Below are 72,089 nucleotides of genomic sequence, written 5' to 3' on the forward strand. Positions count from 1 at the left end.
TCTTAAATTATGAGGGTAGACTGTCAAGGTTGGGGTTGTTTTCTCTGGAAAAAAGGCACTTGCAAGGGGATATAATTACACTTTACAAGTACATTAGAGGACATTATAGACAAATAGCAGGGGACCTTTTTACCCATAAAGTGGATCACCGTACCAGAGGCCACCCCTTTATACTAGAAGAAAATAACTTTGGACTTTGTCTATTTTCAACCCAATTTAACTATGTAACTTTAAACTCCATAAGGAAGGAGTTGGATGACACAAAATTTAAGAACTGGAGGACTCTGAAAAGCAATAAAATAACCGTCTCTTATGATACTTAAGACCCAAGAGTCTTTTTATGTATCTTGCCACAATGGAAGAAAAAAGGACAATCTTACACCCACTTCTTCCTGGCTTCTGGTGTCAGAACCCTGCTGACTTGGAGAGGGAGACATCCTTCTTCTGACTAGCTTCCTTAGTGGGGATTCTAACACCAAATCTCTCCCTCCTAAAATCTCTGTACCTGAAAGATCTTCTGTAAGAGCTGACCTGGGAAGATTTCCATGCATAGGGGCGTGAAAAAGGGGTCTCTTCGGAACTTTAGGTCTATCCTGCGGAAGAGTCTTCCCTTTCCCTGAAGCCAGACTATCAATCAGCTTATAGGAGTCAAGTAATCTGCCAGGCTCAAAAGGCATAGAAATCAGTGCATTTTTAGAAGCCAGATCCACAGACCATGCTTTTAGAAACAGAGTACTCCTTCCTGCAGTAGACAAAGCCATTGTTCTGGCTCCCAACTTAACAGCCTGGCTCTTCATCTGTAACCTTCTCGCCAAACTGGGAAGGACGGGAATAAACTAGCAGGGGGGGCGGGCTGCCTGCTTCTATTTCTACGTGTTTTTTGTTGATAGCTATTGATTTCTGTCCTACCAGGGTTGGTTTGGGAATTTTACCCAATGTGTGTGCTGCCGTAAGTCAAAAAGAAATACTATATTGCGATAGTGTTAGGGCAATAAGTGAAAAATATTAAATTCCTTTGAAATATAAAGGAGGATTGATATACACTGGTGATGCAACTCTGGGCTTGTATTTCTTGTCAGTGTTTATTTCTGTACAATTGCTCCTTATTTCTTCATTTTTTGCATCTGTTTCTTTTGTGTTGTAGCAAGTTTTTAGTGACACCTGAGAGATGACCCCTTTTTTTGCTCTACATTGTTCTGTTTTGTACCATCATATGCCTTGTGGTAGAAATACGTTATTATGATGACAGATAAAGTCTAACAGTCTCAACTAGTCTGCTGCAGTACATTTGTGATTACATTTTGCTGCTAATGCTATGAGAGCTTGGTTAGCCTGTGCCTTTTATAAATTCTTATTAAAGGTATTCTATAATTAAAGTGTATTATATTTATGAATGGGATAGTGTAGTTATGTGTCTCCTCAATGTTTTTGGCATAGAAAAAAAGCAGCCCTGACTGTCATGACAGTATGGAAAGTGTTGTTAAATAGGAAAAAAGATTGAACTTCTGGATTCCTCAGTTAGAGCTTCAATAAACCTTTATCCGAAAGCTTGGGTTGCATTTATAATATATCTTTAATAATCTACTGACTGGGCTGGGTTAAGCTAAGGTAAGGTAAAGTAAGGCAAGTTGATGGTTTCAGCATATAATTCCAAATGATATATTACTGTAGATTCCAAGGAGACTGTGTCACACTCCCCAAAGTAATCCGAATAATGTATATAGTAGGAATAAAAAGCATCAAGGCAGTATTTTCAAACTGCAAGTGTTTCATTTATTAGCAGTGTCAACACTACATGTTTCGGGTGTAACCCTTTTTCACTTGAAACATGTAGTGTTGACACTGCTAATAAATTAAACACTTGCAGTTTGAAAATACTGCCTTGATGCTGTTTATTCCTACTATATACATTATAAGGTAAGGTAAGGTAAGGTTAAGGTAAGGTAAGGTACGCGATAAAATCTGCTCGTTTGCCAAGGTTGCCAAGGTTGCCAAATGAGTGGATCATAACCCGATATGCCCACCAAAGGCAGGGCGATATCGGGTTAATTTGATCATTCGGCCCTAGGACCAAGCAATTGGATTATAACTAAGGAAATGGGAGTAGATGGGTCATATGCATAGATGATGCATGATGTGAAGTGAAGTGAATGGAGAATTTGCATTAGAACACAATGGTCAACAGTATCAAATACAGAAGAAAAGTTCAGCAGAATGAGAATAGAGTAATGTCCTTTGGCCTTAGCAGTCTGGAGATAGTTTGCAACTCTCCATAAAGCAGTCTCAGTGGAGTGTGCAGGTTGAAAGCCAGACTGCATGGGGTCCAGCAGATTATGGGTGCTGAGACAGTTAGTAATACGGGAAAGTTTAGAGAAGTTTAGAGGCTAGCAGTAAGAAAGAGACAGGGTGGTAGTTAGCAGTGGCGTATCTACCATGGGGAGGCGGATCCAATTACACCAGGGCCTTAGGGCCCCTGGAGATCGCACCGGTACGGAAACCAGGCGTCTATTACGTCTAGGGGGGGGGCCCGGTGGCACATCCTGCGCCCGGGCCCACAAGCAATTACTGTTAGTTATATAAACAGGATGGGTTCAGTGTAGCCATTTTCAGAATGGGCTTGACACAGGGAAAAGTACCAGAAGTTGAAGACTTTGCTTCAAAGTGTTTTTGAGGCATGGGTGCAATGAAGATATACCTGTACCTATACAGAAAAACCATAAAAATTAATATAGTTAAATTCTTATTCATAGTACATTTTTTAACTAAACAGAAAATACTATCCTACTAGTGACACATACTCGTGTCCCAGAAAGATAATTTCTAGTGTAGATGGCTCATCCTATTAGTCTATTTCATGCCAATATCATGTCCTGCTGTGCTATCTGACGTCAAAACTACTGGTGGTGTGTTTCAGGTCTCCAAACTGGTAGATACACTTTATTGGTGAAGTGTAACTATAATAAGCATGATACACACTTTGTGCTTTGTAGCCTATGGGAAATCTCTCCCTCTGTTAATGACAAAGGGTCGAAAATACCTTCTTATTGCAGGAATCAATCTCATAATCATGCAAAAATGCCTTTTTATCAAGTTTTGTGAGACTGAAGTGTTTTACCCATGACAATTTGTGGCAATGTAAAGGTATGTAGTGCAATTGAATTCAGACTACAAAGCACTCATGTGGCATTGCCCTAAAGCTGTCATATAAAGATCTATTATTTTGGACAAAATGGCCCAACCTGCACATTTGGCCTATAGGCCACTCTAATAATGCTTGTACAGCCTTCAATAAGATGTGTTTTCAAAATGGGGTGCTTTTTCTTAAAACACGTGTATGAATTATGCTATGTAAAACTAAATTTGCCCAAAAAAATGGTGTAAGAAGCTTTCTAAAATAAAGGGCGAATTTATTAAGGTGGGTGTAATTTTACGCCATGCTAATGCCAGATTTGCAGCTGCTATTTTACATTGCTTCTGGCGGAGTCCAAGCAATGATAGATAGCATACTTGGGTTACTCCGGCCAGGAATCCATGGTTAGCTCTTCTGAATAAACCCAAATGTTCCTATGACCTACATTTTAGTGCTACAAAGGAGACCATTGTGTCTGGAAAACCTAAAAGTAAATTCAAAAATGGAGAAAGTATATCTATGTGAAAAATGTACACTAAACTTGAAAAAATAGAGTAGGCGGCACTCTGGATAAAAAGGTGGTTTATTGCAACACGTCACAGATCAACATCACCTGACGCGTTTCGGAAGTAACTCCCTTAATCATAGGCTTAGAGAATCACCAATGTCACTTCCTTAAATAGGCCGTGCAACAGCAGCCTCTACAAGAATTCCATAAAATTAAAATGTCCATGTATGTTATTATTTTTTCAATTGTATAAACATATATAAATCCCCAAATCTAAAATACCATTTATTAATGTCATTAAAAACAGATTGGAACTGTTAAAACCAAACCAAAATTGCAAAATAATGTGATCTTGTACTGTTAAGCTGAGAAGGTGCCTATAGTGAAACTTGATAACATCACAGATATACTGGAGTAAATCAAAGAGGGGGGGGGGCGGACCCAGGCATATTGGGCTTACACTGAGGTAGTAAGAAACGCAAAATTACATGTATATCAATTAAATTTAAATAATAGTACCATGTCTGTACACATGCATTAAAAATTTACAGCACAATCTTTGGGAACTTATAAACAGTTTAGCAATATCTGGAGTCCCTGGCAACTTTACTCCCAAATAGATGGAGCCCCTGGCAACTTGACGCCCAAGTAGAAGGTGTTCTAATACCCCCCCCCCCATTTTTCCTTAACTATTCCTCTTACTTAGGCTAAATTTATTGAGTTTGGCCTCGATGGTGAACTAACCTACGTATTTGGTAGGGATGCACTAAATCCAGGATTTGGTTCGGGATTCGGGCAGGATTCAGCCTTATACATCAGGTTTCGTCCGGATACTCCCGCCTGACTGAACCAAATGGGAATCTTACTTTGTATATGTAAAACTCCTTTTGTTTTGTCACAAAACAAAGGAGTTAAAAGATTTTTTTTCCACTTTTCCCCTTATGCAAATTAGGATTCAGATTTGGTTTGGTATTCAGCTGAATTTTTCATGAAGGATTTAGTGATTTGGCCAAACCCAAACTAGTGAATCTGGTGCATCTCTACTATTTAGTTGACTCTCAACATGATGTCCTGGAATCTGCAAACTTCCCTTTTTTTTCTTTTTCAATTGATTTTTTTCCTGTCGTATTTTCTTCTCTCATGTTATCCTTATAGCTCCATTACTGATATCAATCTCATTATCATGCAAAAATGCTTTCTTAGCAAGTTTTGTGAGACTGAAGTGTTTTACCCCTGGCCATCCCTGTTTGTGGCAATGAAAAGGTATGGAATGCAATTTCAGTCAGACTACAACGCACCCATGTGGCTTTGCCCTAAATGCTGTCATGTAAAGATCTATTATTTTGGACAAAACGGCCCAATCTGAACATTAATGTGATACTGTCATGGGAAATTTTTTTTCCCAAAATGAATCAGTTAATAGTGCTGCTCCAGCAGAATTCTGCACTGAAATCCATTTCTCAAAAGAGCAAACAAATATTCAATTTTGAAATCTGACATGGGACTAGACATATTGTCAATTTTCCAGCTGCCCCAAGTCATGTGACTTGTGCTCTGATAAACTTCAATCACTCTTTACTGCGGTACTGTAAATTGGAGTGATATCACCAGTGGCGTAACTAGTTGTTACTGGACCCCATAGCAAATTCAATTTAGGGCCCCAAAATATTTATAAGTTGGCCTATTTTACCAAGATATATTAAAATTAGCTTTGCCTATGCCTCCTGAAAACAATTGTGATGAAAAAATGCTCTAAAAATAAAATAATTGAGATGAAAAAAAAACTCTCTCATTGCACATTGCCCTAAACATTTAAACTATATTTAGAGCAGGTTAAACTTCTTAAAACAGTCTTTAATTAACAATGTGAATAAAAATCAGATAAACATGTTGGATTACAAAGAATCCTATATACAAATCCTTTTAATAAAATGGTAGTCTCGCTTTTATTTTTGGTACTTAGTCTTGACCGAGAAGGCACTGGTATGTTTAGCTGTAGCTTGGCTTTGCAGAGAAGCAGTAGGTGAGAATACATATATTGAATTTGTGGTGGTATTATTTATCTGTGTCCATAGTAACAACATAACAAAGCGTGCAAAGAAAGTAGCACATCTGCACATCAAACAGTGGGTAGCATCATGTATTTCACTGCTTAATTTAGCAACCAACCAAAACTAATCCATGCTTATATTAATATGCTAAATGGGTATTTATCATAATGTTGAAAATAAAGTCTTGTTTTTGAACCTGTGGGTGCGGTGACTTCAAATCTCGTGTGGGGTTTATAGAGTGCATTCTATGCTTAGATATATATTATACTGTACAGTTTATATATATACACACACACACACATATATATATATATACAGCATAATGACAGGATAATTCATCTTCAGTAAGGCAACCACAAGTTATTTATTTATAATGCATTCGTTTCTGAAGCCAAACGCAAAAAATAATGTGCTCTTAAAGGGGTTGTTCACTTTTAAATGAAATTTTAGTATTATGTAGAGAGACAATTTGTAATTTTATTTTTACTTATTGACACCATCTAAAACCTATCAAGGTCATGTAGGATTCAATGGCAGAGGTCCCTTGACCCATTGGAAGATGTTTATAGCCTTCATCATGTTCAATTTTTTTTTCGAAGGGTTTCGCTCGAAAACTTGAATTCGAGTTTTTTTGCAGAAAACTCGATCAATTCGAGTTTTCATGTCATTAACCACAAACTCCCTGATTCCAGTTGTTAATTCATTCGAGGTCTAAAAAAATTTTGATAAATAAACCTCATAAAGCCAACTCAAGGCTGTACTACCACTCGAAGGGGCAGATTTATGAAAGCTTAATAAATAAAAACTCACCAACATTCTATTCATTCCTATAGGATTTTTAGAATTGTACTTATCAATGGGTGGAAGTTATGACTCACCATTTAATAAATATGGTTCTAAAAATCCCATGGGAATGAATAAAATGTGGGTGAGTTTTTATTTATTCAACTCTAAGCTCTGAACTATATTTTGATAAATCTGCCCCTAAGTGTTTGAATGGCAAACAAAGTAATAACAGGGCTGCCCTATCTCAATAGTTAAGAGTTTAGAGCTTGTAACTCTGTAAGTGAACTCTGCATTCAAAACTGGACAGTTTTACAGGATTCAAAGAAACCTGTAAATATAACAAAAAAAATGGCATAATTTTGCATAGGACAACACCCATTGCCTGCTACATGAACTGGCAAGATTTTAGATACTGAAGTTTTTTGAGCTTAATAAATGCCAAACATTTGAGTTTTTGAAAAAATTATTTGAATGTGAGTTTGTGTGCAAAAAAAATATGAATTGTGGCAAAAAATTTGAACCCTGATAAATCACTCCCTATGCGTCAGTAGTAGTAATCCCACTTAATGGGGACACTGGTCAGCAGGCCCGGACTGGCAATCTGTGGGTTCTGGCAAATGCCAGAGGGGGTGCCATAAGATACCATAGAAAGTCACAATTTAGTGGGTTGGTGGGTAGCTGTTTGGGCCTCTTTGTACTTGGAATGGTAGGGCCTATTTTGACTCTGAGCCCAGACCTGCCGGTCAGTGTATTCCCTTCAGATGCACAGCATGAGCAGGAATATTTGAAAGGCCTTTAGCCATTTACAGGCACAATTTCACATCTTATGCAGCTTTTTGTTTTTAAAATACATGAACATTACTAAACACCAAATATTTGTTTTAATGACAATATGCTCTGTTGGCCTGGTTTGTATTTGCCACAAAATAGGATGCAGCAACATCCTTAAACAAGAGCACTGATAACATTACACATGGGCCAGCCTGAGAAATGAGATTGCATACAATCTGGTCACGTGTGGAGGGTGATAGATTCCCTGTGTTACTAGCTAGAGAAGTATGGACCAATCTCATGATCATCTGATAACCCCTTGAAATGAGAGAAGGCCATCGGCCAACTTGACTTTGCCATTTCGAAAGATCACATCAGATGAGACTGAACTAGATTGTAGAGATTTTTTTTAGATTTTAGTTCACAACTATTGTGTGGGAGTTTCACATACAAAACAAAAGTTTAATCCTTTAGCATTCTGTGAACAAATGCATTAACAATGACTGAAGGCAACACAAGGAGCATGAAAGAGCCAGACACCAGCAAGTTGTATAAATGCTTTCATTTTTATCTAAAAAAAAAAAGATTTTAACACAGTAAGAAATGGAACTACTGCATATATATAATCACATATACATATGTATAAAACAATTCAGAATTGATGTTCCTGCATCAGTTAACTACAGGGATAAAAAATACACTCTTACAGATCCGTGAGCATGTTTAGCAAGTAGCACCTTCCTTGGGACTGATTGCCAAACATGAACACCTTGCATCTTTTTTTTTTAAACATAATTACAAAATAAAAACAGTACATATGAAATGCTACACCGGTCAGCTACAGTTTTGCCAAAAAAGGAGCTCCTGTTTAATAATTCTAAATTTCCTTTTATAAATTATAAAACAAAAACAACAAGGCAGACAAAAAAAACATCATCAACGTATTCTTTTCAAAAGAGGTCATCTTTGTCACATACAACTTAAAATTCACTTAAGCTGTAGATCTGTGGTAGGCAAAGCACGCCCCTCCGGTCCTTGCAAGACTACAACTTCCATCACCTTTCACCAGTGATTTGAAGGATCATGGGAGTTCTAGTTTAGCATTTGCAGGATGGATGCATATTGCCAATCACCGATGCAGCTCATATAAATACATATATATTATTTTCCCTCAAATTTCTTTGGGATGACATTGCTGCTCAACTGAGCAGTACCAATTACGGATTTGTTTTAGTAGTTTTTCCATGACTATTTTTTTCTTCTAAATCAGGCACTGACTTCCCCTTGGCATCAGGGAGCAAACCAAATGATATCAATTGCACAATGATAAGAGTTATTGAGAATGTTTCCAGAGGATGCTGGCCACCCAAAATATACTTACTGCTGCCGTTTGCTTTGGATTCTATATATGTTTTAGTCCTATATAGTAAGCTAAAAAAAGCTTTACTAGAGCTAATTCTAAAGAACAAAATGTGCATCAGTTTTTTTTTTTATAAGCTTATATATCAGAGGGATATTCTAGGGCACTTAAATGATAATTGTTCTATAATAAGGCACGCAACAGATAATGTATTGCTACAAGAAATAAACTGTTTAACCTAAATAAGGCTTACCCTGCCAGGGCTACTTCTGTACATTGAACCTCACAGTAATGGCAAACCTATCATCAAAAAATACAATGCAATACCGTATACATAAACTTCCTGAGTACACCACATTCTTTCAACAAAATGCCATGCAAGCGATTTACATTAATGTCCAACTGCCTTGATCACATGCTTTGTATTTCGGTCTTATTCTTTTTTTTCTGTGCACTCAACACTCAGATTCTACACTTTTCTATTCTGTGATTTCAAATAATAATAGATTGAATGCATTAATCCAATGATTGTGCCTATCATTTTTGGTACAGAGGATAGCAGTATAGAATTTGAAATAATCATTTGTGCAAAGACTGTAGCCTTTCCATGGGGCTAACTTACTGATTGGGTGGCTGGACAATGGGGTGCCCAATTATGAATTATGTGGGGGGTTGCACCTACTTGTGCCTTTAAATATGCAAATGGTAATTGTCTATGGTCTTTATGAACAGGCTAGGTTTCTGCCTTTATCCAGAAAGAGCTTTTTCAATTTGATAGTGAAGAAGTTGTAAATGTACAAATGCACTTATGTTGTATCAGGAATAATGCAGCAATCAACTCAAATGTATGTTCTCCCGTTCTCCAAGAGTCAAAATCATGCCATTGTAGTACAACAGCAGCAAGATTTTACTTTTTAGATTTATGAAGTGATTGTGGAGTCCTGTGGTCACTATAAAAATAATAGGAACCACATTTTAATTGTACAATCCTCCAAATACATTTAATGTTGTGGTCTTTCGTATTTATATCAATACAAATCTAATACAGGACTATTCATTGTAACTGTTTATTGCTGTGCATGTTCTACTAGTTCCCTACATCAATGTGAGACCCTAGAGGGAGATGATTCAGTATTTTCTCTCTTTTTCATATAAACAAGGACTCAAACCATACAAATATATAGCAAAGTGCCTATCATCACAACTGTAAACCATAAGAATCATGGATGTCAGATTTGCAGTGATTATCTAAAGTGATCACAGCTTCCAGCATGGCTATTCCTTGCATGGGAACACAGACAAATAGAAAAGCACCATAAGGGGCAGACTAACAACCAAAACCCTTTACAAGCAATATCATAAAGTAATGCCTTTTACTAACACAGGTTTAAATGTTGAGATTTCAGTAGCTAATCGTAATTCACCAGAGCTAATATAGCAGTAATATTGACAAATAATGTACCTACGTGGAAATCTTCGGTAGAAAATCATTAGCAGGTGGATGCCAAAGAATGTAAGATATTTACACTCTTTTTAAGCTTATCCAAGAAACCATGGCACTGTCTTTAGTCAGCAGAAGTTAAGGAGAACACTCTTTGTTTAGAACAATGTGCTATATTAGCCATAGTCTTTATACAAATAAAACAAAAACAATGTCCTGGGTCATTTTTTCTAGCGTTTATTTCCTTGAAATTTGGTAGTCAAGTCTTTTTAGCCATTGGATTCTTGATTTCAACCTGTGTTTGGCCAATATTTGTAACACCTACACTGTACAGTTGAGTGGTGTCTTCTAAAGCTCAGTAAAACAGAATATGGTCTAAAAACAGAAAGGTTTTTTGCATTCATATCAATAGATCAAAGGCATGTGCAACAAGAGAGCAGATAAACACAGCAATACTACATGATTAAAAGTATCGGATAATCTAGAACTTCAACATTCATTTGGTACTTTAATGCTGTTGGCCATAACAAAGAGCCATTGCTGCCTCTCATTGCAAAAGTTTTACTGGCATATTTTTGTGGTCTTTATAATAAAATAAAAGTGTTGGCCTCATAAGGAAGAGTAACACTAGAAGTCTAGCTTAAACTGAGAATGTATTAATTGGGAATTATATTACTGTATCTTCAACAACTGTTCTGAAGCATATTATGCAGATCTGTAGCTTATATTTAAGCATTCAAAATTGCTGAGCTGCATTGACATTGGCTACTTTGTGAGAGGTTGAAGCATGAGAATCTGATACTGTTGAATTGCATGATTACAAGAGAGTTTTAGAGTGATTGACTCGATCAGATGTTCAAAAAGTGTCACGTCATGGAATAGAAATGAAGGAATGGTGTGATGGTCTGCCCTGCTGATCAGGTTGAATGCAAGTTTACAACGCCATCCAACAATCACAGACATTTGTGTGAACAGCCACATAAAGGTTATAATGTTAAACGATCCATTTTAGTTGGTCCTTTTACTGCAGGTTAAATATGACCGTGTGCACGAGATATAAATGTGTTGCTTTTCCTGTTCTACAAGATGTGGCCCCTAGCCTGGTAGAAAAATATTACTTTGCCAAGAAACATAACAGTGGGGCTCATTTAATAACTTTGCAATAACCATTGCAACAAATCAGCAAGTATCTTTCATCTGGTTATCTTTCATCTGGTTACATGCGAGTAAACTCTTATTGGTTAGCGTGGGTAATGGCAGTGGGGCAAATTTGGCCAGTGTGTGTCATCATGATATCAATTTACTTCAGTGATAAGACTAAGCAGTTTCCCTATCTAATGATGCACAGCTGAGTTTTAAAGCACCAGCCTACACTATACAGATAATGTTAAATATAGACTCAAAAATATTTATTAAAAGAGAAATCAAAACACCAAATAGCAAAGAAACAAACGTTGTATGGATATCATTAGAAGATGTTTATTTTTTGATAACTCGCATGAGGAACTGGTGCTTTAAATAAAAATATTTTCTTGTAACAGAAACTAGAAATAAATCTGAGAATGTACAAGCCCCTTTCAAATCCATTGGTTGATTAAAGATTTTACTTTATGTAACAGGAATATTCAGTTAAAATGGGTTAAGACCAAGTGGAATGTATTTAGCAGCCCTCAGTCAGTTGAAATGTCCATCCTTTTGTCACCAAATGGAAAATGATTTGGACCATCTGACATCTGACCCCCCAATAAAGATTGAGTCACCTATTCCATAGTCTTTTGGAGAAGGCACTTTACATAAATAACACTGTGAAGGTTTGAAAATATAACCATACGGATAGAATGAAGGGGGGAAAAAAACTTTCTGCATTAAAAGTAAAAAAGGAACCTCTAAACTGTTGTTTTGTTACATCAATTGCTTCTTAAAATTTAAACTTCCAAAATAAAGGACTATTTCCAAAAAAAATCTATTTACATAGCGCCTGAGGCTTCATATTAGACTTCGTATTAGAAAGAACATTTTTAATGAATGGTTGAAAATATGTGCTAGATATAAAGGACATTTGGTTTTATCACTGGGAAAGGCACGGCAATTGCCTATTCAAACTGAAAGCAAAGTTAATGCTAAAAACCCCAATGTGTTCTGAGTTGAAAGGCATGAGTGTTAAACTCTTCTAATCTTCATAACTATAAACATACCGATAATGTGAACAAAAAAAAAAAAAAGGTTATTGACCTGAACTGAGAGCTGGTAAACTGAATACAAACATCTAATGCTGTTCTGTTATCTTTTCATATAATTAACTCTTATCTATGCTCCATGCAATATGGCCATAAATGCAGTCCTTCTAGCTCTCTATGGATAACGATTTTCTGTCATTTGCCTGCAGGCTTTCAGAAATAATTTATAGAAGGGACAAGCCTTTACTGCCCTAAAAATCAATGGTGTCAGACAATTGGCTAAAGTTTTGTCAGGAGGAAGGAATAACAGTGAACAACCATCTATCATGCTTCTCTCCATTTTTATCTGTATAACTGACAAAGCTGAGGAATGCTGTATGTTTAAAGTTCTCTGAAATGAAAACTATAGCGAACACTCATACTTTTGTGAGATAAACTGCCTGATGTATAAATGTTTGCTTGCCCAATGACAACTTCTTCATGGGCTGCTTTTCACCAGTTAGAAGTAAGCACATTTCTTCTCATCAGCTGGAAATGTAACAGTATAAGCTACGTTAAAAGAGCAACTGGCACTTTAGCTATACATTCCCTTTAAATGTGCTTTTCATTAAAAGAGTAACTCGTTTGAAGTGGTCAGCTTAATGAACCTCTGCAGCTTTCATTGCACATTTCATCCCTGAAGGTATTATCAACTACTTTAAGATTGTCCTAGCTCAGGGATAGGTTGCCTTAGCATGCCAACTGCCACAGAACCACAATCCCAGCATTAACACACTAGCTGAGCAGTAGTATTGTCTGGCATCAGTGTTCTGCGACTGCTGGAATGGTGTTGGCTGCCCATCCTCTTCCTGTTTGTATGTAAATCAACTTCCTCTTTGGCACTTATGTGAAAAAAAAAAAAGAACACATACAACTGACAATATATCTGTACAACCTTTTCATAAAAAGTTTCTTATAAAATATATACACGCATATAATTCTCTTATCTGTAAAAAATACATTCTGGGAATGTTTAGCATGGTGTACGGGACTTCAGCGCAACCATTTAGGTGTGGCTCAGCAAACACTGCAATTAAGTAAAAGGAGGAGAGCATATTCTGAAGATGCGCTCCTCAAAATAGAAGTTCAAGGTACATGCAGGGAAGGAATATATTTGGTTACTACTATTTGTGTCCTGGAGAAAGCTGAAGCACTTCTAAAAATCTCTTCAGCCACGTGGACACAAAGGAGCACTTAAACCAATACCTCTACATCAGAACTATGCTCAGATATGGCTTGAATCAAGCTGATTAATTGTTCCAGCAATATGGCTCCGCAAAATGAAGTCATAAAAATCTTTGTAGCTGTTGGACCTATGAAATCTTTGTGTGCTTTTCATTAGTTTTCTTAACACACTTCCTTCTTTTTTTGTAGTCTGTCAGACAATTGGTATCAGTTTGCATCTGCTGATAAAAGCTGGCTACACATGAAACAAGAACTGAAGCAAAAAAATCCACTAATTCAGAAAAAAAAAATATATGACATACTGGCACAACATCTGGAAATAAAATGGTTACTAAAGTAAGCAATCAAATTGCTCTCCTTCCTGTTCTGCATAAAAAGTAGGGTGCGGAAAGGCCCAGGCTTTTCCTTGGCAGTGGTAATGCAGGGTAACCAACTTCAAACATTATCCCAAGGCCCACTCATGAAGGAAGCAGTGTCTGTTTCCCAGTTATATCCTTTACGCTGAAAGACTTCATATAAATCCTGCACATCCAGGAGTGAAAAAAGTGGCGCAGAGATTGGAGCTTGGGGTTTGTGGGTTGTCTTATTTTTTTTCTAGGCTCCAAACTTAAATCTACTAAACTCTATTCATCAGTGTCTGGTTTAACATCAAGCATGGCGTGCAGTTCTTCCGGCACATATCCAAGAAGACTTTGTAAGTCGCAGACAAAACGGTAGACGTAGCGCTTTCCTGCTGTTTTGTGAATGATATTTTTGTCATAGTAATAGCGCAGTCCACGGCTCAACTTCTCATAGTTCATTTTAGGCTTGTTTTTCCTCTTGCCCCAGCGTCTTGCAACCTGTAAAATATAATTCGTTATTGCTTTAGGGTCCATTTTAAAGCTTTAATTAGAAATTCGTTTGACATGAATGCATTAAATATGTTATACACAGAATGCACCTGTGAGTGCACCGCAGCTGCATTTTTAGGCCTCTGTAGACCAGAACAGGCATCTTCTAGAGAAGATCAAAATACCTGATAAATGCTGCTGAAAATGTCTTACTGGCATAGAAACGGGAAGCACCGCACGTGACCCAGAATAGGCAATCATCAACACAAGAGATGCATGCACAAGAGATATAGGAGTTTGGAGCTATAGATGTCAGGCAGTGCACATACCCAGCATCTGACATGAATTCTGATTTCCTATACAAGTTTTTCTGTGCACACTTTCTTGTACATACAATTTGTAACAGTAAAAGCTCTGGGTTTGTTTTGGCTGGAAAACATCTGCATTAATCGTGACACTATAACCTACCTCATCTGGATCAGAGAGTTTAAATTCCCAGCCATCACCTGTCCAGCTAATAAAGGACTGGCACGATTTGTCTGTCAGCAACTCCAGGAGAAACTGCCACAGCTGGATTGGTCCACTTCCTAGAAGGAAATAAGAAATGAAAGATAGGTGAATCTGGTTCCTGTTATAATACATTTTCATTTCAAGGTCTTTGCTTTGAGAGACATATCTCAAAAATATTAACAGTAATCAATGCACAGATAAGTTATCCACAGTAGAATCACAGAACCTGTACCACAATACAGTTAAAAACCTTCCCAAGATACTTCTAGAAACAGCTATTTGCAGATCATATTTTATCACTTTTATTCATTGCATTTATTTGAATATACCATATTCATGACAATTAAAACATGGCGTACAGATAATGGGGTTGCCACATAACACACCCCATACCTGTACTATTTTTTTTTGGATTTTTAGTTTGCATGTTCTGAAATAATACCACGTAGAAAAAAGTTTCAGAGATGGATTTATTATTCAGTAAAATGAGAGAATCAGTCTAAATATGATATTCAACGAAAACGTCAATGGTTGCCTTTAATATACTTTTCCTTTATTTACAAATTGCCACGACTAAGACAAAAACAAGAATGAAAAAAAAAAAATTATGACAAATCCTCTAACATGAGTTCAGTAATTACAAGTTATTCCTAAACCTGGGTTATAGCAGCTTTCTGATATTGGCTTATCCTTTATAAACTCATCAGAGTGCTTGATAACAATCTCTACATTTTTGGTTTCATATGGTCTCCTGCCAAGTCCTCCTATGTCTAAGCTATGTCTAAACTCTCCCACGTATATATTTAGCTAAAGCTAGAGAAAAAGCAGGTGCGGTTAGAGGCTTTTTCCAAGCCATATCGCAACAGAATTTAAATGTTACAGAGGCAAGCGCCCAACCACCAATGCCTCACTGCGTGTACTCATTTTAACACTCTTCTTCTTGTTACAGGTATGCGGATGCATACAGATTTCATTTTGAAAGAAGTGGTGAGTGGTGTCTAGAACAATGCTGAAATGCTGTAAAGTAACTTTATATGGATACATACATCTAAAAATAAAGCCACACTGACTCACCAGCACATTTGAGGTTCCCTTATCACTCACAGTGTGGCCCTGCTAAAGTCACAACCAAGCACACTAAGGTGTCACAGCACTTGCTGGGGTTTATACTTAAAGGGCATGTAACGTCTAAAATAGAATAAATGCTGTATTTTGTATACTAGATATAAACATGAACTTACTGCACCACAAGCCTAATCAGACAAATGATTTATGCTTTCAAAGTTGGCTACAGGGGGTCACCATCTTGTAACTTTGTTAAACATCTTTGAAAGACTAAGACTGTGCACATGCTCAGTGTGGTCTGGGCTGCTTAGGGATCGTCATAAACAAAGCTGCTTGAGTTCTGCATGGCTGGGAAGTAAGATGGGGGCTCCCCCTGCTGTTCATAAGTATGATTGTTTCCCTGCAGAGCAGTTAGGGACCATCTGACAATTCCTATCCACAGCAGTAAATGAAGGGAAAATTTCACTGCATACAGGCAGGTTTCTTATAAAAACAGTACACATTTTTTAATTAAAGTATATTGGAGATAGGTTTCTTTTTCATTAAAGAAAGTAAAAATTGTATTTTATTTGTTTGCCTTTACATGCCCTTTAAGTTCATTTGAACTCTCCTCTCTAGAGGGAAATGTCTCTAAAAAACAGTTGTGCAAAGAGAGTAGCATACATTTGATATACACAGGCGACAAACAGGAGCAGACTAATAAAAAGATATTCTTTCTCAAAGAAAATCAACTACTTTACAAACTGTGCCAAATCATCAAGCAATATACAAACGTGTGTACTCCAGGAATTGTATAATTTACTATGCACTATGCATTTGACTGCACTGTCTAAGAACTGATTCCCAAGCATGACCTCAACATTGGTTTCTTATCCAAGGCCTACAGACATGCATAAGACCAATGAAAAGAGTCCACTTGTGTACTTCACTCCATCCCAGTGACACATGCCCTCAACAGGGTTCAAAGTCTATGCCCAGTCAATGCTACTCACATGCTATTCCTGTTCACAATAAAGCCTCTGTTTTGGTAAAGGCTGGTCATGTCAGAAAGTGCAGTGGGGTGATTAAATTTGTCACATGTTAGGAATGTGGCAACCTCATTGGGAAAATATGTCTCCCCATTCAGACACTTGGTGGTGCAAGGGAGGGGTTAGGGAACTCTTGATTAAAAATAACCTAAAGACAGTACACTATTCTGTCCCAAAGTTTCCTATATGTCTAGCTCACAACACTGTCTGGTCCTTTGAAAAGCAAGATAAAATGTTTATTATGTAGCAGACGATTATCACAGCAGGGCTTAATGAAACCAGCAAGAGAAATGTTGGCAGAATGTTGTTGTATAGAATGAGGGGGAAGAAAAAAGACAAGAGTGAGTTAAATATGTCCCCATTCAATGTTAAACATATTGCGTTTGTACCAAATGCTCAGTGGATGTCATATTCACTTAAGTTTAAAATGAGTGAAGCGCATTGTGACCTGTGCACACTTTTGGCTCCATATTCCAGGCCACAGCTGTTCTGTGCCATGACCGCAGGCCTCATGAGTGTACAGGGAACGGAACATTCTCAGGCTCAAGACGCCTTTTTCTGTCTAAGTTAAAAAATGTTTTTTGAAGATATCTACTAGCTTAGCATGCATGAATAACTCCTTCATTACCAGAGTCGTCTTTAACTTATCATTCTGTGGCAACTGAGGAAATGAATGCAAAGTATAAAATAAATAATGCAATGATGTTAATAATAGTGATAACAAGTGTTTAGCACATTGCATCAGCACACACAAGGAATTGTGGCCTTGTCACATGGCTCACTGCATATCTAGAAGTAACTGTGGTTCATTCTGCATCACTAAGACAGAGCCATTGTGTTTGCATCATATAACATAAGTTTAGGCTTGGGTCCTAATGTCAGGCATTGAGATTCTACAAGTCCAAAACCAACTGAAAATTACAATACCTGTATATGTAATACCTGCTGCAACCCAGAATATTGTACATTTTCAGAAAGCAGACTAATCCTTGGCTTGAAAATATTACTATAATCAGAAACTTGGTTAGAGTGTGTGAACAAACTGAGTTGTGTTACAATAAATCAAGTTGACAGCAACTAAACACAGAGAGCAATGGATCCCTGTGAAACAGCTAACAGATAATTTAGCATGTCAGTAGAAATGAAAACTTTACTATTGTTACTGGCTCTTTAGTAATAACTCATAAAAAAGACCATTTGCACGTATGCTTAATAATAACTGCAGTTAATAATAGTCAAATCGTTAAAAATTCTGTTTATGGTCAGGTTGTGATGGGAAAAAAGGACATAAAATTTGTCCAAATGTTCTGGTTACAATATTGGGGGCTGGGTGTAATTTTGAACATTTCCTTTGCTAGGCTGATACTTGGTGCTGTACCACATCTTCTGGTTGACAAGGCATAGCATTTACAATAAGAATGGGTCTTAGTTTAACATGAAGCAAGTTTCCAACGAAAACACCCAACAGTCATCTGGTCTATACACAAAAGATGTCTTTACATACCCAAGCTATGGCCCAATGCATAGGTAGATGGCATTGGTTTAGATAATGTGAGTTTTCAAATTGCAATTTAGAAGGTTGAGAATAGGACGAATAGTAGAGTGCAGATATGAACAATCATGTGTATACATACAGTACGCTTTACTTGGACTGAAATGCTAGGGGATCATTTCTCCAGCACCCATGTAGCAGTCTTGAAATCAGACTGGAAGATGAACTGAAGAGGCGAGAATTGATACAATCAATTTAAGAACAATCAAAATGAAACCTCACAGTCAGTCAGTCTGTTTTGTTGCAGGGATAAGTGATCCCAAACAACCAGACAGCGATTTTAGCTGTAGGCTGGAAAATGCCAGAATAGGAATATAAGTTAAAAAACCACAACAAAACATATTGTATAAATAATGATGACTAAGTGAAAAGATGCTTAGAAGAACTGTTTCTATAACTTATTAAACGTTCATGTAAAAGTCCTTCCCTTTAATAGGGTTAATGTGGTTACTTTACTTTGCTGCAGCCATCACTAAAAGCACCATGACTTTAAGGAAGGTTATGGCTTACTACTTTAATGAGCAAACAATATTAAAAAAATACTGTACTTCAGTTCATTACTCCCGATGCTAAGTCAACATAACAATAACATATTAAAGTACTCCTTTGGGGTCTTACTATACATAACAGATTACTGACATTTCAGTCTGAGACACAGATCTTTCTCAAGATACCATTTTAAAACATAATCTTTGATGTTTTTGGCGAGACCCTGGGGCCCATTTTTAATATGTGCCACCAACATACAGTGAAACCTATTGCTTACTCTCCGCTTTGCAAGGATTAAGCATATGTCTTAATTGTATACATATTTGTAGGACAGGATAGTATGTTAATGTAGTGTGTATGCATCTACATTTGCTTTGTTTAGGAAAAAGATTTGTCCTCGAGGGTTGTATCCATATGTGGTTAGACTGCATGGAATTTTTTATTCTTGTCTTGAAAATACAAGTCTGCCTGTAGCCCTAAATGAACAAATTTACCTAATGCAAATTATATACAACCTCAAATCTAAGACAACCCTTAGTGCAAGTAACAGAACAGCTTCTTCAAAATATTGTATGGAACATGTCCTGCCAGAGTGAGAAAATTAAAACCGTCTTTACCATGAAACAAGAGGCCACAAGCAATGAGCAGAGGCCATATGATGGGTAAAGAGTTAAGTTGTAGCTACAAATGTACAGACCACACATGCGTCAGAGATCATCATCTTTCATTAACTGCACAGAAGCATGTGATTCAGAAGTCAGCAAAATAAAAAGGCTCAGCTATTTGAAAACGAAAACAGGCTTTTTATGGCCATTCCAGACCTGCACTTACAGAGCTGATCTCATAAATCCCTAAAACAAGATAAAAAGGCTGTACTGAAAAAAGGGTATATAAAGTCAGTTTAGGCACAAGAAATAATTGTAGGAAGAGATCAAATATAATTCTGTACCCAGTTCCTACAAAAGCTTGCAGAGAATGCAAACCCACTTTAAACATGGTCTTTTCAACAACAAACAGTAACCTTACAAGAGAAGTTTGACTGTAAATCATATACCGTAACCTTTGCACTTAAATCATGCAACGTTTCCATCCTGGCTATCTGTAGGGCAGTCAAAAGACCCACTAACAGCCACAAATCACTTCCCATTGGTGTAAAAGAGAAGCACTGAGTGATACTGCCTGCCTTGCCTCCATTATAGCTTGCACTAAAACAGTGTTGCCCCTTTAAATCTGCTTACCTAGTTCCCAGATTCTCTTACAAAGTCCACGGCAGCTGCATAGTTTCATTCAGATCTGCTCATCAGGGAATGGACCACAGCTATTTGGCCCTTTGAATAAGTCATGTGTCTATACTCAACCCCAAAGCTATGCTCATTTTAGGTCATTCTTTCTACATTAAAGTTGAAATGCAGGGTTTGGTCAAACAATCCAGATCCTGTCTTCAGTGAGCGCATTTTCTTTGCAGTGTCCCATACAACTTTTATATAACTCTTTTTAAAAAGTGGCACAAAAAAAGGGTAGTATAAAAATAAATACTTTTTGGAAGGACAGCAATTTTAAAATAAAAATGAATGAAAAGCTATTTAAATGTAACACAACCAGGCACCATTTGGCTTTTTGTAGATGCAGCAAAAGGGCTTTTGATTGGACACCACTGATAAGTTTGATTTTACTACGAGGTGCCCTATCAGATTCCACAAAATCTGGGGCCTATAACTGGACATTAATCCCTCCTATGATGTAACCTGTATAATGCTACATCTTTGTTCCTCCCACTAAACAGGCAACAAAGTACTTTTAAAACGGAGTCCAACTCCTTCGTTTTTAGAAGGAACTTTGTTTTGTGGGAGAATGCAATGAGAAAATGAATATAAATTATCAGTCACTGTTCTAACTAGCTGTATAGTGGAGCCATCAGTTTTCTGTAAATTTGAAACACAGGCTCCATTTGGCAGCACGGGCTTGCTTGTAAATCAGTGAAAGCTATTTAAACTATCTTAATGAGGGAAGGTAGCAAGAGTAAAAAAAAAATATTCAGTGTGTGTTTTATGGTTTAAATTAAAAAAGTGAAATAGATTTTAATTGGACATGAATGCTTCTTTAACACATGCCCTATGCATTTAGCTCTTGTTGAATATAAGTGAACATTGCCCATTTAATGTAAAAAAAAAAAAAAAAAAGTAGTAGTAATAGTGAAGATGTCTATCTATAATAACGATATGAGAGAGAGAGAGAGAGAGAGAGAGAGAGAGAGAAAGAAAGAAAAAGAAAGAAAAAGAAAGAAAGAAAAAGAAAGAAAAAGAAAGAAAAAGAAAGAAAAAGAAAGAAAAAGAAAGAAAAAGAAAGAAAAAGAAAGAAAAAGAAAGAAAGAAAGAAAGAAAGAAAGAAAGAAAGAAAGAAAGAAAGAAAGAAAGAAAGAAAGAAAGAAAGAGACCAGGAAACTCAACTGACACAGACAGACAGTGTTAGTCTCTGTCAGTGGCCAAGTTGAGCAACATTTCACGCATGAGTTCACCTCAGCTTAAAACAGTAACACCAGTATTTTGTAGCATTACATTACAGACCACTGGAAAAACGACAAAGATAATTCCATCTGATGCCATTCTGGAATTTTGGAGTGCTTGTCTGATGCCAGAAAATACAGCAAAGCCCTAGAATACAGTGTGTCAATGTAATACTGTAGAAAGAAAATGAAAGAGACTGCAATAAGGGGCTGATTTATCATACTCTGTAAAAAAACAGAAGCCAAATACACCACCCATCACTGCATAAAAACAGCATAAAGATTTTATAAAGTATTGATTTTCAGTAACTGCAAGCCTCTGTGCAAAAATCCAGTGAAAAAGTAAGCAGGCACTTGAAAAATTATGGTAAAATATACCGCTCATCCATAGCGTCTTTTTTGGGCTTTTTTTCCAGAGCGACTTCCACTGGAACTTACTTGACGCTTGGATTTTTCACTTTGGATTTTTCCCATTGACTTCAACTTATTACGTGTTGCCTGAAGATGTGATCATATAAGATGATGGCATTAAAACTGGCGTTCAGGCAGCATAAAACAAAACACACACCTTGATAAATGCACCATTTGTTTTACACTGCTTTTTACAGCATTTTAGTTGTTTTACTCAATATAATAGACATGCCCCCTTAGGTGTCTGGTTACAAAGGAGTTTTGCCCTCCAGTTCTAAGATTGGGTTGGTTTGTTATAAAGACACCTACGATACTTATTTTTTTTTTTTATAAGATAAAGAAAGTTTAAAAGGAGAAAGGCGGAAAACCTAAAGCAGCTTTTGAAGTCAATACTGCAGCTACTTAGAGTTTATCAGTCTGAGAGATCATGACCCAATTTTACAACTTGCAAAAGCTAGAGATCACGATAACTGTTTAATGCTGAGTGGGAGGCAATGGATGCAACAAAACAGCACACAAAAGCTAAAGTATTTACAATATATATATTAATTGATACTGCATAGTTCATATCAGTATTATCACCACATTTCTATATTTGCATGGTTCTATAAATCTCATGCTGCTCTATATAATTTAGGTGTATGCGAAGGTTTTCAGATTTAGAATAGAGAAATAAACTCATCAAAGTTAACTCATACCTGTGTAGCCAGCGAGAGCAGCAGCAGGGATGACGGGTTTGTCTTTGTTGAGTTCTGCTCTGTCCCTTACATAGTCTTTAAAAGTGCCTTTGGATTTATGGCTGGGCAAAGCAGGTGGGTAGTCCTCAGAATCAAAACTGTCATAAGATGGCACACGTTGAAGGCTGTTGTAGGAGGACTGGCTGCTCCAGGACTGAGTGAGGCGGTCACAGCTGTCATGGCTCTCAATACTTTCAAAGGACTCCTGCCCTCCAAGTTTTCCTAGAGAGAAGAAGTTGGTGTTAGCACAGCAATCTTTAGGGATTAATGCACTTTAGTGATAACTGTACCTAACTTTTGGCTAATGCTGTTTAAGCATGGATTAAATGGACAGGTCACACAGTCAGTTCACCATTTGAATGATCTTATATTGGAGTTGGCACTACCTTCAGATCAATGGATTTACCAATATGTTGGCTTGTTTGGGCTCTTATAAACAGGCAGACCTGTTTAGTCACAAGCCAACTGATTAATAAGGCCAGTCCACACCACCATTAGATGTTATGGTACCAGGAAATATTGCTTCATTATTCAAGTCTCTTTTGGCTACTTTGCTAAAAGGTTTCTCTAGTTTTTGCTGTCGGTTATTCTTACACCCATGTGTCCTTTTTTTGATGTCCAAAAGATAAAAGGTTTACATTTACAGCCAATATGTTAATGCATGTTTTGACAAGCAGTAGCCATTCCCTAGTGAGCTGCCAAATGGTAACTTTCTAATCAACCTCTGTAGACAGTAGACCTGTGTCACGGGCTTTTAAAAAGATAATAAACTAGCGAGGACTTCTTTCATGGTCTGGGGGGGTTTCATGGTTTTACTGTAGAACAGTATTGATGGAAAAACAGAACATACTCATACTTCTAACCTAGTTCAGCTTCTTGCTCTATGATTCAGATGACTGATTTAACATAATATCTTGTAGCGCACAGACACTGAAATTGCCGAATTCTGTATTGTGACGACTGATTTCTGCCTTGTGTTTAGGACTTTTTTGAACTTATGGGTATTGTGGAGGAACAAACATCAGAAAGCCATGGATTAGAAATGACTGTAAAACTATTTGCTATGTCCAGCCTACAACCCAACAGAGGTAAAGCTATTACTCCAAACATTGAAATGCTGACGTTAGAAGAGCACAAGTTTGACTATTCCTTTGAAGGCTTGCGTATTAAGGGTTCATATAAACTTTATTCTTACCACGACTGATGCGTCCCAGGCACATGTTGTCTGGAGACACTACCTCCTGTTTGATGGTGAAGTAGTCGCCTTGAAGAGATTCAGGCTGCAGGGGGTCACGCAGCAGTCCTAAAGGGTAGTCGCTCTCATATTTCAAAGACAAGAGCTCTTCTGAGCTGATGGGATGCAGGGTCTGGTATGACTCTGTGATGAAGCTGGGTTCAGAGAATTCAGAGGGTGGAACGCACTGTGCATGTTCAATTCCATAACCTGTCACACACAAACACATGTAAAGCACACCTTGGTATAAACGGGTTGAATCATACTGTCAGAAAACATATCACTGGCCTCCAATCTTCAAATAACTCGGGAAGAAATGTGCTTGCTCTGACATTAACATTTATTTGTTTACATTAGTAAGCTGGGGGAGAATGTCTCAATGTGTATCTTATGTCTGCTTTGTCTCAAATGAGAATGTAAACAGCCCAACAAGCTATTCTACATGATTTTGTGTTTTGTTGCACGGAATGCTAAAATCTTTTACACGGATAGTGGCATTTTACAAAGTGTAAGACTTAATATTTTACGTGTTCCTGCAAAAACAAGCAGCTCTTAAGGAAAAAAAAAAGTGTGTGTCTGTGGGTGGGGGGTGGGGAGGTTTAAAAGTTAATGTTTTATCTGAAGATCCCACTAAAGTATTGCATTCAGTGGAACCCTAAAAATTATTTATTATGCATTCTAGAAATGACAGGCGTTTTGAAAGAGCAGACATGTACATGTATAAATGTATTTACAGCATTTTTTTTATTACAGGGCCTAAACAGATAATGTTGTTACCAATAAAGGGTGAAAGGTGAATGCTGATCTGTCTCAGAGTAAAAGAAATCTAGCAGTCAAAAAAAAAATAATAGTGATACACAGCAGATAACCATTTAATGGAGTGGCACACTCAGCTGTACCCCAATTGAATTTGGGAGGGCTGATGCACTCCTTTATTTACAGAAACAAATCCACTGAAAACAGTAGAGTATTTTGTTAATTTTTCACAAACCCTTAGTTGTATGGAAAAATAAGGGTCCCCTTCACAAACGAAAGTCTAGAATGTTGTTGCCGTCAATAAATAACCCCAATAACATATGCGCCATACCTCCCAACTGTCCCTTTTTCGGAGGGACAGTCCCTCTTTTGACAGCTCAACCCACAGTCCCTCATTTGTACTGGAAAGTCTCTTTTCTCTGCACTGAACAGCCAGAAAAAGAAACAAAGTTTCTCACTTAATTGGCTTTTAGCAGAGAGCCCAGAACAGCTAACAGGTACAAATAAGATACTTTGTAACAATTTTGAGACACAAAAACACAGTTTAGATAAGGAGAAATATTTTCAAACTTTCATAACCTGCCAAATTTTGTAAAACAAACATGGTAATTGGGGGGTGTGGCCACAGAAAGGGGTGTGGTCAAAAAATTGCTGCACTACGTGCGGAAAAAAATTTTTTGTCCCTCTTTTTACTTCCAAAATGTTGGGAGGTATGTATGCGCTACAGAACCAACACTATCACTACACATCCGAAACCGGAACACAGAAAAGAAGGGGTAAACTATACACATACAAAACAGAAATGTATCCTTCATCATTTAATGTTTCACTAAAGCTCAGTTTAGTACTCTTATTTCACAGTGTGTAATAGATGCAAATAAATTAGTGGCAAAACGATTTTCTTTATACCATAGCCTGCATTGTGGGCAGTGAGGTGGAGTTATTTGTAGAAGGAAAACAAAAGAAGGAAAGGTGCAAGAATATGTTTCACTTGTAATTGTTCATGTTTGAGCAATATTTAAAGAACTAATAACACTCTGTGCCCTTTTTGCATTGAAAAACAGTTAATTACCCAGAAGTCCACAACACCCAATTTACAGTCTGATCATGCCTAGAAAATGCTATTTCTGTAGTGAAAACTATGACCTACATAATTGGTCCATTGGCATTCCTATCCTTTAATGTATATAAAGTACATTCCTATTTTAGTTCTAGAGATAATTTAATTTTCAACTTGAATCCTGTCTTGAAAAACCTTAACAATGCTTAGGAAGAAGGGATGATCACCAAGAAATAAACTTCTCCAAATAATAAAGCCGACAGAAAACAACCATTAAACCAAGTGACATTTTTTACAGTACTAAATTAATTTTTTTCAACAAACGCATTCAGAATTTACACCAATTAACTGGAATTTACAACTACAATGTCACACTCCCACACAAACACCCATGATAAGCCGGTGGGGGGTTTCCTCAGAGTCCAGCCATCATATGAATACTCCTATTGTCCTTACTGGAGACTGTGTTCCATTACTGGCTAAGAGCCCTTGTTTTTAATAAGCACTGCTGCACCACATTCATGATAGTCCTGTTAAAGGCATAACACTATGACTGAAGCCATTTAACCATAGAGAAAGACTGAAATCTAGTACTAGAATGTTTTAAGAAACAGTTTTTATCTGCATAATAATGTTGATTTGGTAATTTGCTGTACTTAAAGGAGAAGCAAATCCTAAAGTTAAAAAACCCCAACCCCCCTACCCTACATAGGTTCCCCTCCCTCCTCCCAGCAGTCTCGTTACCCTGGGCAAATGCCCCTAACTTATTACTTAGCCCTCGGTGCAGATTCGGGCATCGGAGTTCACGGGCACCATGTTCAGCCGCTTTGGTAATTTTCGGGATGAGACCGGCAATTTTCGAGAGTTTCGGCGCATGCGCAGTTGTCGCGAGAAAGAGAATTGTTCCAACTGAGCATTAGCCGATATGCCGGTCTCATTCCGAAGATTACCGAAGAGAATAAGATGGCGCCTGTGAACTCCGCTGGACAGTATCTGCATAGAGGGGTAAGTAAAGACTTAGGGGCATTTGCTCGGGGTAACACTTAGGCTGGGGGAGGAGGGTCTATGCAGGGTAGGGGGGTAGTTTTTTTTTTTAAACTTTAGCATTTGCTTCTCCTTTAAAGAGGCAGTACACCTCCTTGTTTATTATGTGTTGAATGTGCTAAACATACTTACTTATTATGGGCATGTGCTAAACATACTTACTTATTATGGGCATGTGCTAAACATACTTTTTTTATCATGAGAAATGTGTTTTTTTTTTTGCTATATCCAGCTAAACAGGGCAAGTTCAAGCATTAAGTATCTTCAGTCTCCCTGTATGCTGTTTAGGTCAACAAATATCATAGCTTTTTGTTTTTATGTTCAGCACAAGCCCTATTCATTGAAATGTGTCAGAACAAGGATATATAATACACCTTTAAAGTCCCTTATTTATCAGAAACTCTTACTAGACAGGCTGCTTTATGCTAAGATGAGGAGACAGTGTAAGTAATGGGTGGCATGCTGTCTGCATTACCTGGTTATGAAAACAGTTAGAGGCCCAATTATAAAGCACAATACAACTTTTTTTCCAACAAGGCAGTTGTAGGTCTACTAAGAAAGCAAGAGGTCTTATCCTCTATTAAATACACTTGACTATTGGGAGTATTAAGCATGTTCTATCGTACCCATCTCCCTGTAAAGAATACAGTATGTTCTTTGAAAACATTTGTGCTCTCTGGAGAACAATTGAATCCAGTTTAACTGTTTACTTACTGATAAAGTAGTCTGAAGTGTATCTTGATTCTGGGTATGCTGGGGTTATTTCACTAGTTTGGTATTGTTTTGAGTCTTCTGAAATGAAGATTAACAGGCAGAAATGCATAACAGAAAAAAATATAAAGAGTTAGTACATATCCTTCTAATATATGCATGAAACAAAATAGAATAAAATACGGCATAGCATTAATACCAAAAGATATATTTAAATATGGTCCCCCTTGCTCATCTTGTTCGATTTTAAGAAGAAAATATTCTCAAGTATGCAATTGTACACATTAATTACACAAACTCAGGAAACTTTGAATATGATTTTAGTTGACCGAGGGCATCACTGGGCCTTTCTGTGGCAGCTAGAAGTCTTGGCAGAGCATTAGTTATGGAGAGTTTCCAAAAACTCTATTTTAAAAAGCCGTTGAAGATGGAGTGGAAAGCACACATCTAAAAGAAAGCTCAGCATATTGAAGTGTTTACTGAAATAGATATGTGGTTTACTTAGAAAATATTCCTATGTTCAAAAGTGCCTCTCACAGAGAAGGTACGTGCTACAGCAACTAAGGGTTTTCACATATAAACCTATGAGCCATGAGATCTGTGATAAAAACCATTTATACAGTATACCTCTAGCAGAACTGAATACAGGTGGATCTTAACATTTTTCACTGATGTGGTATGTATCAGCAACTTACCAAGTACTGTGGAATATTTTTATTGTTCACAGTAATGGGACCTAACCTAAATCTACAAGTCCTCAAAATAGCCTTCTGCAGTTTGTATGTATTTCCTGTTTTATTTTTGGCTAGATTCTATCTCTGTTTAAGCTTCTGGCAAAGGCGTATAAATGGGAGTGGGGAAGCACGCTCACTTGCCAAGTTACCAAGAGTGGGAGGCTCAAAATTCTAAGGATAGCACAGTTGATTTTTTTTCCCCCATTACATTTTATAAATATAGTAATGCTAAAAAAATATCACTTTCGACTCCACATTTAAATGAAGTATAAATGTGTTGTTCGTCAATATATAATACACTAAAAAAAATGTTCTACAATATGAATGTCAAAAAAAAAGTATTAACCATATGTGAATACACATTACGAACTTTGTTGTAGAGTGCATTGCTGCTGTGCTTTTAAGCTGTCAATAGCATCCTAGTTCAGGGTCACCAGAACTGCATGATGTGAGATTTTACATTTTTAATAAGATATAATTCAAATGTTTAAATCGATACACTAGGCCGTTGCTAGGTCCATGGAATATTGATTTGTGAGATTAGAGCTCGCCACAGGAAAATTCACTCTCTATTCATTCCTATGGGATTCAACTCAAAGGTTTTTAAGATAAGGGAATAAATCACTAGCCACAACAGCCAACATAGCAATCACTGCCAAAACTGACTGTATATAAAAGCTCTTGCTCTTAAGTATAGCTGTATAAAAAGGAATAGTCACTACACTGTATATTAAAATGACATATATGAAGTTATTTTTAAAGCATTTTTCTATAAATAAATTTCTGAGTTTTGACTCCTCAGATGCACAAAGCATATCTTGCATTGCAAAATGGATGCCCTTGGACCTTGTGTGATCAAGAGTAACATTGTCAGACACCATTTACAATAGGAATTTGGGTAACCTACAAATTAACAGCAATCAGCAAACATGCACAGTACATGTATGGGAGCTATTATATTAACTTAAAGAACATGTAAAGAATGAAATATTTTTTACAATAACTTGCTTATTTCTTGAGCACTCAAGTCACTTTCCCTTTCTGAGCCAAGAAGTATGACTAATAAGCACAACTCCTCCCACAGTTCCTCATATTAAGGGCAGAGAGACACAGTCAGATTCCGGGAGATGTGTCTCTGCCCTAAGGGGCAGATTTATTAATGGTCGAATTGAAAATTTGAATTTATGATTTATTTTTATGGTCAAAACTCTCAATTTCATATTATAAATAATCCAAACTTAATTTGAATTCAAATTTCGAGATTTATCAAACCTTACTCCTTTAAAAATTAAAATTCTACTATTCGCCACCAAAAACCTGCTAAATTCATGTATAAGTCAATGGGAGAGGTCCAGTGACCAATATGAAGATGTTACTGAAAGGCCAGAAACAGGCATAAAATAATAGATCTGTTTGTTTCAGCCTTGCTGTTACTATGGGAACTTGTTACACAAAATAGAAGTTACTGAACACAATTCAGTTAAAGAATGTATACAAGCACCCCTAGGGCACAAATGCATATGAAATTGGTATTAAATACATTACCTTTCTGTAATATTTCCAAGTGCTCCCACAAGATATCTCCCACAAAGTCTGGTGCCAGTTCTAGGAAGCATTCCTTCCCCAGGGCGCATAATGCTGCTCCACTCATGCAAAACTTCTGGAAGTCCACTCCTTTCAGAGTGAATTCATTCACTGCCCATGAGACCCACTCCCTCACATGTGTGTCTGTCCATTCTCTGGGATCTAACAGGAACAAATAGAATATCACTAACAAAACTGAAGCTGAAAGTACCTGTGCATAGTGGCAGAACTTCTCATGAGGATCTGATCAGTACAGTCAATGAAAGGCATCTCAGAAACCAATGTGATCTTTATAGCACATGTTCCTAGATTGTGGGGTATGTGGCAACTCAATACTAATCTTCCCATATAAAGGGGACCCGACACCCTAAGAAATAATTTCCAATCCATTTTATCATGTTAGTCAAGCAAAATAAACGTTACTTACACTATATAAATTATTTAAATCTTGTTCCCTTCAGTCACAATCACAACAAGCAGGCATACAGTTATTAAGGCAAGCTTTGCATTATCTCAAATCTTGTTTATGAGCCAGAACGAGGCACCTAAAGTGAAAGGGCATAGTGGAGTGGCAGGCAATAAATTATTGAGCTGAGATTTTTAAATGTGTTTTTAATAGGTATGGATGTTTTAATTAAAAGAAAATTGGGTTTTGTGTTAAATTTGAAAAGGACTTTTATTATACAGCGCGTGTGTGCGCGTGTGTGTATATTGGGGAAACAAATACCAGTGCTTCTTTTAGTTTATGAATAGAGTTAAGGCTGCACTCTGCCCACAAATACATCAAACCTTTCCTGGAACCAGGTATGAAAATAAATAATGTAACATGTGTCCACAGTTCTGAAGAAACTGTACAAAAGAGCACAGCCACAGGTGTAGTTGCACTAAAATGAATGCACTTCTTGCATGTATTGGTCACCAAAGGTTCTTTTTGTAGTTGTCCCAAAAACGATTGAGTCTGTCCTGCCTCTTGGTTGAATCATGCACATATCGTCATAGGGGACCCCGCAGCTACTGCCATACTGAATATGGCGTTTGCACAGCAGGTTGCATCAATAGGAGCAACAGACATGTTCCCAAAGAATCATATTTACATATGTAAATGTAATTTTAACACTGATCACCATAAGTGATGCAATCCTAACTCTGAAATGGTAATCATACCCTTCACTCTGCTACCACAAGCAAACCACATTGAAATCAACTTTGCTTTTATGACCTCTTCTCTGTCCTTTTACAACACTCACGTCAAACAAGGTACCTTTTGTCACTCTAAAGGTGGCCATAGACACACAGATCCTATCGTACGAATCGAGGATTCGTACGATTTTCGGATTGTGTGTGGCGTGTGCCATCTTTCGTCCGACGGAGATAGGTCGTTTGGTCAGGTTTGATTTTGACCCGACCGATCCCGCCGGAGCCCACGGCACATCGTAATCGGATCGTTCAGCCATACGGCCGAACAATCGGATTACACCCGATATAGCCATGTTTGTTAATGGCATATCGGGGAAAGATCCGCTCGTTTGGCGATGTTGCCAAACGAGCGGATCTTTGCATCTATGGCCACCTTTACCCTGCTAACTGGTGTGTACTGGACTGCACTGTAGCAGGATATAAGCAGACTAGGACAGCCTTGTGTTGGCAAAATTGCATTTGGAGATAAGGAAATAATCACAACACAGCCTATACAATCAGTGTCAAAGCTCATGCATATCAAAGCAGACTGAGCTCCCTAAAATTTTCCAGTGATTAGACTGGATCTTGTAGCATACCCTACAAACTTGAGCAATTCTGGCCCTTGTACCCCCCTCCCACACCAAGGTGATCTACCCGACCCAATGAAATGTAACGGCTCCAAAAAAGTAGCCCCTGTCTGAAACTCTAATCCTGGATGCAGATATTTATCAAAAGTGCTCACACCATGCAAACGTTACATTCTTTATACTTTAAGCATAAAAGCTGAGAATAATGTGAACAATTCTACATCAAATGTAAAAACTATGAGAAAAATTAGTTGTGTGGTTTCATAATGTCATATGATTAAAAGGAACTCTGAACTCCACATATAAAGCAAAATATCAAACATGTATTAAAGAGGTAGTTTAACTTTTAGTATAATGTACTAAAAATGATGGTCTTCATTTTGCAAATTTTTGTTTTTAATTATTTAGCAGCAGCTCTCCCATTTGAAATATCAGCCACTGGTTGCTAGGGTCCAATTTAAGATAGCAACAGTCGTGGTTTAAATGAAATATGGTATTATTAATAGTAAGGAGCCTCAATAGAAAGATAAGTTATAAATGTTATAAAAGAAGCAATAACAATAAAATTGGAGCGTTGCAGAGCAATAGTTTTGTTTGGTTGTGGGGGTAAGAGAGAAGAGGAAGGCAAATCATTCAGAAACTATAAAAAAAAATCAAGCCCAACTGAAAATGGTCTTGCACTGAGAATATAAGCATCTGTTTGCAACAGTATGATACAGAATTGTATTTACAATTTCTATTTTTGTAGAAACATTGTGAAATAAAGTAGCATATCTTACCAATGGGGATCCCTAAACGTTGTTGCTCCTTGGAAAAGCCACTAAAAGTAGCACGAAGAGCTTGAGACATCATCTCTTTACTACTCGGAGTCAGAAGAGGAACATCTGCACATTCCATATCTAAAAGCAAAAAAGGTATTTTGGAGTTGAAAAGAGGGTTATATAGCATTCTGTTATAGTCAGCCTACATGTTTGACACTGCTGCAGCTTAAATGTCTTCATTGGTCAAGGAAATTATATAAAAATATAGTAAAAACACCATGTGTGCCATTCCCCTAAAATATAAGGCCTAAATGGATGATAATCAGGCATCTTCGGATAACTTGGTAGAAAGGATTTGCGTGTTTTACTATGGTAAAATTGATCATCAAATAATTATTCCATGTTCATCAAGAGTAAAAACAGGACCAAACCCCTTAAAGTGACATTATAAATTGAAAATTTATTTTCAATTCACTCAATGTTGCAAGTGTTGTAGTATACCTCAGGGCTGTATGATGGGCGCGGTTTTAACAAAAGGACCTATTTGTTAAGGACAGAAAAGTGATCTATCCACATCTTTTCTTGACATGTGTCCCCTGACCTGTGTCCCCAAGACTACTGGCTGACAGATAAAGGTCAGTAATACAGTGTGTCTCTGTGTCTCTTATCACCTCTGATTTGACACCCTGCCCTATGTCTCACATCCATCAATCTTGCACAGCAAGAAAACAAGAGACCACTGACATCTGTGTGGAGCAACATAATAAAATCCAAGCCCCCCCCCTCTAAAACTATCCTATAGGAATTTTATGGTAGGGGTTTTCAAACACCAAGCATTAGAAGTAGGGATGGGCGCATTTGACCCGTTTCGTCAAAAATTTGCCACCGGCGAAATTTCGCAGACGCCCATTAAAGTCTATGGGTGTCAAAATAATTTTGTTGCGTGGTGAAATTCTTTTGACGCGCGTCTTTTTTTTTTGACGCACACCGCCATACAAGTTTATGGGCGTAATTTTTTGGCTAAACGAGGCTGAAAAAATTTGCCCGTCCCTAATTAGAAGAACTGATATTAAGCTTGATCAATTATGCTTGAAGTTCTTGACTAAACTGGTGCCCTAGTTTTGGCATGCAACATGAATGTTACACATATAAAGTATGGCATTACTAGATATTGTATTCTGTACACGTCCAATACTCTAGTTGATACAAGGCACAGCACAGAATGCCTTCTATGAATAAAATGAAACATTGTGTAGCTTCTTCCAAGAATACAATGCTGTGTCATGCAAGGCTTGGGAGTTGAGTGCCAAATATGCAAGTCAGTTCCTATAAAGAACATGACAAATCCAGATATACCTCTAGGAATATGCGTTTGCCAAATCCTCACAGAAATTTCCGTGCCAAATCTGGAGCATAACGCCCAGAAATACTATGGCGTGCCAGATAAAGAACTTACCCTAAAGTTCATTCAAGTGAAGAGCTTGCAGGGTGAGCTACTGCATTCATGGCTTCTGGAAAAATATTTAAGACTTGTTCTGTTTGACAGAATATCACAGAGTATTGAGCCAAAATATGCTGCAGGTCTCAGAAGCATACTAAGTATTAATCTCTATAAATTACTGCACGGCAGTTTTGGCTGCTTATGCTATGTAACACAAACTATTTTTTTTCACTGTATCACAATCCAAGATGCTTTGCACAGTACAGTTTCCAGACAGTATTACGTTTACAACATTTTGAAGTATGCAATACTGATGCATTTTGACAGGATACTGTCAGTATCTGTAGTAAAGAAGGACAGCACAGAACCAGCTATTTTTGCTTGGCTAATTCAAATCATGATCGAGTATCTGATGGAAAGTAATACTGGACTGTGGGGTTATAAGGGTTAGTTTAAAATAAATAGAAAATAGCAGAGTGCTTTTTATTACAAGTATCTGACCTGTTATTATAAATGCTAGGGATTCGAAGTATTCCAGATAAGGGATCTTTCTGTAATTTGCATCTCCATACTTTGCGTACTAAAAAATCAACGTCAAATAAACTCAATATGATCGTTTTGCCCCCAGTAAGGATTATTTACATCTTAGTTAGGATAAAGTGCAAGGTACAGTTATATTATTATAGAGAAAAAAGAAATTTAAATTATTTCATTAAAATGGAGCCTATGGGAGATGGCCTTCCCATAACTTTCTGGATAACAGGTTTCTGCATAACAGAGGATATAATGCTAGGAACATTATAGGAAAATGTCAGTATTATTATGTTAAAGTAGTGGCTTAAAGGCAAGCTGTAACATATTTTTTCATTCATTTTTCGCTTAATGGTACAAAACAGAGTGACAAGGACACAAATAATGTATTAATGATCTATGGGCCTTTAATAAGAGAAACTGAAATGGCAGAAACATGCTTTTTCTCTCTGTTTAACAAGTTACTCTTTGGCCCATTTCTTTTATCAGCAAAGAATTTTCTTGTTAAAATATCAAACCAGTGCTGTGTCTGCATGACCTCTGGTTTCTTGCGTGCAGTGAAGAGGCATGTCTTGTGAATAGGGAAAAAGTGAGCTGCCTGAATACCACCTCATTAGTCTTAGTGGGCTCCATATAGAACTGTAAAACATTTATTTGGGGAATAATCCTTACATCATTGTACAGCTATATTTTCTGTTTTACAATAAAAAGTGACTTGTAATCATAGGCAAATTTCTTTACAAAAATGCCACAATATGCTGGATTATTTCTTACATACTCCAGCCTATATAAGGACATTACAGCCCCCAGCACAGCATGACTAAAGGAAGAGTCTCTCCAGTATAAGTTGGGGGTTACTAGGGCATTTTGTAAAGAATGCAGAAAGCAGCCTTCTGTTCTAAATAACACTGACCCATTCCTACTGACTATAGGAACATGTCAGTATCAGTTGTGATTCTGTGAGTCTTACATTTTACAATAGAGGAGTACATTATGCTCTATATTTTAAAGTTCATTAAAAGCATTCTTCATTTATGTAGCACTGGCATAGAAACTTAGACCCTGCGTACAATGAAGTTTACATTCTATCATATTCACACAATCTATAGCCAATTGCATCAGGAGACATTTAGCCCCTCTTCAACTTAAGTTGTTGAGACAACTTAGGGAGACTTCGGAATAATGAAGCGACAATTATGCCATCCCGCCGGTGATTAAGATTTTTGCTGGGAAGGCATTTAGTGGAGATTAGTCGTCCACAGTAGCAAAAATTTATTGCAGGCGACTAAATCTCCCCGTGTGCCACCACCCTAAAACTAAAAGCATTGATCCCACTTTATCCATGCAGAATCTAACAACCATTGATACAGACAATATGCAGAGATAATGGGGGTCATTTATCATCACTGGGCAAATTTGCCCATGGGCAGTAACCCATGGCAACCAATCAGATTGATGCATTTATTGTTCTACTTGCAGCTGGCTTTAAAAAGCTATTCTGATTGGCTGCTGTGGGTAACTGCCCATTTGCTTGGGCAAATTTACCCAGTGTTGATAAATGAGCCCCAAGATGTTGTCACCCCTGCTGAAAGATCCTACATGTAGTATGCAGCCTCAGGTGATAGCAGCAGGCATCACCACTTCCGGCTAAGGATTGTGGACCTTGGGACTATATTTTTGATCACCACTTCCAAACCCAGTCCCTCCCCAGCTGTGAATAGAAGCGCTATTGTCTCTTGTTTTCATTTTCTAGTCAACAACATAGTCCAGAGCCCCAATAAAAATTGATTATCCATCTGCACTGGTCACAGCAGTGATGCAGTGGAAAGGCAACCATTATACAGCCACCATGCTGAGCACCTTATTACAAATTAAAGAATCCTACCTATTCTATCACAGCAATAAAGCAAACTCACATTGTCCTGTTCTGTAATAGGGTTCAAAAATCACATCTCTCACAATGCTTACTTGTCCACTATAAAAGCACACACCTTCTCTATTGCAAGCTAATGTTCAGTACAATGGGAACTGGACTAATTAAATTGCATGTGTGAACGACAGGCCTTCATCCTCAATACTCAGCGCCTACCATGGGAGGTGACAATTGTGGGAGAGGTAATAAGAACAGTGTTCATTTATTTAACAAAGCAGTACAAACAATGTACACACAGGGTTCTTGTAAACAGCATAAATAGCTATTTAGAGCCATGTTTCGCCTCTATTGTTGACTTTCTGCCAAATCTTAAAGTAGGTCTTACTGGGAAGAAGACATTTATAATGGGTTCTTACTAAAGTCCAGTCACTTACGAACAGCCATAATTTCATGAATTTCCTAGGGAACTCTGTATGGCAGCTAAGATAGCAATGTTTGAGCCTTATGCCTTAACATGACTTCTTATTAAAGGTTACCATAAACTGGCTGATACTCATCAGTATTTGATAGATTGGCCTGTGAGCCAAATGGATGAAGCAGTCAAACATGGGTTGCCATTGCTCTATGTTCCTTTGTTTTATTAGCTTGGGCTGATGATTGTTCATTCTAATGTACCATGCACTGACAAACATGATTCACCAGCAGATGAAATATATGAACGTTTCCAATGAATCAACCAATATCCATGGTATATAAAGATTTTAGTTGACACTCAGCCCAACATACATTTACCATGTGTACATGCCTTGCATGTGATTTTTGAAGTCAATATATTTCCAGCATAACGCTGTAGACAGCATGTCAGCACTGCATTAACGCTTATTGCTTGGAGAATTAAACACCACTTTGAAAACATTGTCCCTGCACTCATTCAACTGAATTGTTAGTAACTATTCTATCTGATAGAGAATATCTTTTAGGAGAGTATCAATCTGAGCTATGCAATTAAAGATCCTTTCCTTCAACTCAGTTAGGTCACCTCAACCAAAACAAAGAGACAATGTATAAGGGAGCTGTAGGTGTGCAGAGTTGCAGTTATACATTTTGGCTTTGTGAACTAGAAACCGAATGTACACTTTTACTGGCAACAACTGCCTATAGGGGATTAAGTTTTAGAACAGTTTACATTTCATGTAACATAATACAGCAGCTTTCACAAAATAAGATGTGACTCACTGTGGTTATAAGCTGCTTTTGGGAGTATATTAACGCTGAAAATACGTGCCACTCCAAGTGTTTTTTAGAATTTTTGTTACTATGAAAAGCCTTATAGTAAAGGTTCTTTTAAGGGCATGAAAAAACAAAAACCCCAGAACATTTGTGGCCATTTGCAAGAAAGACTTTATGTCAATAGAAATATCATATTGGAGTAATTTTGAGATTGAACAAGAGAGAATAAGGCATAATGATCATTGCGGCAATAAAAATTCACAAAAATTAAAATGTAATGCAACTTTTTTTTTACAGTTATTAAAATTGTGAACTAGATTGTGTATAGTGACTTTACAGTTTGCTTAAAGGGTTCCTTTTTTACCCTCAAACAAGGACTTTTCCGGAAATGACAAGTTTTTATAGATAATGCACACATTTTTTCTGGCACATCAGTCACAAAAATTTTACAGGAGTGAAAAAATATGTCCAAGAAGAAATGGTTTACTCTGAGCATCATTTTTCAATTAACCAGACATGCTTCACTAAAAAAAAAAAACAGAACAATAATTCTTAAACACAAATTGACTGAGGCACTGTTATGTCCTGGAGAATTTTGCACAAATAATTAGTCTGTACATATTAGATACAAACTTCAGTCATCCCAGCTGCAAGGGAATTGTATTCCAGATATGTGATCCCAACTACCACCACTAACAGGGGATGCAATAGTAGAGACGGTAGAGAGAATTTTCAGTGACACAAAAAGAACGTTTGAGTAGACACCGGTTATTTGGAATGAATTGTAAGCACTTAAAACATAAACCGGAGAGGCCTGCCAAAATTAAAAGTAGCCTCTATTTACAGAGTATTTCCATACACCATAAACTCACATTTTCTCAATACACATGCATACTATACACCCATACACAATTCTCCAAGCAATAAATATTTTGAGTTTCAAATATAAAGTAAATTGCAAAAGTATTCAGACCTTTCACCCATTCTTATTGCTGAAACTCAATATTTGTGCAAGTGGTGTATATACAAGAACTAAAATATGCTGTTGGTGTAAGCAGTCACTACATTTTGTAGAGCCACTTTTTTACAGCAACATCAATTCTTCCATGGAGAATTGCTCCAGGCTGTGTTCATTAGCAGGATAATGCTTTTGTATAGCAGTTTGTAAAACGTACTGATTTTTAGTTGCTTTAAGACCAGTGCTTTGACTGGTGCTTTCTACATTATAGATTTTTCCTTTTGCCTATTCAAAACTTGGGCTGAAGTGAAAAATAAATTCCCCAGTTCTACATAAAAACACAGCACAGGGTTCAGTCTTCCCAGATGTGGCAGGGTTAACGGCTGTTCTTTCTCCTCCTCTTGTGACTGAGTCACCCCAGTGTAATGCGAGACCACCAGAATGGATGAGTCTAGTTAATCGTCACAGTGTGCATGGGAGCTAAATCACTGATCCCTGTTCCATAGCCAAACTGACTGCAGTTTCCAAATATTCCCACACTGCCTGATTAAACTTCTCCCAGGGCCACAGTCATCATGCATTCATTCTCCATATATCCCCACCAACGCATGCACATGCCCTCTACATACATATGGGAACCACATTGGAAAACTTTGAAAACCGATCACTTAATGATATCCCTATGCAGTACCAAAAGTATTGCTAGATTTCTGGCACTAAATGGGTTAAAGGAGTATTTATTTTACTTAAATGGGACATGTTGCGCCAACAAGAAATCAAGCTCAAAGAACAATTTCACACACCCCCAGTGGTGCCCCTTTCATATGGAAGTAATTTCAGTTATAAGAGCAGTCCCCTTCAAGGAATTTGTTCTCACAGCCCTACTGTGCTGCTCCCTATGGGAATTGTTCCTCTTCTAAGAACATCTTCTCACAAGTCAGTGTGTGTTGTAACTTTCATATGGGAGAAATTTCTGTCATAAGCAGAACCCCTTCACGCCACCTAAAGATATTTCCACTACAGCAGAGGATCTTATCATTACATCCAGTCAGTCACTCACAAGATGTCCCTCAAATGTGGGAAAAATTCTAAGTAAAGCAACCTGAGAGTTATTAGTAGGATTTCCACAGAAGGCAACATAAACAGTGCCTGGGATTGGAAGCTATTAGTGGTTATACGAGGGATTTTTTTCTCTGACACAGCACAGGTATATTGAAACTCACTGTGCAAGAGAAGTAGCTCACCCCACTCTAACCGAGGTATTTGTGCATAAAAATGGGCAAGATAACACAATTTTGCCCAATGTAACACTCTGGCTAAAAAAAAAGTTTTTAGGTGAAAGAACCTCCACTGCATAACTGGATCTATACACATAAGTATGAAGAATTAATAGGAATCAAAGTGTTAATTATCTACCATCATGAGGCCGGTAGTTGCATTAATACCAAAGAAGAATTACCCTAAAAAGCAATCTGGATGTTGGCTTAATACACATACACAGTTCAGCCAGGGGCGTTATAAGATGGCGTTAAAAGAAAATGGCCTATAAAGGAACAAAGATCAATTATTTATTGAAACCATCATGCTGGAAAATAATTAGGTCTGAGTACACGCTGTACCTAATTCCAAACAACATTAAAACTTTCTCTGATCCCAAAGGACAAGGCAAAAATAAGCAAAACAAAAATAAGTTGCACCTAGAATGCACCTGAGTGGCTTTACTACAGAAGAATATGTCAGTGTTCCTTTGAAATTGACCAGACTTCTTTAAAGCAGTACATCTACGGAGAATATTTACAGAGGAACATAGGTGTGATTCACCTAACCTTAAAGGAATACTACCAAAATGCATTACACGCATCTATACACATTTCTTGTAAAAGGGTATATATTTTACGTCAAACAGACGTTAGATATGTATAGCAAATTACAAACTTATTGTGGATGTCAAGGTTTTGCATAGATAGATGCTAACTTTACTTGAAGATATCCACTGGACTAGATCACTACATCAGAGCAGGATATAGCACTAGCATGGCTCATTTACAAACACTGGGCAAATTTCACCTGGCCAGTAACCTATGGCATTGCTCTAACTCTGGCTGTCTTTAAAAAAAAAAGGAGGCAGTAAATCATTGTGACTAATGGTTCAGATTTGCCCAATGTTGATAAATGAGCCCAATAAAAATGAAGGAGCAACAATATACTACAAGGCTGATTGTCAAAAACACAGATATGACATCATAAAACCAGAAGTGACATCATTTGAGGTCGCTGAGAAGGCAAATGGGGACCTGAAGTCTCAAACCCATAAATTTGGAATGTCTCGGAATCTAAAGAAGGGGTACAATTTATTTCATGCATTGTGTGGGTCACACTAACTTTAGGTAAGTACATATGATTCTTAAAAGAAGTCATAATACAATTATTTACACCATCCTACAATCAACACCGCTAACATTTTATCAATTACTCATCTTTTATTTCCCACTTCTGAAATGCAAAGAAGCAATGACTAAACAGAAGTATATATTTTGCATACAATGTTAAAGACCCTTGAATGACACTGAGCCCATTCCTCTAATGATTTCTTTTAGGGCTCATAACCACAGACTTTTTCAGTGACATATTCCATATTGCAGCTAGTGCACCTTGAACATGCACATAGGGCCTAACATTTTGACTACATTCTCACCTCCACAGCCTGTTATGGTTTCCCCAGGCCAGGACCTGGAAAATATAGCAATTTAGTACATTGGGTGGTGTCATATATTAGGCCCCCCAATATGTACAGTACATAATTTATGCTAAGGAAATTTTCAATGAATACATACTCAATTTATGCTATGTTTTAAAGTTATTGTATGAATATAAACACAATTTTCAATTTCAAGTCTGTCTATTGGCAGAAGCCAGTTCCTCTCTGGGTCAAACTGCTAAATTCTGCTGCATTGTTTTAAGTGCCAGAAACAGACAAATGAATGGCAATAACAAAACAAACCAGACACTTTAAATATTAATGCATGACAGTATGTATATTAAAATTTAGAATATAGATACATTTAATTCATTTTTTACCATTTCTGTCACTTTGCAAATAAACAGTTTGTGGGTGAACATCTCCTGAGGCTGAATGGTATTCTTAAAGGGTTGTTTACCTTTGAGATAACTTTAGTATGATGTAGTGAGTGATATTCTGAGAAAATTTGCAATGGGTTTTCATTTTTCACTATTTGTGTTTTTTGTGCTATTTAGCTTATTATTAAGCAGTTCTTCAATTTGCATTTTAAGCAATCTGGTTGCTAGGGTCCAAATTACCCTAGCAATCATGCATCAATCTGAATAAGACACTGGAATATAAATAGGAGAGGGCTCGAATAGAAAGATGAGTAATAAAAATTAGCAATAACGATAAAATGTGTAGCATTTGCTTTTTAGAAGGGGCCCATTTGAAAGCTGCAAAGAGTCAAAAGAAAAAGGCAAATAATTATAAACCTATAAAAAATAAATAGTGAAGACCAATTGAAGTTGCTTATAATTGGGCATTCTATGACATACTAAAAGTTACCTTAAAGGTGAAGCACCCCATTAACTGTGCACCTGTTTTAGAAGATAAGACAAGGCAATTCTATTCTGCTAGTCATACTAAAGATCAGGCAAAACATCAACAAAAACTCCCACTGTCTGCTAGTAATCTGTACACAGATAAACCATACCAGTATACCCGACACACACATTCCACCATACTAAGCATGATCAGAACTGCTTGTAGTGTCCCTTTAACTAGCCAACAAAAATCCAGTAACAAAAAGTAGCAACAATGGTCTGAAAACAGTTACGCATAAGCCATACAGATGCAAAAGGTGTTAGTGTGTTCACAGCTAACACGGGCAGCTCTGTCTCACGCTCCTCTATGCTCAAAATGACACACAGCTCTGCTTGCTATATGGGCTGTGCGGCAAGGGTGTGCTTTCTTGGTTGAAAATGCAGTCAGAATGTTGGAAATAACTCAGAGGCATAGAGGTGGCTCTGTGGTTAAAGGATTGTAACACTAAGATTGAACAGTAAAACGCATTTGTTACCGATCAATTGCCTCATCAGAACCAAATTCCTTATATGCATTAACCAAGTGGAAAAAAGTATTTTACTCAAAACAGAGTTACAAGAATTACTGTTCATGCAACAAAGAAGCACTGTCCCTGAAAACAGGTTATTACGTTGAAAACAAGTCATTTTGAACTAAAAAATCTACCATATAAATAAAAAGTTAGAGGTGGCAGTGAATACTATGTAGACTGTTGAACTGGGGACTGCTCAGACTGCCAATATAATACACCAGAAGATGTGTGACCAATCATTCAGCTCCTCGGTAATATCTGGATCGCTTAGGGAAAATGGCCCCAAATATGGGCCAATGGGATGCCTAATCAGCCAAAATCAGTCATAAGGCCAACTATAATACGAATTGTAATTTATTTAGCCTTACTTGGTCAGCTAAAATATCACAATACATGCAGCAGCAGGATGAAATATGTAAAATGGGGGTTCTACTGTATACTCATTTTCAATTTCTGGTCAAACAGTGCCTGCCACACTGTTTTCTGACTAGAGGTACCAATTGCAGTCTGATGGGATCATAAAATAGTCTGTTGTGCTCAATCGGGGGGGGGGGGGTGTCATGGTCTGAACAAACTGGCATCTTGGCAGTAATGGAAGAAAAAAAAAAACCATAGGGGGAGAAAAAACAGCCAACAGGTTAGCATTTAAAATTAAATAAGAAAAAAAAGTCATCCAAGGGCAGGCAGGAAACAGGGAAGCTTATTTTGCAGAGTATAACAATTTTCATGGCCCAACAACCTGCAACCCCATTTACCTAACTGATATACACTCACAACTTGCACATTTCTTTTTCAATTCAGAACTTGAATAGCTGCTCTTGAATGAACTAATCACAATAAAACTGGCCATATACCAAGAGATCTTGTTCAGCAAGGTCATCCAGCAAGCACATATTTACCAAATTGACCATTATCTACTTGCTGGGTAATTTGGGATTTTTCAGCCTCCAGGCCAAGGATTTTTAGAAGAAACCAACTTAGTAGGCCAATGTGTTTCTACGCTACAGGATTTTCAAAAATGTTTGATATACCACTGCCATTTCCCCATACACATGCCTGTAGCTGCTGGTGTATGGACAGTTTTAGACTGACAAGAGTTGTTTATAATGACATGTAAAATACCTTAAAATGAGTATGTAGAACCTTTATAGTTACATGTAAAATCAACACACCCTAAAATTTGTTTACAGCAATGGATGATCTGATGCTGTGAATACCACCTCTTTAATAGAGTTGATTTATTAATTGAAATCTATTTAATTTCATCTCAAAGAGATTAATAAATCAGGCCAAGGTTACACAGTAAAAACTAAATACATATATATAAATTAACATGTGCAGAACGCTTACTTAGAAAAGAAGCAGATAGCTACATGTTACTTTCAAAGCAATGTGACATTCAGAAATTAACAGAAGTAGTCATATGATTAAAGGAACAATGACAAAAAAATCTTATGAACTTGTTTTATTCTAATTCCACCCTGCTGTGTTCAGCTATCTTTAATCTGCTGTCGAAACAAAGTCCCACCCAATCTGTTGTAATTCATAAACATTACCTGACCCCAAAGAGCATCTTCAAGAAAAATTAGAGGCAATTTGCATATAAAATACAGAATTCTACCAGCAAATCATATGAAGTAAACACTACAAAGCTGACAATAGGTAATTTTTCCCCAGTGGTCCCTTAATAAATGAAACAAAAACAGAAGTCATATTCAAATAACCCATCTTTGACATTAAAAACTTCAAATAACCTATCTTTGCCATTAAAAACTATCCAAAATGCCTCAAAGGGCAGGTATATAGAACATCTGTTTTTACAGAAACAAACCATGATAAGTGTGACAGTTGTCCTTTAAACACCCACCCTACTCTGGCCCTCCAAGATTTTTAAGGATGTTCAAGTGTGAGGATGGCTAGTGGTCCCAAAAAATAAAGGCAAGGCCAACCAAAAATATAAATGGCTATATAAATTGTTAAAAGAAACTATACAGTTAATAATTTAAAGTAAAAAAAAATACAAGTCATAAGGAGTTCTATGACAATAAAAATGCATGGAGTCAAAGATCAAGGGCTTTTATATAGGTTATTGTATTTCAAGGTGACTTCTAATATCCTCACATTTTACATCTTTTCTTACACTTAAATTTAAATCCAAATATTAGGCACCACCAATGATTCTACAGGCTTACCTGATACCCAAGGGCAATGCTCGGTTTGGCAAAAAACTGCACAGGCCTGGGGTATTTCTGTAGAGTCCACTATCATCGTGTTTTCCTGCTTCTTCCATCTACTCTCCATTCTGGAACAGGAAGCGCATGCACAGACTTAAATGCAAAAAGACAGCTTTTTCACTCTACTGTGCATGGACCTGCCCAGGCCCAGAGAAAAAGAGACAGAATAGAAAGAAGATTGCAGCTGTGAGCTTTTACAGAAATAACCTAGTTTTCAGCTAACAGAAGCACCAGCTTGGGGTACCAGGTAAGCTATTATAATCACTGGGGGTGCCCGACATTTGGCTCCAGTCAGTGATTTTAACTTTCTTTCTCATTTAAAATGAGTCATATGATATTGCAACTGTGTATAAGCATATTTACATCAGCACTACATGACAAAAAAATACTTAAATGCATAGAGGCAAAGATGGGATTGACTAATGAGTTAGATCTTGGTTTTCTTAAAAGCAATGGATCAATTCAGACTTTAACATCTAGTATACTGTAGATACCAGGCAGTAACCCCCTAGTAACCAGTCTGAACAGTGAATAAAATATGATGGTTGCAAGCAAGTAACCCAGAACATCTAAGTATAAAATGAACTCTTCAGGCTAAATATAGATACCATGGAGCTATGTAGAAAGCTGCAGCATTATCCTGTCACAATTATTATATTAGTTTGAGAGATTAGTAATGATTGCTACACATGAAACAAATATAAAAGGAAATTCTAGGGCCTTAGGAAACTATATTATTGTCAATTATAAAATTCTGGTAGCCAGCTACTTAGCAAGGATTCTGTTTTGCTTTCACTTGCCTAGTCTGGTTTGGGGGGGAAGTACTCTATGATAGTACTCTTTCTTCTAGCTAGACACTGACCTTCAGAAATTAAATAGAGATGGTACCCTGCATTTTAGGCTTTAAATAAATAATAGGTTCCCAGTATAGAAACAACTGCTATATCTATGATGACACCATAAAGAAACTAAGTTATAAGACACTTCGTACATGATTTCTCCTTGGTGGTCAACACCGAGTTCCTTTATGGTTGTTCTTGCTGTAAAAAGTGCTTTAGTAGGAAGCAAGATACCAAAGTAGAAAAGCCTTACATTTTTTAGAATTGCATGGTCAAAAGTTGCAGACTGTGTCGTCAGACATAAGGAATGACTGGCTATATGACTGGGTTTTAACTGTGAAGCTTGTGTTTAGTCCCTGTGTTCACCTCCTATTGACCCTTTGAAGGCATTTATCTAACTGTGCCTCAGGAACCAAAATCAGATTATAAATCCTACAGTGCGAGTATATACAATGCATGTACATTGTGCTGTGGTCTAGTGGTACTATAATTATTTATTGCTTACTGCTCTTGAGTCTCACTGGAAACTCATCTCTGGGAAACCGTCATGTTGCATGTCTTCCATGGCCTACTAAAACCTACTGTGTTGTTTGCAAAAAAGTTAATGCCAAGAGTAATGCTATTTACTTAGGTAAGCGATTTTAAAAGATCACAGATACTAATCTGTACAGCTAATCTCTTTATCTCCACAATTTGCAGTCCCTGCCTGGAAGGCAAGTGTACTTTACTGTATTATTTACATTTGTGCTTTTCAAGGGCCTAATTATGCAAACCAAACAAACAAATCCCCTCTCTTTCAGATGCTAAAGAGGTGCTGCAATGCTCACTTACTACTGCAAACATCATTACATTAAATCATGCTCTATGTGTTCAACCCGTAAGCAGATAAGACTGCAATTTGATGTATGAAGGTAGTCTCAAATAGATGGAATATTCTTTGGCTAGGGGAGGAGCCTAAAAAATATCCACATCACTTAGGAAAAAAGATGACAAGGGAAAGGCCTGCTGCTCAGATGTATTGGAATGATTTATACTAGACTTTTGTTTACATTACCTATGAACCAAAATAAACAAAAAATATATAAACAGGACTCATCTGATGCCCTATTTAAAGTTAATCTTGTTTTGATGTTAAAAATATATATAAAGTAAGCTTTGTATCAAGCAGGTTATGCAATTGCTCCAAGAACTCCATAAATAAGAAACACTGTGACAACAAAAGAATGGGCATGAATTATGTCTGTTCAACAACTTTTCTGCAGATGGTCACAGATCATATTTAAATTCCGCTGCACGCACAGAAACCGTTACAGGATATAAACCCTAACCCCCCCCCCCAAAAAAAAACGAGAGCCTGTGCTGTACTCTTGGTCGCTGAAGTGGTTAACAAATTTACAACCAGATATTTCAGCAAGCCGAGTCACCAGATGTGGCTGCTGAGAATACACAGCTATGTCCATTAGAAAGTAAACAAAATTCTTAGTAGTATCAAGGCTATAAAAAGGGTGATAAAGGATTCAATGGGATGATGCTTTGCTGCTGGCACAGTTCAGTGCATTAGATCAAAGTACTTTAGGAGTCAAAATGTCATCAACCCCTTGAGTGAGACAGGCTAATCAATGTCTCGCTCACTGCTAATTGCTGAATTCTACAGTTGCGCCAAGGGCTTTTGTGTTGATGCAACTGAGTAGTCGCAGCAAAGTTGTTTGGGATAGCAACTTTGAATTAAATGCCAGTGGGGACATTTATCAATTTATTGCTCAGCTCCAGCTGGCAGACTTTAACCCTAACCCTAATAATACACTAGCCTTCAACTCGCCGTGTCTCCCTATACACAAAGAAGGCTGCTAAAACTGTAGAGAAAAATTAAAAGCCACAAATTTGTGCTGATTTAATGAGCGGGTCATACTTATCCGCTAAACTGATAAAATTAAATTGTAGAGGGAGGGTAGAAACATGGAGGTCACAAGGGTTTTTTTTTTTTTCGTTTTTTCCCAGTTCTAACTCACACCCTTTGCTTCTCAGACTATAGCAGCCCAGATGCTCAAGCTGCAGCTGCATAAATATGAATGAAAAAAAAAAATCAGAAAATGTATTTTCTTTTAATATTAAGACCACAAAAACAGTACTTCTCTTTACAAAACGCTCTGCCTATGAAGCAATCTTATGGGCCGGGTCTCAAAAATAACAGAATATCTATGCAGCACATATAAAAATACAAAACAAACACAGACACATACAATATATTCTAACAGTAGAAACTTCTATAAACGGTGGCAGGTTGGTGCAAGTCTCTCTGACTGGCTAAACATTTCTTCTATGTTGCACCTGTGAGTGCTACATGTGGTTGTGCTTTTTGGTATCCAGTGTGGTACCTGCTACAGGCCTCACAATGTCTCCAGGCAACTTTTGGTACCACAGAACCACCTTGCCCATTCCACTATGGCTTGTCACACAAAACGCGTCATAGTCTAACTGGGGGTTTTATAGTTCAGCTGTATATATGTGCAATATGTATACACTGAATTATAAATACGTGCTCCCTCCTTATATATTTTAGTGTTAGCCCTATGTAGAGTATAAAAGCATAGGTGCTATATATGAGTGCAGTCCCTGTCCTGTTTAATGTTCCCATGCCCCATTCATACTCTGCAAGTATCTCTTCTCCCCTGAAGGTCCTATAGGTCTCTGTACTAACTAATTATCCCTGTATGTTCTGTTTCCATTGCAACGTGAGGGCCCTCCTGCTGTACTGGCCCAGGTGGGTTTTATTCTAAGTAGTCCAGCTGCACAAATCATTCTCAGGCTATAAAGTTGTCTGTCTTTTTATTAATGCGAGCACTTTGTGTATGTGGTGTGTGTAACTCTGAGTGTACTGGGCTGTCACATTTCTCACTGCCTGTCTGGCTGTTCATGTACTTTATAAACTCAAATGAGCGCTACAGTGTAGCTGTTTTGCACACTCAGCTGGAGTGTGGGGACACTAGTGTGTGCATTTATGTCCTCAGGTATGTGCCGTGACGTGTGTATCACAGCGGGTTTATGTTGTAGCAATCTGCCCCTCGGCCCCGCACCCACTCACCAGAGCACGAATAGGCTTCATAGTCTTTCTCTGTTTTGATGATTAAAGTCGGTTTAAGGTCTAGTGCAGCTTTCATGGCTGATGTGCCAGTGCCTCTTCAGCTGGGCGTCCTTAGTGAGAGAAGGCGGCTGCTCTCCTTATACACAGATGCGCAGACACAATAGAGCCCGGCGCACTCTTCAATCGCACGATGATTTCTCCTTCCAAATAGAGAAATGTGTGTTCTCCCGCTTTCCTTTTCCTCCCTGTCTCTCCTTCCACTTCCCTTCCGCTCTCCTTGTGAGCAGGGAGCTGAGCCGCCTTCTTGCCGGGCTTTTGTTATTTCTGAGCTTGTGTCCGTGCAGTCTGTGAGAGGAGCTGGGCTGAGCGAGGGCTGGGCTGGAGCTGTGACAGCAGCCGGGGGCTGACTTTGTGTAGAGCGAATGGGAAGCCAGCAAAAGTCACATACTGCTAACTAACCTTCTGCACATCGTGTCCAACAGCTGCTCCAGCTTCTCATTTGCATGATGTACTCCCTGCTGCTGCTATTCACCTGAAGACCCTCCTCACTCATTAGGGCCGGCTCAAACTAATAACCCAGGACTGCCATTAAGAACATACTGATGAACAGTGTCAGACGGGGACATCAGGGGCCCACCCAAAAGACCTTAGATCAGGGGCCCACTCTCAGTACTATTATTCTTCCTCTCCTCACTTAACCTCTAGTCTATTCCCCTAGTCCAGAGGTGCCCAATTTTTTTGCAACAAGGGCCAGATTTGGTGAGGTGAAAACGTGTGGGGGCCGACCATTCAGCCCGACATTCTTTGAACCATTAACATTAAATGACAGGAATCAAGTAATCGTAGCAGTAAAATTTGGGCACATTAGTGAAATGATCTGCCACTTGTCTATACCGCCCGAGGTTGGCCTTAGTTTTTGCCGCCTCCCCCCCACCTCTCACCTTCAGCGCTCTCTGCACTAGAAGAGACGAATTTCCGGGTTGAAAACCGGAAATTCGGCTCTTAGTTACCAGGAGTGGCATTTTTGCCGCCCCTGGCAACCAGGGGGGCACTGTCGTCTGAGGCGAGTGCCTCAACTCGCCTCATTGGCGGGGCTCCCCTGGTTAGCAATAGACACGTACTGGAACGTAGTGACGTCACACTTCTTTAGTTTACTGTACTGGCACGTCAGTATGTCTATTGACACCTTCAGCCCTAAAGAAGTATGCGAAAACATTGCACCTCTACGTGCCAGATCATCACTAATGTGCCTTAATATTACTGCTACCCCCGACGACAAATTGCCTCTTCTTCAGGGCGACAATCTCCCCGAACTGCCTTCCCCTACCTTCCCGCCGGCTATAATGAAAAATCGCCGTCGGGATGCTTTGTTTTCTGAAGTAATTCAGAATTTTTATTAATATTAAGAATCCCAAATAATAATCCCATTTGGGATTAATAATCCCAAATTTAAAAATCTCTATTTTAAGCACTAAGCTCCATCCTCTGTATGCACTGTGCTCACAATCCAAGTTCAAGTTCTACATGCTAAGGTACATCAGCCAATGAATGGACAAATGGACAAAGCCATATCTTTTAAATGCACATACTTTTTTCCATTTACAGGTAGGCTAATGCCACACTGAGCTGCCCCGTAGACCATGCTTAGGCTGCTGGAGCACGCCCCTGCTCCATTTACCTGAGCTGCTTCTGCCTGCGTGCGCTATACACAGCAGAGGTTGCCTGAGGATGCCTCCTCTTGCGTATTTAGGCTGACCTGCTTCTGCTCCACTGCATGTGAGCGCATGCAGGAAGATGTAATGCAAATCAACTGAGATGGGACATATAGTGGAATTAGCTCCTCTTTACCTGCAAAAATAAATAGGCTGAGAGCAGTGGAGCCTACAGCTCCTTGTGCCCATAGCCTTATACAGAGGCCAAAAAACAGCCCCTCTGCTCATATTATCAGTCTTCTGTGTCTGTACTCTGAGCCACTGCAGGCACAGGAGCAGACACACAGAGCAGATATCTGCACCGAAACATGTGAGTATGCAACCCAGTGTGAGTATTGCATCTTCACAATGTCATAATCACAATACTATTTTGATTACCGTAGTATTTAATTCAGATTTGGATTACATGACAGCATAGAAACAGCACATCAGAATAGATTAATTTGGCCCATAAAATCACCCATTAGGCTAATGCCACACAAAGCTGAAAAATGCATTCCAAGAATTAGCTGCCTACACTGGCCTTGCCTGCACCAAAAACCATTGCATCAGCCTGGGTGCAGAGATACACTGTGAACCACAGTGCCAAAACGTGAAAGTTTGCAATTCAAAACTGAAATCAACCACGAGTGCCTGCACTAGGGGTGCAGACAATGTGGTAGGCTCATGCCAGCGTAGGAACAATTTTTGGACTTCATTTTTCAGCAGGCCTGGATTCAGCCCTATGTGGCATCAACCTTAACTTAGCTAGTGTTCCTGACACTCAAAAGATGGCCTGATGAGATAAGACGATGGGGTCCTGTTGTGAAGACATGTATAATACTGATGTAGAACTGCTGCCTGCTGAACCTTTGGGCTGGCACAGTAAGTTTATTTTATAAAATGCAGCATTTCTATACATAATCTTATTAATGCTTTAGTTCTCCTCTAAATCAATTTTTCTGCTGGAGGAAGGTTGCTTTGATCAAGGCGAAATTGCCTATTAGGTGCCCTAGGTACTAGACTAGGGCCTGCCTAGTGTCAGAAGTCTGGTCTATGAAACTGAAAAAAATGAATGGTGCAGATCCAATGTGATTCCATCACGGATCCTAGGTCACTATTTAGTTATAATCTGGCTCAGACTATGACCCACAGCCTACTTGGCTCTAGAATAGTTTAGGTGCCTCCAGGCACATAATGCTTTGAAGCCCTAAGAAGCATATTGTGAAAGACCCACCCATATTGTAAAATAGCTGTCATGGAGGCACCCCTGTGTAATAAACATTCATAAAACAAAAACAAAGATGCTAAACTGATCATTTATTTGTATTAAAATACATTTATTTAGATCTAAACAATGATGTGGGAAATATTATCTACACGCAATCTGCACATGCTAAATCCCCTTTATCAGAACAGATGAACAAATATGTTTGACCATGTTATGCTTCAGCAAACATAACATCCATGTATAAAAAAAGGTGCTCTTGACTAAATCAAGCAATACATGTGCATACATACAATAATGTTTATGTTACAAATAAGCCTTTTGCTTGCGTTTAGACACTTTTTTTACACATGTTTTTAGAAATTTAATGAAGTTAGAGTAGAAACGGAAATTATTTACTCTTACTCTCTCTGCTAGTAAATTTACTTTTCTAGAATTAACTATTTTCTGATTGATTATGTATCCCAAAAGGGCATTTACAAAACAAATTTGCCTTTCTACCTAGGAAAGTCTAAATACTAAATGATTAACGTCTCCTCTCACAGCCAGCGGTCAGTGCTAACAGACAATTCTACTTTTATACAGTGCATGTTATTATACACACAATATTACTATTAAACATAGGCAGGGGTGCAAAACGACCCACTACTTAACACCTGTAAGTACAGGGCATTTGCAAGTACCTGAGCTACAGTTTATTACAAAAGCAATCAGCACTGTTTAGTTCATGTCTGGTCATTAAATTCCAACAGTGATACCAGTTTTGTTATTGCTGCTTTACAGTATCTAATAATGTATGTGAAGAGACTGGAACTAATTTCTCTCTGCCACAACTAGTAATCAGTAGCATAACAAGAAGCGTCAGCCCCCCCCACCAAAAAAACCTTTAGAGGAGCCCGGCAGGCATAGCTCTCCCCATCCAAGACATGATGAGCTGACAAGTTAATAATTCCATCAAAAGAAATAGGAAAGAGGAAAGAAGGAAGTGTTTAAATGGGTTATTCACCTTTCAGTTAACTTTTAGGGAGTTATTTACTAAACTCCGAATTTAAAAATCACAAATAAATAGTATTTTTTTTTTTAATATAAAATCAGACTTTTAAAAAATCTAAATTTTTTCGGAATTTATTAAACCCTGAGGATGGAAAAGTCTGAATCTGAAAATCCAGCATCTCAGACCTGTCGAGAAAAAAAATCATGAAAATCTGATTTTTTTCCCTGCAAAGCAAATTTTCGGGAAAATGTAATAGTAAATAAGCGTAAAAAACCCGAGTGGATTTGATCAGAGTTTGTAGCAGAAAATATTGAGATAAATTGGACTTTGATAAATAACCCCCTTAGTGTGATGTAGAGAGTTTATATTCTGAGATAATTTGCAATTGGTTTTCATTTTTTATTATTGTTTTTTTTTTAGTTATTTAGCTTTTTAGTCAGCAGCTCTCCAGCTTGCGTTTTCAGCAATTAAGTTGCTAGGGTCCAAATTACCATTGCAACCATGCACTGATTTGAATAAGAGACTAGAATATAAATATTGTCAGGTATTGCTGGGAGTCGAGCCGGGGACCTTTGGGTTTCTGGCTCGATACCCTAACCATTTGGCCAGGTGAGCAGCCTGTAGGGTTACTCACTGTGTGTAACCTGGCCTCTGCAGTCCCAGCCCAGCTGCCGCCTGATTGGCCTCTCCAGCCCCAGCTCAGCTGCTGCCTATCTTAATCAACCAATCAGGGCTGCCTCTTCCCTATTTAAGGGCAGCTCTCAGACCACTCCTTGCCAGAGCATTGCATGGTTTTCTAGTACTGCGGCATCGCCCCTAACTAGGTTTCTAGCTCTTGCCCCTTCTCCCTTGTTAGTCTGCCTTGTCTTGTCCTGCTTACCTTTCCTATCTTGTACCTTTCTAGCCTCGACCTTGTTCCAACCCTACCTTGTACTCCTTTCTTGCTATCCAGCTTCCAGCTATCCTGCTTCCAGTCCCTTCTTGCTATCCTGCTCCAGTCTCCCTCTCTTGCTCTCCTGCTCCAGTCTCCCTCTCTTGCTCTCCTGCTCCAGTCTCCCTCTCTTGCTCTCCTGCTCCAGTCTCCCTCTCTTGCTCTCCTGCTCCAGTCTCCCTCTCTTGCTCTCCTGCTCCAGTCTCCCTCTCTTGCTCTCCTGCTCCAGTCTCCCTCTCTTGCTCTCCTGCTCCAGTCTCCCTCTCTTGCTCTCCTGCTCCAGTCTCCCTCTCTTGCTCTCCTGCTCCAGTCTCCCTCTCTTGCTCTCCTGCTCCAGTCCTGTCTTGCTATCCGCTCCAGTCTCCCTCTCTTGCTCTCTTGCTCCAGTCCTGTCTTGCTATCCGCTCCTGTCTCCCTCTGCACTCTATCCCCCAGTTTGATCTACGCCCGCACCGTCCTGTCCCATCCAAGCCGTTCCACTCCTGCCACGTCCAGTCCTTTCCTGTTGAGTCGTCGCCCTCTTCTTCCTGTCTTGTCCAGTCCTGATCGTCGTCCTATCCGTCCTGTTCCAGTCTGACTCTTCGCCCTCATCTACCTGTTCCTGCTTCCCTTCAAGTTTCCCCTTGGCACATACAGCCTCTGCCTCAAGGACTCGCCCTTTCCCTTCAGACTCTACAGCGCCCCCTACCTAATCCTTGACAAATATAGAGCAACTGAATAGAAAGATGAGTAATTAGAAGTATCAGTAACAATAAATGTGTAGCTTTGCAGAATATTTGTTTTTTAGATGGGGTCAGTGACCCCTGTTTGAATGTTGGAAAAAAGAAAAAATTATACAAAATAAATAATGAAGACCAATAAAAAGCTGATTATAATTGGCCATTCTATAACATACTAAAAGTTAACTTAAAGGTGAACTACCCATTTAAAGGAGAACTAATGTAGGCTAGAAATGTTGTACATTATGTTTTGGGTTTCTGTACCAGCCCAAGGCAACCAACCCGAGCGGATATTAATATCACAATATAAGGCTGATTAATACAGATAATTACTACATGGCAGCACAGAAACCAGTGAAATTAGCACCATAATTTAACTCAGCCTTGTAACATCAGCTTATATTACAGGCCAACTTAATTTTCTAATTGATAATTTATTACGACCCCTAAGCTTAGCTGCTCAGAGCCCACTGAGCATGTGAGTGTCTCATACACATTCCAAGATTTAAAGTCATTGCTGCTATTGAGAAGCTGAAACTTTAGGCTGGCGCAATAAAGTCAGTATATAAAATATGGCATTTTTAGCCATATTCATTTTTAGGTTTAGTTCTCCTTTAAGGGTAGTAACACTAGTACCCACCATAGGCCAATGACAACAGCAGCAACATGAAAAGTACCTACTATTGAGGGTGCTAAGACTCGGGGAAAAGCACTCAAATAATTTTGCATAAATAGACTCTTTTGTGCAGAGCCCACTGTGTTCTTTTATCGGTTATTGGTTGCTTTGTATGTAAATCTGTATGTTCAGTGTATGCACCCATTTATTGTGCAGTGTTGATGGTGCATCAGCTGCTCCGATGAACGTTTGGAGCAGCTGATGCACCATCAACTGGCCAACATTGTGCATTGGCAGATTGTATTTTCTAACCTCCCTTTTAGGGAGAGGATTTTCTCTACAGATCATGTACAGATGAGCAAGGTTATGCTTTATTATTAGTATTATTATTATTATTATTATTATTAATAGTATTATCTTCCAGGGTGAGTCTATGCATCAATAGACCTATAGGTCCAAGTAGTTCAAATTCCATGCAAGATATTTTTACAGTTCTGTAGTCTCATTAAGATTTCTCCAGTATGTGTCACCTAAAGTGCAAAAGTGCTACAGCTCCATGTTGTATCTCTTAAAATGTGCCCAATTCTTTTGTTTTTTATCAACCAGTTTATTGTTTAAGGGCCTTTATCACTGCAAACACTACTAGATAGAAAAAAAATTATATTTAAAAATATTGTGCCAAGGCATCTATAAAAAAAATTAGGTATCCCTCAGAACATTTTGCTACTATTTCTTTTCAGACAATTGTCATCTGCTGACAAAATGCCAAAACATTTTCAAAAAATCCTTCTTAAGCAAATGTGATTGTTTTATAAACTTTTGGTTTAATTTTAAACATCTTATATTCATTATAAGAAGTATGTTCTGGTGTGTGACAAAGGTGCCAAATAACCACCTATTATAACTGATGACTTCACTGTTTATATTTACACTTTATGTTTTGTAGGTGTCAGTCTAAGAATGAAAAGTTCTATCTTGTTGCTAGAGGTTAACTACAATAGCAACCAGGGATTAGTCTTGAAATCAAAAATATAAAGGTTAAAGGGCCTTAAGGGCTAGTCCACACGAGGAGATTCGGGGAGATTTTGTCGCCTGGCGACTAATCGCCTCGTCTTTAGAGCGACTATCTCCCCGAACTGCCTCAGCGTTTTTCCCCATAGGCTACAAAGAAAAGTCGCATGCGCTAATGCATACGCGGCGAAGTGTTTTCAATAGTCGCCCAAAGTTGCCTCAGTGAGGCAACTTCGGGCGACTATAGAAAACGCATCGGCGCGTGTGCATTAGTGCAAGCGACTTTTCATAGCAACCTATGGGGAAAAACGCTGAGGCAGTTCAGGGAGATAGTCGCTCAAAAGACGAGGCGATTAGTCGCCAAGCGACAAAATCTCCCCGAATCTCCTCGTGTGGCCTTACCCTAAAAGGTAAAAATGCATTAAGGATTAAAATCTTGCAGTCAATCTATTTGGTTGCTGGGGTCAGTTGCATTTCAGCTGGAGGCTGGTAAGAATAGGAAAGCTAATAAAAATGCTAATAGGAATGCTAATAATTAAAAACTATATAAAATACATGATGAATAGTAGTGGAAAAGTTGGTTAGAATAGGTCCATCTACAATATACTAAAATGTTACTATGTAGATATAAGCTCCCCCTTTAAAAGGAGATTGTTGAGTTTGTGTATTATAGCAATTAATATAATTACCATGATGTTGAACTATAATTCCAAAAATCCAGAGGCCAAGTTTTGGAGATGCATTCAAACAGTTGAGAACATATATATCTGTATCACAAGGATGCAGCCTTATATAAGTGTGAAAAGAACCAGACCTTGGTCACTCTTCTGCTATTATAAAAAATTCACTAAATAAGCAGATGTGGAATATGTTCTGTGAAGTTTGGCAATTCTAACGATGCATGAAAATGCCTTTTATTTTCTGCCAAGACTTCTTGCCAAATGCTGAGTTCTACAGAAGACATGACAAGCACACATAGGCAGTTTTTACATTTTGTCCTGTATACAGGTTGGTATAATATAAGGTCTAACTAGAACTTACTGAGCATATTCTAGTCTTCATTATAATCATTTTACTGTCAAAGAATCCAGGGAACAGGCCACAATGAGCCACAAAATAGACAACCTTGTTATAAATCTAAAATATTGTGTTGTAGAGTGATTGCTTTGTAATCACCAGCATCCTGCAAGTTCTTCTTGTCCCTTTTTATCTACATTAAACAGCAGACCTCATAAATATGCATTTTACTGGTATAGCCTTGTAATAATTTCTGAACTGCAATAAAACTGCAATATCATAAAAAATAAAATTTTGTGCAATATCATAAAAAATAAAATTTTGCTCATCACTAATCGTGGGCTTACATTGCTTTCATGTGGCATGTTGGATCCATGGAATCATTCTGTTATTGCAACATTCTGATCCTCCCATAGTTGTGAAATAGCAGAAAGTGGAAAGCCCTATACACATGGTAGATTTCTTTTCAATTTCCCTTCAATGTAATTTATGGATAAGGATCATGTTTGTTTATTCAGATGTAAATATCAAGTACTACAGTTCAGGCAGCAGTAACATTGTTGAGTGTCAACATGCGATAAGCATGGTGTATAAGAATCTACTGTAACTTAACCAAACTAACCTCCAAATGACCCCCGATTAAGTACTTCAGACACCCCAAAGGTAGCAGTTTTACTGTTTGAGGACCTATATCTGTAAGAGAAGGGTTTGGAGTAGAAGTAGAGGAGCAGAATAAAGATAGTGTATCTAAGAGGGCTTTGTTCATATGAATCATCAACAGACAGACAGTGACATGCCATATATCACTCTGAAGGATGTGTATGAAGCTGGTGACTTTTACAGCAATCCAGCCAATGCTTGGCTTTGCACATGATGGTGTTTCTAATCACACATTAAAAACCACACAAAGGAAAGTTATTTGTGCTTCTATCGAGTTACAGCACATTCTATACATTTAGGGGGTTATTTATCAAAGGTCAAATATTAGAGTCATGTTCCAATGGACTCACAACTCGAATGGTTTCTAATTTAAGAAAAAACTTGAATGCAAAACACTGGAATCAGCTAGTTCGGGGTTAACAACCGGAAAACTATAATTGATTGAGTTTTTGCCGGAAAAAAAAACTCGTATTGTTTGAATTGATTACATTTTCAAGCAAAACCCACCAAAAGAAACCAGAACTTCATGAAGGCTATTAACATCTACAAATGATTCAAGGGACCTCTTTTTTTCCATTGATACCTACATGACTTTGACAGGTTTTAGATGGTGTTTTTTTCATATTCAAGCTATTTCTCTAAAGATCTGAATATTTGACCAAAAAACACCTTAAAAACTCAATTTTTTCGAGTAAGTCTCAACCCTTAATAAATCTGCCCCTAAAACTAATATTTTGTATAAACTAATAATGGTATTTTATTACTTGAAAGCTTTTATCTTGTAATATATATGATATTTCTTAAATCACACAAAATAAAGCATGCCTTGAAATATCCCTAATGCAGAGCTGCAGTGGAAACACCAACCCCCCTTAAAAGTGTGAGTGCACTACAGTTTTTTAAAAATCTAACATTTGTACAGTGAAACAAAACTGTTTACTGACCTAATACCATATCCTATCCAAATGTCTTCGGGGTAACTAACTTTAAAAGAAATGTTCACTCTGACAAGTATTCAGGTATCAATTAGATGCAAAAACTGGTTTTGGTTTGGTAATGTTAAATCAAGCAAAGAACTATTATAGTTTCAGTCATGTCCTAAATACGTTCTAAATACGTCCATGCCTATTAAGTTCCTGAAAACAGCCCGGTTAATGTCATCAAAGAACACTTCATTATCTACTTGTAACCAGAGGCTATTGCAACAGCATATTGGAACAGGAGGGTATTTACATACTTACTGGAAGCTGTGGGGTTAAAAAGCAGATTCCACTTATCTGAGACCCTGCTGGGAAAGTGATTAATATCTTTCAGAGGTTTTGACATTTGTACCCTGGCTGCAGCCTGATAGTAAAATCGAGTCTTTAAAGGCCAGAAGGAGGAACAAGCCTCAAGCTAAAATACATGTGGCTACCCATTTTGAAACCACAGGCAAAATGAGTCTCTCCTGTCATCTCAAATGTGAAACTCAACTTTAGAAACATGGATTTAACCCACTAAATGCTTGTTCTGATAACAACTATAAATATTTTTTTCTGTAGTATTAACCCGCTTGTATTATTGCACCCATAAGGAGATGATTATAACAAAAGTAAGAAGTATTTTAATTTATTTATATATTGTATTTCAATATATTTTAGTGAACTATAATATAAAAATAAATTAAAAGTCTTCTTACTTTTGTTATAATACCCATTATTATATAAATAATATAAATATTACAATAATATTTTAACATTTTTATATGAAATATACAATTATTTTTATTTTATAAATAATATTTATACAATTTATAAATTATTACATTTATATTATTATATAATATTATATTTACATATTTATATTATAATTGTATTATTACAAATATACATATTAAAAATATTTAGATAGAGGAGAATAATATATATCAATATATTTTTAGTGAACTAAAAGACCATAGTGCAGATGTGGACTTTTCTCCTTGTTGGGCAATTATAGTGAAAAAAAAAATATTTTATGTTTCTTTGCTCAGCAAAGTAATGATTACATGTAACTTAAAGGGCTACCATTTTTATTTTGTATCTTTAGTTGAGAAAGTCTGTCTGTCAGTGCCATCATGTGAATCAACTAGCAGCACAAATTACTTGGTTGGCAGGGTTAGAGGGATCCCCTAATTTGAACAGAGGGATACTAACTGTAGGCAGCTGCCACCCAAAAACATTGAAGTTGGTTGATTGGTGCCAAATTTAGCTTCTTCTTTCTTTTCAATTATGTTTATTGGCATTTTTAATAAACAAGAAGTAACAGCAGGACATTTTGCTCATCAAGACATTTGTAGATTTTGCAATAAAAGAAATATTACAGAACAATTCATTTAGAACAAAACACAAAAGATTGATCCTTAATATTAATCAAGAAAAATCAAAAATCAAAATAAAATAAGTTGTTAAAATAAAATAAAATTCTCCTCTCATTTTCTTAAGTTATGGCCAAATTTAGCTTAATGTATCCATTGTATCAGTGTTGTTCATGTTAAATTTTGTTAGGATAAGTAATTTTGTCATTTGTGCCCTAAGTGAAATGGGTTGATAAGTTATAGAATGTCTGATTCATAGCAACTTTGCAACTGGTTTTCATTAGTTTTCTAATTATTTGTGTTCCTCATTTTCTTCTTTCCAGCTTTTAAATTGGGGTCACTGACTCCAGCAGCCAAAAATTGTTGCTCTGTAAGGCCACAATTTTTATTGTTATTGTGATGTTTAATCACGTATATTTCTAAGTAGGCACCCTTCTTTTCATATTCTTGTCTCTGTTCACACCACTACATTGTTGCCATGGTAAATAAGACCCTAACAACCATTTGAAATTACCGCTACAAACTGGAGAGCGGTTGAACAAAATGCTGAAAACTGAAAAAAAACTATATTTAAAATGAAAACCAATAGCAAATTGTCTCAAAATATCTATGTATAGCACACTAAAATGTAATTTAAAGCTGAACCACCCCTTTAAAAGTGTTGATTACAAAATTTGCTGAATTGTAGCTGTTACTGTAGCCTACAGCTGTCGACTTCTGGTAGCTCTGTTGCTTGTTGCAGTTGGGTCAGCTGGCATAATGTCTTGTGGTTTGCTATACACCTTGAGCTGGCAAATGAGACATTTTGTCTATAGACCAGATACCACATTTGGGAAATTCATTTCTGTGCAGAAAGTTTTCATAAGAAGCTGTTCCCTGTAACTCTCATTCAGTGCAAGCCATACAATCAGTAAGGGTTTTGCCAATTTCTCATACTGCAAGTATCTGTCTTGCATCATGTAGATAAGCAATTTGCTAACTATCCTAACCTGAATTTACAATTCAGAAGATTAACAATAATGAAATAGTAAACGTTTATCATGCTTTCTTGGTGTAACAATAAACAAGCTATATGATATGCCCAATAAACAAGGGCAGGCTGGTAGGTTTCTTTCTGGGGGGTCCAATAAAATCCAGTGGGACAGAAGTCAAGTTAGCAGTAGCTTTAACTCTAAGTACTCAGGGGTGGGGTTAGTGGAGGACTTGAAACTTAGCAAAGAGTGTAGTAGAAGGCTGGAATATTTGAATATTTGGAATATTTTAATCTAATCTTTAGGTCTTCTTAAAAGGGACGCAAAACCAATTTGGTAGTACAGCATCTTTTCCTACACAGGCTGGAGACTGTTGTAAACTGAACTTGGGAATCCAGGAGGAAGCAGTTTAAGGGCTATTCCACACGGGGAGATAGCGACGCGTTTGCGGTCGCGGCGACAAAGCGCCGCGACAGTCGCCGCGACCGGCGCAGGCGACAGTTTTGTATGGGCGCCTATGTAAAAACGCCTGTGCTAACCACACGAGGCGATGCGCTTTTCAACAGTCGCCTGAAAATGCCTCGCCAGGCTTTTTCAGGCGACTGTTGAAAAGCGCATCGCCTCGTGTGGTTAGCACAGGCGTTTTTACATAGGCGCCCATACAAAACTGTCGCCTGCGCCGGTCGCGGCGACTGTCGCGGCGCTTTGTCGCCGCGACCGCAAACGCGTCGCTATCTCCCCGTGTGGACTAGCCCTAGGCTAAGGGCACACTAGGCGATAGCGCCGCGATTTGACTCGCGGCGACTTTTCGCCGCGATTTTTAATCCGCAATCGCTGTGGAAACTTTGGCGCTGGCGTCTATGGGGAATCGCGTCAAATCGCCAGCGTAAAAACACACGCGGCGATCTTTTTTCTATTGTCGCTCGAAATCGCCTAGCGAGGCGATTTCGAGCGACAATAGAAAAAAGATCGCCGCGTGTGTTTTTACGCTCGCGATTCCCCATAGACGCCAGCGCCAAAGTTTCCACAGCGATTGCGGATTAAAAGTCGCGGCGAAAAGTCGCCGCGAGTCAAATCGCGGCGCTATCGCCTAGTGTGCCCTTAGCCTAATCCATTCACATCATTTTCCTTTACATTGAGGAAAGTTTTGAATGAAGTGACACATTTATCAAAGCTAGAGCCAATGGCAGACAATTGAATTTCTATCGATGAAGAAGATGCCTATGCTGCCACCGCATGTGTGTTGTGACAGAAATAAATATGATCCGCACGTCACTACTCACGTGGGGCAGATTTCAGCCAGGAAATGCAAACACGAGTATTTTCTGTCCGAAATCCACCATGTGTGTGCAGGAACATATGCACCTCATTAGTTCTTATCCTATGAATGAATTAATATCTTTATTGACTGTTGCCAGCAGTCAGCATTTTTAGCTGCGCTCCCCTGCATTCTGGTTTCATGCGTTTAGCCGCAGGGAGCGCAGGAGTAGATCACTGAATTATTTTCAATGGGGCTGTGCTCACACAGACGCATGTAAGGCCGAACACAGGTTGGAATGCAGCATGTTGCATTTTTCCTGCGTTCTGCCCTTACATGCGTCTGTGTGAGTACAGCCCCATTGAAAATAATTCAGTGCGTCTACTCCTGCGCTCCCCTGCGGTTAAACGCATGAAACCGGAACGTAGGGGAGCGCAACTAAAAATGCTAGTCTGTAAGAGCCCTAACACCGTTCTGCTGTTGACATGGTTATGCTTAGTGGTGCTCAGCAGGAGCATTGAGCCATATCACCCACCTGAATCCTTGTTTTTAAATTGCATGTGGGAAGTCAGGATTCAAACAAGTACTTTTCCCACTGAGAAGTGAACCATTGCATAATGCTAATGCTTATTACTATTTTTTTTTTTTTTTAATTCAGGTATTGACTTTTATTAAATTCCTGGTTATGTGTACATACCTCCTAACATTTGAAAAATGCAGAGGGACAAAAAATCTGTGGTGAGTAGCAAGGTGATATTTATGACCAAGCCTATTTTATGGCCACACCTGCTAAATACCATGTCCATTAGAAAAATTTGGCAGGTTATGGAAAGTCTGTTTTGCTAATGAAGGTGAAATTGCCCTTTAAAGGAAAAGTAACACGAAAAAATGAAAGTATTTTAAAGGAGTGACAATATTATAAAGTGTTGCCCTGCACCAGTAAAACTGGTGTGTTTGCTTCAGAAACACTACTATAGTTTATAAAATACAAGCTGCTATGTAGCCATGGGGGCAACTATTCCAGGACAGAATATTCTAAAGATAACATACGTTCTGAAGAAACCCATTGTACTACAGAGCTTAGCTATTATCCTTTGTGTATACTGTGCCTTTTCTCCTTTTTAAGCTTTGAATGACACACCCATTTTACCAATGCTGTGCAACAGTACATTATATTTTCTTGTGTTACTGATTCTGGGCTCTCTGTAAAAAGCTTCTTACTTAATTAAGTTTCAGAAACATGTATCTGTTTCTGGCATCAGTGCAGGAGATCAAAGAGAAAATATGGATATTTCAGTAAGAAACCAGGACTGCAGTCTGAGCTGTTAAAATCAGGACTATCCCACGAAAAATGGAAAGTACAGTATGTGTGTATATCTGGTGAAAGGTGCAGAATTTAGCAGTTTTGACCTGGGCACAACTTGCATTGAATTTTTTGCTCCACCTGTGTCTGCATGGGTTTCCTTCCAGTGCCAGTTTTCTCTCCAAATCTAAAAACACAAGTGTAGGGCCCATCCTACACTGGAACCCATAACTGCTCCCACCTCCTTCCCACCCAATCAGACTTCTGGGCTCACTTCTTATTGCTAGATAAAATGATAGATGCAAAAATGGGTATAGGATTGTTACCCACACAAATACTCACAATCTAATTGTGCCTATGTGTACTAATCTACACTAGCGAAACATCAGTTTGCCAGTTTAACCTCCTTTGGTGCATGAGAAGCGAGGGTAAGTCTAGGACTCAGTGATCCCCAACCAGTAGCTCGTAAGCAACATGTTGTTCTCCAACCACTTGGATGTTACTCCCAGTGGCCTCAAAAGAGGTGTTTTTTTTCAATTCCAGGCTTGGAGGCAAGTTTTGGTTGTATAAAAACCAGGTGATACCAAAAGGCCAATCACAGCACTTATATGGCACCCCAAGAACATTTTCCATGTTTGTGTTGCTCCCCAACTCCTTTTACTTCTAAATGTTGCTCACGGGTTGAAAAGGTTGGGGATTCCCGGTCTAGCTAGTAGGCATGCATTGATGCATAGGGAGCCCTGTATCTTACATCTGCCTTTACCAAGCAGTATTTACACAACATGCTCATTTGCATGCTGCTTTTTTGGGCCACATGACTCGTACATAGTAATACTTCCCTTTGTATTGCAGGGACAAACTGCCACTAATCTTTCTACCACTTGTACCTGGTGTTAAATTCTGCTCTTGATTGCGGCAGGAAATCTGGTAAGAAAAGTTGTAATTTTTAAATAAAATAAGCAAGGAAAGTTGAGCTGATTGTACGCACTGTGCAATAAGACCTTTCTTTTTCAGGCACAATTATATAAAGCCTATAACACATTACTCGTTGGTTCAGTCCCTCTACTTCATAGATTCATATTAACAGGACTGGACTCTGCCTGTTCATATGTGGAGCTGATTTCGGTTCAAAAACACAAACAAGCATATACAGACAGATCTGAATCCTGACAATGTGAACACTTTTTTGTGCTCTATGGACCTAACAGTCTGGTCTGGTAATTAGTTCACCCAAAAAAACAAACAAGCTGTTGTTATTTAATTTTGGCATGTACACAAATTCAGTGAAAGTGGATTTAAAAAATCTGGTTTGTGCGAATTGACTGTAGTGTGCCCCTTGATGTCTGATCACAGGCAACAGGACATAGATCTCACTAATGCATGTACAATAGCTGCAAACTGTTTTACACCCTGGTCCTGGACACAGATCATAGACACCCTATGGGGCTGAAATAAAGGCCCCACTCTACCCAGGCAATTAGCCCTAACAAAAAAGCCATTTGTGCGGTACTGGTATAGTTTGCACGTGCCTCCCCAGCAGCTTACTGCACAGATAATTAAATAACATGCTTTGCCTAATCCCCCACCCCCTTGTCAGAATGACCCTTTATCATCCTTTGCACAGATCCACTGAGGTGGAAGGAAGGCAGTCAAAAAGAAAAAGGGGAAATACACAGAGGCACTAAAAGTGTTTTAGGCTGCAACTTAAAGGGAATTTCATTGGCTTTCCTATTAAAAGAAGAATTAATTGAGGTTTTATTTAAAGGGGCACTATCGTGAAAATGAAAATTCAATATAAGCTTCAGCATACTGAAGTTTATCTTTACTATTCCTCTCTCAGCATCTGTTTCTCCTTATTCTGTCTTCATTCAGGAGTTGGGTGTCAGATGAATGATCCAATATATCTTATAGAGAGGCTCATTTTGCCTAGCAGATGTATTAGAGCTCAAGCTATTAAAATTACCAGACATGATGTCTCTCTACATGCAGAATTTGTGCAAAAGGCAGTTATTGTGTTAGATTTTGTTTGTACAAGAATCTTCATTCTGTCTTCATGCCCTTTCCTAGCAGATTTATAAAAGCTCACTCAAATAACTGATTCCAACTGACACCCAACTCCTGAATGAAGACAGAATAAGGAGAAACAGTTGCTGAGAGAGGGATAGTGAATATAAACTTGATTATTTCAGAAACAATGCAGAATTTTAAATTGAATGCATTTAGAAAGTTTCTTACTTCAGTATGAGGAAGCTTATATCAAATTTTCATTTTCACAATAGTTCCCCTTAAATACTCCAAAACACCAAATATGCCAATATATTTTTAGTAGGTAAATAAAGTCCTCTGTTTAAGGGCATTGTATGAAAGCAAATTTGTGTCTAGAAACAAACAACCTCAATTACCACTGTGTACAAATGTAGCTGAGGTGTGGTGTTGTTTACCATATATCTTAAAATGCCTCAAACGCTAGTTAACATTGATGCTATGTATTTACACAGAGATGCAAATCCATTCTGAAGGATGATTTTATGTATGTATAAACTTTATTTATAAAGTGCTACAAAGATATGCAGCGCTGTACAATCTTACAATATACAAAAGTACTCACAAGAAGTGCAAGTGTTGTAATAATAATTATGATACATAAGTATAAATGCACCGATATTAAGTGCTATGTGGTATGAGACAGTCCCTGTCCTGTAGAGCTTTCAGTCTAAGTGGGTGGATGCAGGGCTGGAACAGGGGGTAGGCAGGGTAGGCAACCACCTAGGGCGCAATATCTGGGGGGGTGCACTTATCAGGATTTTTTTTTTCAGTACTAAAATTTAGTTGCCATGGTTGGCCTTTAGTATTAAACCATAATTATAACCCCCCCCCCAACCCCCTCTGGGGTTTGTTTAATCTTATTTAAATATTAAATATCATAGAGCAGCCGCAGCGCTCCCCCACCCTGGAAGCATAACTTCTTCTGTGACACGCTGGCACGCATGCACATTGGGCTGCGGCGCAAGTCACTCATTACAAAGGAGGAATCGGTTCAGTTGGGCCCAGCAGAGACAGGACCTACAGACTGTGTGCATCTAGAGGGAGCAGTAACTTGGCGCTGCTGGCTGGGGCCCTGCTGTAGTTCCTTGAAGTCACTCGCTGGACTGCTGCTGGCACAGGTAAAGAGATCATGGGGGTCATGATGGGCTGGGAGGCTGCTGGCACAGGTACAGGGGGGCAGTATGACGGCTACTGGTACAGGGAGGGGCATTGTGATGGTGGCTGGCACAGGTACAGGGGGCAATATGATGGCTACTGGCATAGGTACAGGGGGCAGTTTGATGGTTGCTGGTACAGGAACATATGGAAGAATTCAGATATTACATTTCTGAGGTAAGGAGCAGTGGGTAGGGATGGTGTTAAAAGATAGTGGCTCTGAGAGAAGCAGAAGAGACATCCAGGAATGTACAGGGAGAAATGTACAAGTGAAAAAATGAGGAACAGAGCAGTGAAGCAAAAGTATTTTGGATGCTATCCTTTGCTTAACAGGCAACCATGATATGGATCTTACCAGTGGATGAACAAGTTCCCTCTTAGGAGAAAGCAGGAGGATCCTAGTAGCAGAGTTTAAGATTAATTGCAGGGGAGAGAGGAGGGACCCCGGTTAGTAGGAGATTGCAGTAATCTAAACAGGATAGGATAAAGGCATGGATTATTAATGTTTTGACATAACATCTCTTTGTGCTCTAAAAAGCAATTTGTAATTGGTGCTACTGTATCTTTAAAATTTAAATTCCATGTGACAAAATAAAACAAAACAAATAATAATTGCATGGCGAGTAACTGGCAAGCTATTTTATTGTACAGATATAGGATCCTTTATTTGGAAAGCCATTATACAGAGAGCTCTGAATTATGGGAAGGCCATCTCTGCATTTTAAATGAAATAATTTCAATTTCTAAAATGTTTTTTTTTCTCTGTAATAAAGCAGTATCTTGTATTTGATCCATATTTGATCATATTTAAATCCATATTGGTGACAAAAAATCCTATGGGGTTTAGTTAATGTTTAAATAATTTTTAGACTTATAGCCCATGATTCCATTTATGGAAAGATCCCTTATCTGGAAAACCCTAGGTCCTCAGCATTCTGGATAATACATACAATACCTGTCGTCTAAAGGAATAGGTTAAAGAATTTACTTAAGCTGGCCATAGATGTAAAGATTTTTAAAAGATCTTTTCGTTATCAAGATTATCTTGAAACGATCGTTTAAATGTACGATTTAGATCAACTAAAAAGACCATTTCAAGCGATATTGTCTAGTTGAAGCCAGGTAAACTGAGGGTAGCTGCCTGCTTGGCCCTGCAAACATAGATCGATTTCATTGCGACCGATGAAAATTTTTTAACCTGGCCGATCAATTTTCTGACAGATGTGCGATTGTTCGATTTCACAATAATTTGACGGATTGGTTAGATTGCACTAAAATCGGTCATTCATCTAAGAAAAATCTTTGCGTCTATGGGGACCTTAAGTCTGAACACGCAGAGTGATAAATACAACACAAAAAAAAGGAATATAAAGCTTGAGAATATAAACCTTCTATTAAACGGTTCACTACATCCCTTATTTGTCTAAAGAAGATGACCAACAACTAAACTACTCATGATAATGATTTATTTGAGATTTATAGTTCAGTGACATATGTGTATTGCTGAGCAAACAGTGTTTTAAAGCCAGAACTAGGGGTAGACAGGAATTTCCAAAGAAGAGAGCATTGTGGGTGGGGTGGGTATGTTATACCAAAACTCCATTATGTCTGAGCAGACACAGTTACCCTCTGAGCTTCTGGACACTCAGATGGCTGGTCATCCCTGAGCTAACCATTCCCAATGTGACTGTTTTTGTTTTTTTATGCATTTTTAACTTTGCCCAGCCTACCATTTGCCTGTTTTTAATCATCCATCCCTAGCAAATGACTCCATGGGGTGGAGAAGTTCAAAAGGAGTTGATAGATATGTCCTAAGGGCATTTAGAAACTAGGTGTGCCCCATGATTCAAGCATTACAATAATCTATCAAAGTAAGATACTACTAACCCAAAATATATGTACAGGGAGGTTACATTACTGGGTTTTGCTAAACATTATTAATACTGATTAGCTTTTTAGACCTGCTGCTTTTAACAGAATATAGGTGTTGAGTTACCAGTAACAAAATCCCCTAAGCATCATTTTGGATGGTTAATGGCTGGGAGTGTATCAGTTTCTCTCCTCCCCGTCTAATTAAATTACATTGCTGTGGCCCATATGTGTTATTACGAGAAGCACATAAAAGACCAGAATTTCTTCACATTTCCATGCTGCTTAGAAAGGTTAGCATTCCTTCCCAGTTCATCGCTAGTCACAATCTAACACAAATCTCTGCTTGTAATTTCTTTTTTTTCTCTCCCACGGCCTTGTTATTTTCCGATGTTTATTCTTTATTTTATTACTTCAGAGTTCTTCAAATAAATTAAAAAGTGCATCTGTTTAAGATGCAAGTGCTTGGGTGTTAGCATGAATACTAGAGATGAATGGCTGTACACAAGTAAATGAATTAAGAGCCAAGGGCAATGAATGTGATGATCTGTAATACACTGATACAAATGATATCTGTCCTGTAATCATAGAAGGGTAAAAAAACTGGTGAGCCTCCCTCCTACTCCCTACCCATCCTCTCAACTTGCACATGATTCAGATGAGCAAGTTTTTAAACTTGCCCGATAGATATATGTCTGATGTCTATTAGATAGGCCACAGAGGACTGCCCATGCACGTGCAGATATAGTCAGATATAGCTGACTCTGTCTGAAAGGGATGAATTGGCAGTTTAAATCTGCCCGTGTATGGCAAGCTTAACTTCAACTTGCACTGTGTTGTGCATTGCAAATTCCATGCTTTAATATTGCTTCTGAACTGTTTAAATGGTATATACCCCTTAAATTCATAACAGTCCATCTCACACAGCAGATGTTTGCATAAGGCAGAAATATTTTCCACCATTAACATGCAGCCCTAAGAATAAACACAAGGATGACAGTGTGTAATGATATACATCCAAGAGCATATTTCTTATTGTGTTTTCATTTTCCTATGATACGTGTATAATCCTGCTAAATAACAATAATATACAGTGTCAAAAGGTTTTTATGCTTTTAAAAAAAGAAAACTGGGGTGGCTGACTGGAACTGTATGGGGTTACTATTCTGTGACGTGGTCCAGAGGGTGCATGAATCAGAGCAAAGAGGCCATGTATTTGTATTGTGACATTCCAAAAATAGTGAGTTCTATTGCATAAGCAGAATGTCTACCAGCAGCCAATTTACTCTCAGATGCAGTGTCAAAAGCAGAAAAAATCCAAATAATTTACACATGGTCACTTTGTTACTGTTATGCTAGTAGAAACAACATCAGTGACACCTACCCACCTTATTTCATTTTGATTTTTGACTGAAGCTAAGCATGCAAGCTGTACTCATTGTGGGCTATTTCGATACTACCTTTCTAAACACTAGAGACCATCCACTTCACAAACAGTCTGATACTGATACACACAGTAATCACACAGTGGCCAGTGCATAACTAGGATCAGACAATATTTGCATGACAAGTAACAGAAGCTTATTAAGTATAAAATCTGAATTCCTATCTCTTAAATAGTGAGACCTGGGCCAAAGTACATGATTTGCTACTTGAAGCCAATGCAGTTATTCAGAGTTGTATTTACCTGAGGATAAAGTAATCTGTGTGGTGCTACATTTTTTACTGTACAACAAAGCTAATTGCTTAGAACAGGGACACTGAGAATGATGGCACATGGGACATTTTGTTGCTCAAGCTATATCTTCTCTAGCATGTGCAGAAAAGATTCTGGAAATACCAGTATACCAACGTCCATCTGAATCTCTACCAGTAAATCATCTGAATCTTGTAATAATGCAAGAATGCAGATGGCAATTTTACACAATTCAAATGTTTTGTCTATGGAGATTAGGATTGAGATTTGGCATGTGTGACAAAATGTCCCATTCCATACACATAAGGGATACAAATTTACCCCATATACAAAGATTAAAAATCTGGCACAAGGATCATGCAAGAATGCAGATGGCAATTTTATGAAGTTTGAATGTTTTGTCAGTAGAGATTAGGATCGAGATTTGACATATGTGACAAAATAACCCATGTCCGTACCCATAAGGGATACAAATTTGCCCCATATACAAAGATTAAAAATCTGGTGCAAGGAACCTAGTGCAGCATTTAAAAAGTGCAAGAGAGACCTGTACTTAATTGCCAGTTTTTAATAGGGTTGACACCTGTCTGGTTTTAACTCTGACAGCCAGGTTTTCAGAAAGGCTGTCCGGGTTAAAACTTCCTGCCCGATTTTCCAAATTAGGAAATCTGGACAGGACTATCCTTGATTGACCCAACATTTAGCCAATCACTAACCACTATGTCATAGCCCCACCCTCTGATGCCATGGTTCGACCTTAATGACACCAATACTTGCCTGTGATGTTAGCAGGTTTGATGGTAGCAGTTTTTTTAATAATACATTAACAGTTTGTGGAATTTGAGATATGTGCCAATAGCTAGCCAGATTCATGTTCATAATTTATTTATATAGTGCCAGCAAGTTATGTATTGCTTTATATTACTTTATAATGAACAGGGTTCTTATAATAATTAAACAAACAGGGGTTATAGAGTAAAAATCAGAAGGCACAAGCTCTACAATCACTTTTGTGTTTTTGTATTACCTTCAAACCTATGAAAGCTTTACCTCATTTTACTTTATTTTCAAATGGTTCACCAACTGATCCTAGTGGAGATTGACCTGTGACATACTAGTACCAACTAAAATTTTTCAGAACCCTAAACATTTAGGTGGCACACTGTATTACAGGCTGATTGGTGCTTGACTTTACAGTATATTACTGATCTGGTTGTGGTTAAACATTAACTAAGTGGGTAACATTTATGACAAGTTTTCAGGCATGAGAACATTTCCCATTATAACTGGAAAAAATTGTCAAAGTGTGTGTGTGTGTATTTCATGTCTAAAAATGTTACCATTTGCTTGATTCAAAGAAATGCAAAGTGGCAGAAAAGAGCTTGAAATGATTTGTACTTATTTCAAATGAAAAATACAGTTTGTAAAACATATATGTGTAATTTGGGACAGAGTAAGTGGGCAGCAATTGTATGAATGATTGTCAAAGTGAAAAAAACTCACCCACCTAAAACCTTATCTGACCTCCAGTGTTTTAATACATTCACCTAAACTATTTTATGTGCTACAACCGAAACTTGAAAATAATTTCAGTGAAGTTCATCATACTGCTAAAAATGCTAAATACAGCTCATGTTACATCTATTTTCCTTCAGTTCTTTGTGTAAATGGGTGTAACATACAGTTAATTCTACTTATTGATTTATTGAGGACAATCCCATTTCTTCTCTGAATTCCCCAAAACTCTATAAGCTATTGTGAAATTCATGTACCCAGGCACCTACTAATGTTCTATTTGACTTTTGCACATTTGCTTCTGTATATATATATATATATATATATATATATATATATATATATATATATATATATATTTGTGTTGTGTGTGTGTGTATATGTATAATACACAATTGGCATCAATCCTGTAAAATATATCCTTATAAACTGTGCTTAGTGATGTCATCAGCTAAAACTGGAGTTTAGTGCTGTCATTGTGCTGAAATTTGTGTATTATAAATAAAGTACCCCTTGTTGAAAAATATGAGACTATAAGAAGGCAG

General features: G+C 37.9%; 1 protein-coding gene across 4 annotated transcripts; it reads right to left on the reverse strand.

Annotated features, from left to right (window-relative positions):
* Positions 1–8,512: 8,512 nt before the first annotated feature.
* Positions 8,513–49,030, reverse strand: ets1.L (v-ets avian erythroblastosis virus E26 oncogene homolog 1 L homeolog). 4 transcript variants are annotated; one of them, XM_018224346.2, is made up of 8 exons: positions 48,530–49,030; positions 32,242–32,361; positions 29,658–29,858; positions 27,382–27,456; positions 23,769–24,017; positions 22,535–22,795; positions 14,747–14,865; positions 8,513–14,287 (listed from the first exon to the last, which is right to left on the reverse strand). In XM_018224346.2, exons 1-8 carry the CDS (start codon positions 48,603–48,605, stop codon positions 14,072–14,074), a joined length of 1,317 nt encoding a protein of 438 aa, XP_018079835.1. In that variant the 5' UTR covers positions 48,606–49,030; the 3' UTR covers positions 8,513–14,071.
* Between the last annotated feature and the right edge of the window lie 23,059 nt (positions 49,031–72,089).

The sequence above is a fragment of the Xenopus laevis genome, chromosome 7L (assembly GCF_017654675.1).
Source record: "Xenopus laevis strain J_2021 chromosome 7L, Xenopus_laevis_v10.1, whole genome shotgun sequence".
In the NCBI taxonomy this organism is placed as follows: domain Eukaryota; kingdom Metazoa; phylum Chordata; class Amphibia; order Anura; family Pipidae; genus Xenopus; species Xenopus laevis.

Bases quoted from the DNA above. Each gene is read 5' to 3' on its own strand.
- ets1.L (XM_018224344.2), bottom strand. From the start codon at position 44,675: ATGGAGAGTAGATGGAAGAAGCAGGAAAACACGATGATAGTGGACTCT. The intron at 27,460-29,657 runs GTAATGTATTTA...TCTTCATTTCAG, and splicing joins CTTGGAAATATTACAGAAAG to AAGACTCAAAACAATACCAA. The intron at 14,866-22,534 runs GTATGAGTTAAC...ATTTCCTTCTAG, and splicing joins TGCTCTCGCTGGCTACACAG to GAAGTGGACCAATCCAGCTG.